This window comes from Carya illinoinensis, chromosome 6 (assembly GCF_018687715.1).
Source record: "Carya illinoinensis cultivar Pawnee chromosome 6, C.illinoinensisPawnee_v1, whole genome shotgun sequence".
Taxonomy (NCBI): domain Eukaryota; kingdom Viridiplantae; phylum Streptophyta; class Magnoliopsida; order Fagales; family Juglandaceae; genus Carya; species Carya illinoinensis.
The window spans coordinates 29111343-29170392 of record NC_056757.1 but is presented as its reverse complement, the minus strand read 5'-3'; the positions used below and the strand labels follow the sequence as shown (position 1 = coordinate 29170392).

The window sequence follows — 59050 nt, the reverse complement described above, 5'->3', positions numbered from 1 at the left end:
AATACACATTAAGTTTTTAGCATTAGTATTATTTTGACAAATTTTTTAACAATCTTTTATTTTACAATTATATTTTTTTAGATCCGTATAATCCCAAATTATCACAAGGATGACAAGAAGTCATCTAATTTATAAGTTTCGTTTGTTTTCGCAGCATATGATAAAAATTAATTTTTCAATAATAGATATCATTCTTTTTTTAAAATAATTACGCGATATTTATATATTTTCACAGTCGTATATGGAATTATTCTGATTTTAAACCCATAGCATTAGGTTTTCAAACATGTTTTTCCACCGGCCAATAGGAACATGCCACTTAGGAATTCCATGGGAGAGTGAAATGAAAACTAATGCACCGAATCTCATTTTATGACTCAATCAAAATTATCGAATCATCTCTCTCTCTCTCTTTCTCTCTCTCTCTCTCCCATTTGTGTTTCTTTCTGCGTCGAGCCCGAGCTCTAGCCCTAGCCCTAGCCCTAGTGATTTCATTAAAACCTTTACCGCTTTGCTTCTAGGATATGATTGTTAAAACTAGCACAATAAGTCAAAAAGCCATGGATTGCTCAAACATAATGAAGAAGGATCATCACAAAAATTTATCACGCATAAAGAACAAGCTTGGGAACTCCCACGAGACATTACAGGATATGGAGATGAGCTTTGTGTTTTCTAAATCACAAAGCTTGCATTTGTAGCAGATCTAAAACTAATATTTTTAGTTTCACAACCTTAATGGAAACAAGAGGCCAGGGATTTTGAAGGGCTGCAAAAGAGAATTTCAAGGAAAAATTTTCACAATGCAAAGGGATTTAAAGCTATGCTTTTTTTAGAAGATTGAGCAAATTCTTCACATACACCTCGTTCTTTATGATTTCCTCATTTGCTCTCATTTGCAATGATTCCAATTCAAGATTGGTGTAAAAAAGCTTTAGCTTCAACTCATCCACGCCTTGACAAGTGTTCAAAACCAAGCCATTACTTTCAGATTGAGTGCTCAGAAAATAGCATAGCAAAAATATGAGAATTTCAAAGAACAATTGCAAAATGTAGGTACATAAATATACAGATAAGAGAGAAAAATAGGTATAGAGACGGAAACACATAAAAACACAAACAGAAATCACCAAATATGGAGTACGTATTAAATGTTTTAACCAAGACGTTGAAATCGTAAAGAAAATTTCCAAAAGGAAAAAATATAAGCATATACGAAAGTTTTAAGAAATTGAAAAGAATTTTAATGATTTTAGGGGCGTAAAATCAACATAAACCAATCATTTCAAAGGGACCATTCACCTTAACCTCCTTTCTAAAAAATCAAAGAATCTTATTGCATAAATACAGGCTCCAAATAAATCAAATTGATGGAAAGTTTGAAAAGGGAGGAACAGAGAGAGAGAAAAAGAGTTGGGGTCTCAAGAGGGAGAGTTAGCCAGGGGCTAGGGCTTGGCGTAGAAAGGAACACAGATAGGGGAAGGAGAGAGAGGGGCTAGGGCTTGGCGTAGAAAGGAACACAGATAGGGGAAGGAGAGAGAGAGAGAGAGAGAGAGAGAGAGAGAGAGAGAGAGAGAGAGAGAGAGAGAGAGAGGTGATTCGATTAAGTCATAAGATGAGATTCGATACATTAGCCTTCATTTCACTCTCCCATGGAATGCCTACACGACATGCTCCTATTGGCTGGTAGAAAAACATGTTTGGAACCCATGTGGTCTAAAGCTTTTTCCATAGGAAAAACAACTCACTTCCAGTACTGTTGAAGACATGGTATGAAAGTTGGATTTATGTTTAAAGATATGTGTAGGATGTTCTATGTCCTCTGCTTTGATCACGTTTAAACGTTATCAATTGACTAGATAATTAATTCATCTCTTTAATCTTTTACATCCCCCACCCCCTCTTTTAATCAATTCCTTTGATTGGGATTTGAACATAAATAATACCTGGCTAATACCAATAATGTTCAAGTGCCTTCATAAACCCAATTATTTTTAAACAAAGAGTTAAAATGCATATGAGATCTAGTAATTGAAATCTAGCAGAAATCGCGGGGACCCAAAAAAAAAAAAAAAATACAAAAACTTGAATGTTTTCTCATAGTGCTAAAGCAATTATGTTAACACATGGATATTTTTGCTTGTTAATAGTCTTTTTTAAAATTCAAAGTACTTAATTTCTGTATTATCTGAAAAGCATATACTAGGAAAACATCAAAGATATACTTTTGAGTTGATTTGAGGTTAAGTTACAGTTTGGATGATGAGATAAGATGAGATGGTTATAGATGAAAGTTAAATAAAATATTATTACAATATTATTTTTTTTCATATATTATTGTTTTGAAATTAAAAAAAATTAAATTATTTATTATATTTTATGTGATAAATTGAGAAAATTGTAATGATGAGATAAAATAAAACCGTTTCAGTATCCAAACTAAGCCTAAAAAGTACTTTAATATGCAATACTCAAGTAACTTAATTTTATTATTAAATAGCTTTTAAAACTATTAAACATTTTTTAAAACTCCTAACACAAGATTAAACGGACCCATAGAATTGCTTAATCTTCTATACATGCAATTAGGAGAGGTTAATATTTTAAAGTACCATATTGTGGATGAAACTATTAAATCATTAGATGCATGTCTATTATTTATATAAGTCAATTTATACACATTTTATTTTGATTTGAAAGTATATTCTATTTTTAAACTATAAATTTAATTCGTATTTATAATTAAGTAACCGAAGATATATAATTAAATTTAATATTACATATAGTTATGAAATGAATAAACATTGTCCAGTCTTTTTAATCTTACTTACACATGTATGTTTATTACGATTGTCAAAGAATTTTATATGAGCGGTAATGATATTATACGAGTCCGTCCTTTATATATAAATCTATAATGTTATAATATAAACACTCTTTTAAAATTGGCAGCTCTGGTATTGGCCTATATATATAGTATATATCAAAATTAAGTGTGAGCATAGTGTTTTAAAAGAGTATTAGTGATAAGTTTACGATTTATTAACAATTTATTAATAACTTTAAATATAATAATATTTTTAATTAAAATTAAATCCATCAAATCAAAAATAAAAGTAAAATTAATATTATTATTTTATTATAAAGTTATATATAAATAAGTAGTCTATCATTTCTCATTTTAAAAAAGGAAATATGAACAAAAGCTTGATCTAATCCCCTAGGTTTTCATCAAGATGTCATAAATATATTTTTTGTTAAATATATTAAACTTATTAAATAGAAATTTTATATAATTAAATTAAGAATTTCCATGGTTTCATGGCCGATTCCGGTCATCCAAATTCAATAGGCCAAATCCACTAATTATTGTAAAATGGGGCAACTCTGCATCATCAAACCTATATCCCCATACATATAATATATAATATGCATCATATATATTTGATAGGTGGAAGTCATTCCAATCGAGACCGCTTATATAATGGAAAAATTTAATTACAAGCAATTATGTATATCAATACGTGTACTTATTACATGTAATTAATTAAAAAATAAATTTTATTGAAAATAATATCAATTTAAATTTTGAATATGAAGGTATTAGCATTAGTACACAGATTGATATACAAATTTACTTGTATGTAGCAGAACTTTTATATAATATAATTTTTGGGTACTGAATATTCTTATTAGATTAATATATATTTGATAGGTGGAAGTCATTCCAATCGAGACGGCTTATATAATGGAAAAATCTAATTACAAGCAATTATGTATATCAATACGTGTACCTATTAAATATAATTAGTCAAAAAATAAATTTTATTGAAAATAATATCAATTTAAATTTTAAATATGAAGGCATTAGCATTAGTACACAGATTGATATACAAATTTACTTGTATGTAGCAGAACTTTTATATAATATAATTTTTGGGTACTGAATATTCTTATTAGATTAATATATACATATATATATATATATATATATTCGATGGTGGGTGCTAATTGGATCAGGAATTTAATCATTTAATAAGATGTAAGATGTAAAGATTGCTACATGCATATAGGAGTAACAATACGTGACCCGACCCGTTAATTTAACATGAATATGACACAATATTAACGTGTTTAGATTTAGTCTTAACGGGTTCGTATAAAATGAGCTGACCCGATAAGACACGATTGTTTAATGAGTTGATAATGAGTCAACCTGTTTTAACATATTATAACTCGTTATGAGCCATTAAAAAAGTTAAAATTATAATTATACACTTGTACCTAAAAGTAATATTTTTAGAACTTTAATTTTGATATTTTTATTATTTAAATTATAATTTTGAATTTATAGTTAATTTTATAATTTTTATAGATATTATGTTTTTAATATTTATATTAAATTTCATCAGGTTAACTCAATTAATTTTAAATTTATTTAATCAATTTACATAAATAAATTAACAGGACATAACTTGTTAGTTGAATAAATCATATTAATGTTTAATATTTTAACAATATAAATTTAACAAATCAAATTTAAATTTACACATATAATATAATATATATATCTTCATACAATACAACCATTATCTATTAACGTTGCATTGATTAACGTTTTGAAATTGGTGATGTCAGTTTTTCAAAACTGAAAAAACTGACAACAATTTAAGCTGCATTAATGCGCTCGCTCGCAAGCTGTTCCCATGGAAGACTGGACCGACCATGCAATGGGGACAAGTTTCAGGAACCTCCGTATCCTCATAGGAACATTAATGAACCTACGTAATTTCCTTGGAGCAGTTGCATGTGCAACCAGGGCTAGCTACTTAGGGTAGGGCAGGTTTGGGGTTAAAAGAATCATCGTTTTAAATTTAAAATTTTCATTTCCGCATTACATATTTTTTAAATTTTTATATAAAATATAATAAATAATTATATTTTTCAAATTCTAATATAATTTTTTCAAATTTTAAAATAATAATATTACAAAAAATAATATTTTAAACTTTCATTTCAAACTCAAAATTTTTTTTCATCTTTATTGAATCGTTTTTATGGATGTTTCCTACTGCGTATATGCCAATATGGGATCAACATATTTTTTCACAAAAAAGGAAAAAAGAAAAAAAGTACGTTGCCTTGTTTTTTCCTCGAGACAGTACATGCATGCAGCAGATTGGAATAATACAGATGTAAATCGAAAATATCAGAAACAAAAGTACTACAAGAATAAGATCAGTACAATTTATAAATTATTATACATTAATTACACTTCCAATGTATTTATTTCAGACTATATATATATATAAGCTTATAATTGCGTACCGTTAATATTAATTAATTAGAGTCTGATAAAGCCAAGATAAGGTTTCACTACAGATCCCATCCACAATATCCCTTTATGCTCTTCAACTTCACTAACGGATTCAAGTGCCTTTCCACCCTTTCCATCCAAAAGATGAACAAGCTTTCCCTCTTCATCCATTTCTGCAGCCACTGGATCTTTTGCCCACAATGATGATGAGGTCTTAACTGAAACTGTGTAACCCATGAATCCTTCTATATCTCTCCCACTATTCAATCCCACCCAGAATTTTCCCCTGCTGTTCCTCTTGATGTTGTCTGGGCATCTCTCCAGCTGAGAAAATACTTGTGAGGTATGATTCTTGAGCCAAAACCTTAGGATTCTGTATGTGCCAGTCTCTGCCAGTAGAAGAAAGGAATTGTCTTTGCTTAGAGCCACACCATTTGGAAATGCTAATCCTTTAAGCAAGACTGTCACTTTCTTGGTTCGTGGGTCGTACTTCATCAGTCTCCCTGTTCTGTCTCCGTTTAGCATTATCTGCAACCATACCCTACGAGACATGGGGAGAACAGATCAAACGGATCCCCGGTTTGGATGGGCAACACAAATGAGATGTATTTCATATGTATCGTACAATAGTTTTCTATCCAAACATATTATATTTCATTTTTAAATTTTAAAAACATAACCTTAAATAAACAGTAAAAATCTAACATTAACAACGTATGAATAGTGCGTGAACGGTACATAAATAGTATAATATGACATAAATAGTACATAAATAGTAGACAATTCTGCTATCCTTATTAAACAGTGGGACTCACACATTTCTCAAATTTTAAAAATTAAAAATTATCTCATTTCATCTCACTATCCAAAAATTAAAAACATCCAACAACAGCGCTGTAATACATATGATTTTCAACTGAAATATCTCAAAGAACAATAGAAATTCAATTAACCTTTGAATAGAATTATACCCTATATAAAAAAAATTATAATATAGCATGATCTTTAATTTACTACTACTCTCTCCATCAAATGGGAATAATCTTGCTTGTCCGGTAATTGCTTGACTTATTATTTTTATTTTTATTTATTTTGCAAGGCGAATTTCTTTTTAAAATAATTTGTACAAGTTTTAATAGATAAGTTCTACGTACACTCTTTGTTAAAAAGTGAACCACATCATAAAAAATAAAAAATAAAAAATAAAATTCTCTCTTATTAGGACTCACATTTTTACAAAAAGTTCGATACTTCATGATACTAATTATATATAGGAAAATACTTAGTGGCTCTTGCTGGGCCCACTGTTGGCTAATTTTTTTTTCTTAATTAAGAAAAAATTATTTAATATTATTATAAATTTTTTATACTTTTTTTTAAATATTAAAAAATAATTTAAAAAAATTTTAAGCCTAACAGTGACTTTTAACGGTGGTTGTAACATCGCCCTTATATGTAACGTCGCTCTTTTTAAAAACATGGTTTGGAAAATTTCGAACCCCTGACCATGGAGTATGGACCCAATACTCCCTGAGTGGTGCCATTCATGAGAAGCACATTGGCCAGGATAAATAGTTAATTATTACGCATGCAGGCCAGTTGCCCAAAAGGGCCCAAAAGAAAAGGAAAGAGACACCAGTGACCACGTCCACGTCCTAATTAAAGGCAAAAGAAAAGAGTCGGGTTACTGTACTGTCAGGTCTTACCTTGGGTGTGTTACTGTGTCGGTCAGTTTTTTTTTGTTTTATGTCTTTTTATTTATTTCTTTTCATATTTTTTTAATATATTTAAATATATTTAAAAAATAAAAAAATACATTAAAGTTACTATTTTAATTACTAAATAAATAAAAAATTTTGTTGAGCAATATACTTGAGCAGTACCACTCAAGCGACACACAAGTTTTATCTAGAGGAAAATGATACAATCGCTACTAAATATGTCCATAAAATATATCTATTTATATTTTTTTATTTTTTATAATAGTTAAGAAATTGACTATTAGTTATAAATTTTTATATGTATTTTTTAATAATTAAAGATGTTTAAAAAATGATTAAATAAAAAAAAATTATTTATACTAATATGCATGCAAATTTGATAGTCACCCTAATATTAATCTTTAAATAAATAGAACAAAAACAAGGTAACTAATTAATTAATTTACGTACCTTCTTTGGAATAAAACGCTGCTGTCTGTAAAATAAACCAAACCAGCTTTGTTGTCGATGTCGAGGGCATTTGTGAATGTAAAGGGGACTCCATCGGCAGAAGTGGCAAGTGGTTCGGCGGCGCCGCCTTGGGGTCCTACCATGAGGAGGCCAAAGTAGGCATCCGCAATATAAAGGTCACAAGTTGCAGTGCTGAATTTGAGGCCTAGGGGTCTCCCACATATTGGTTCATTGTTGGGGTTGGCTGAGCCATCACATACCTGCCGATTCCTGCATGCAAATCATATACAAATTATTTATAACTAATTAGGGTTCAATTGAAATTTGCTTGGGTATCAAAGTATTTTCATATATTTTTTAAATTTTTTTATAATTTCATTTTTAAATATTATTTAAATATAAAACATGCGTTTTTCAATTATCTAATCATTATATGAACTCTAATACTCATTTTGTAATATGACTTTTAAACTATATATGATAAAAAAATGTATAAATTATTTAGGCTCCATGTTGAGGTGAGTTGAATTGAGATGAAAGTTTAAAGTTGAATAAAATATTATTAGAATATTATTTTTTAATATTATTATTTTAAGATTTGAGAAAATTGAATTATTTATTATATTTTGTGTTAAAATTTGATAAAATTGTAATAATTAAATGAGATGAGTTGAGATAAATTGAGATGAATTTGAGAATTAAACTGGTGAAACTTATATTTCAGATGAGGAGAATAATAGGTTTGAATTTTGATATATAGTTTAGAAGTCACATGGAAAAATAGGTGGTCGATTATCAAACAAAATCTCGTTAAGATATTGAAAATTAAGATTGTTGTGCCCTAGCTACAAGTACTTACCTTCTGTCATATTTGCCGTTAGCCTTGAATGAATGGTACTGCTGTTGTTTGATAAAAAACACTTACACAGTCGAAGGATGAACGTCGTCGTGTCATTTTTTATAGTTTGTAAAAAAAAAAAAAAATGTATTTTTCCTGTTAATTAATGTATAATTTTGATGATTGAAGTCATTAATTTTCTAATTAACGACGTTTCTTGCCAACGGAAATGCATGTCGTTTTGGGAGTACTACTAGTACTAGCACATAAGTATGCTTGGCCTAGAACCTCTCCCTCTCTATAAATATATATATATATATGGAAACATGCGTGTATATATATATATATATATATATGAAGGCTTGATGTCCTTTATAATTTCCTTCAATTTAATGTTAGAAAACATATATATATAATGCATGATCGAACTCGAAAATATATATGATCAGTAGTACTGTTAATCAATCAAGTGATCTTAAGCTAGCTTAAGCTTGCCTCTTTGCAGAGCTGATGGCAAACTCAGTCCACCCGAACTGGGCTCCTTGCCACTTGAAGACTCTACCATCCGAGACCCCGACATAAGGTCCTCTTCCCTGGCAATCAAATGCAATGCTTTCAGGGCCAACAACCCCACTAGGGAGATGAACTTGGTTGTAGTTTTCGTGGGGGTGATGATGATGATGACGACGACCCATTTTCGTCGAAGAAATACTAGGGAATTCATGAGACAGGATAATATTCATGAATCTGCAGGGAGCTATGGAGTTTAGGAGGAGGAGGAGGAACAATAGGGAAGAAGAGGCCGGGAAAAGTACCACAGACTTCATGATGACAGATCTAAAACAAAACCAAGATCGAGGTTCAAAATAGACGAGTTCTACTTTATGGCTGGGGTGAGCAATCGGAGGGGGGAATATTATTAATAGTGGTGACCAATTTAGCTATCTGGCAAGCTTAGGTCGTGGGAAACAGTAGTACCACTACTTGTTTACTACGTCCCAACTACTTTGTCATTATTCTGAAGGTAATAATATCTGTGTGTTGTATTTATGGCGATTACAGTAGCTCAAGAGCAAGTTGATTTGTATAGTCTGTACCTTATAAATTTCAGGAGGAACACAGAATATATGAATGATAGTAGCTAGTCGGCAATCTCTCTCTCTCTCTCTCTCAGAGAAAAGCCAGGAGGACTTTACCAACATAATTACTTTCAGATAAGAGCAACCGGCCAGCTACCTAGAGCTAGCTGCATGCAGCATGAGTATTTTTATTCAATAAGCGATTTCTACATGTCAGTGAAATATATTATAATATAATAAAAATTATAATAAAATTTACATTTAAATCAAATTAATTTAGACTGAAATACAAAAATTTCTTTTTTTTTAAAAGATTTAAGTCTTTTGTAATGTATAAAAATTTCAGATTAATTAATACTGTAAAATTTATTTGAACTTACAACAATCTACCTGATCGTAATATAATTCAAATTATTTCTATATAAGTGATTGAGCTCAAAATTTGAACCAAAATAACACTTTTCTATTATTTAAAAAATCTCTCAAAAATATATACAAACTTCTTTTTATCTTTTTGTAAAAAACTTTTCTATATTATACACAAAATAAATAAGTCGGTCAACTTTTAAAAACGACCACACATTTTAACCAGTTTATGGCACTTGCAATGTTTTATGCATCTTTATCTTTTAAATTATATTTTTTAAAGATTGATTTTAAAGATGAAGAAAAATTCCTATATTAAATTATATATTTTTTGACTAAATAATAATAAAATATTATTTTTTTCTCCTAAAATCTAGATAGTCTAATAAATTTAAGTCAAATTTAATATCCAAGTCTAATGAATTCAATCTACCATATATATATTGTGACGCCCCCAAATTCTGTTTGGGATTGGACGGACATTTGAAGCGTCGAGACATGCAACACAAGGTTACCTGCCCCCGTTCATGACATATAAGATGCAATGTTCCTAACATGCATCTAACATTATGCAATATTCGCAGCGGATAATTTTTTTTCTTTAGCAATACTATGCACCAAATTGAAAATATCCCAAATACTTAAAACATACTTCATACATAAAGACCCATTGAGTAGATCACAACACTAGTCCAAAATGGTTATGATCCAAAAAATACTAAAGATGCAACTCCATTGTACAAGTAGTAATTTACGTTAACTACTATATTAATATTGACGTCGCACCGTCGCTTAGTCAACTGTGTCTAGTTGATCAGCTCCTGATTTTCCTTCAGGTCCTGTAACAAGATCTACCATTCGGGGGGAATGGTAGTTGGGACTACCAAAGTGAGATTTGATTACAAATCTCAGTAAGTTAACAAAAAAAAACTTTCACACAAACTAATGATGCATGCATGACAGTAAAAGCATCAATGCATAATCAAATTCATAAGTAATTAAAACATAACTTGGCATACAACATAGCATAATTGACATAACTTAAATTGAAACATGAACTGAACTTGACTTGACATGAACTTGATCTGAAACTTGACTTAACATGAAAAATACATACTCCACAGTTGTTGTGGCCCCATGTATTCTACGTGTAAATACATACTCCACAGTTGTTGTGGCCCCATGTATTCTACACAAACTTGACTTAACATGAAAAATACATACTCCACAGTTGTTGTGGCCCATGTATTCTACGGAAACTTATTCTTTAACTGCTTAAATACATACTCCACAGTTGTTGTGACCCCATGTATTCTACGTGTAAATACATATTCCACAGTTGTTGTGGCCCCATGTATTCTACACAAACTTGACTTAACATGAAAAATACATACTCCACAGTTGTTGTGGCCCCATGTATTCTACGTGTCACAATTGCTGTGTCTCACATAGTGTATGCGTCACAATTGCTGTGACCCCATACATAAGTAATCAATATGAAACGTGACTGGAATATGAAAAGACTGGAGCCCTGACGTAACATAACGTGATTTGAACATAACTTGAAATACATGACCAACTTGAGATAGAAACATTTCGTAACATGGCATAACATATAATAGACAACATATTTAACATGACATACTTGTAATGTACAGTAATACATGACAGAATATATTATGTAACAGATAAAAATTGATGACAGAATAAATTCTGTATAATAGATAATTACGTGATAACTTGGCATGACATAACATATATGATAACATACATACATACACTGTAGTTCCTTTACTTAGCACACATACACAGTAGACTGCTAGTAAGTTAAAAGCTAACTTACTTCGATCTCCGCGTTTCTTATAAAACTTCAAGTGCGATCACGAGGAACTGTAATTAGTGATTCTAAAAGTTAGAACTAAATCACTAATAATTTAAAATATGAAAAATACTAACTTAAAGAGTAAAATTTTCATTTTACTCTCTACATGTGGGAAAATGACCGTTTTACCCATAACTTAAGGATTTTGCATACTAACTCCAAAAGTTTTCAAAATTTACATTCCTCATGTAAATTTTGTCCTAAACTTAAATATCAACTCAGAAAAATTTAAAACAAAACACAACTATGAAGAACACATTATGGCCGAAACATCCATAGGCCATTTCCCTTGATTTTTGTTGCAATTCCTTCCAATTTCAAAACTCATGCTTAACCAAAATTTTGCAACAAACATCTTCCAATCCTAAGTTCAAAATCATACTTAAAACATCCATTTAGAAAAAGCTAATAATTAACACCAAACTTTTTTGTAAAAAGATTCAAGCACTTGAATCACAAGTTTTGACCTTAAATCAAAACATCTCCAAGAATTTCAAAAATCAGATCTTACTTCTAACATATTCATAATATCATCCTAACATCAACCATGCTTTAAATCATCAAACTAAAGTCACCAAAATCACAAAATAACATTTGGAGTTTTTGGTTTTACACTTAGTCCAAAAACAGAAACTTTTTCCTCAACTAGTTTTGATAAATCTCTTGATCTATGACTTATAAATATATGATCTTCAAACCAAACTAGTTTTGATCAACTAGTTTTGATAAATCTTTTGATAACCAAACTAGGTTATTGTAATAAAGAAACTTTTTCCTCAACTAGTTTTGATAAATCTTTTAATAAATCTCTTAATCTAAGACTTTAAATAACCCTCCGAGTCTAATGGCACAAACCATAATACATTTTGACACTTCTAACTATCTCCAATAATCAAAAACACACTTCTGATACCATAGTAAATAATAACACTAACTATGTAGTTAGACAAAAACCTATATGATTAATGGATTCGTGAAAACTTATGGGGTTTTCACGAGGTTCTTAAAGTTAATAGAAATTTCACAATTGAATTTCTAGCGAGCTGTTACATATATTCAGCAATATAGAAAAATTTATACATACTCTATGTGTAGTCTAATTTTATAAAAAAATAATAAAAATAATATTTGAAGAAGGAAAATGATATCTTCAAAAATAAATAATGATTATTCATAATTATTCAAAATTATAGATATAGATAAGCTAATATAGATAATTTTAAGAAAAATTTATTCAAATTTAAGAATGAAGATAAAAATAGGGAATCCATTACTAATACTCTTGTGATCTTTTTTTCAAATACAAGAGCTAATGGTCCAGCGATTGGTACATTTAAGCCGTTTTAAAAATTTAAAGTACACTTAAATTCTAAATTTTAAAATTTGAAGTACACTTAAATTATAAAACGGCGAAATAACAATTCAATACAAGCAGTCCAAAAATTAATATAATGTACATTTTAAACAAATCAAACGGCAACAAATATAAAAGTATCTGATGTTAATACAAAACTTCTTGCCGCTTTGAAAAGTACTTCTTCTGTGCAAACGTACATAAGTTGCCAAAAAAAAAATTACCAATTATGGCTTTAAAGCCCAAAAATTCAAAGAAAATAAACCTGAAGAAAACGTAAGGGAAAAATTTTCTGAAAAAAAAATTATTATTTTTCAAAAACTTGAACCTCACTAATTTATGGATTTAAAAATAAATCTCATTTCTCATAAAAAAACACCTCTTCAAAAAATCACTTTATTCAAAAAAAAAATATATATTATGGGGAGAGCACTTCGTTCGGGAGAAGCTCTAGAGGAAATATTATAATTTCGGAGAAAATGATAAATCGAGAAAAAGAAGAGAAAGTTGGTAGAAGAAAAATAATAAACTAATCTTTAGATTCGGTACAGTAACTCTTTAAGTTTGACGATGACCCAATAATTATTGTAATATTTATGTCAAATTTTTAAAATTTGATTAGACCATTACAGATAATTATTGTATAAATATTGATTATTTTAAACTTGTATATGGCAATTGCCAATACTCTTATTGATTAGTTTGTTTTAAAATGTATGCAAATGAGGGTTCGGAACCTCTTAAAAAGAGATCAGGATGTGCACAGAGAATTTTATAAAAAACTTAGTTAATTTTAATTGAATTTTATTATGTAAAAGTAAAGTTAAATATTAATTTGTATATAAATATTAATTTTTTATATTTAAAATTTAATTTAATATTATTTTTAATAAAATTTATTTTTCATCAATCACTTTAAATTAATATATATATTAATATACAGTTTTGCTTTTAACTAAACTTTTCCATTTTGATTTCTAATTCAGTGTAGCCTCGACCGAGCGTGCTCGTGGGGAGGAAATTAGCAGCTTGGGTGCAGACCCATCAAATTATCGTCAGACTACGTACTGTACGGTAGTCTGCAGATGATTAATTCTGACAACTGATCAACAGAAGGGGGGGTTCAATTTCTTTCTATCTATCCGGTTAACCATTCAGACGGAGTACGTAACTGTGCATGACGGGTCGCTATCAGCTTCTGTTGTCAATGCCATAAATGCGTGCATGCGTGTTTTGTTTTGGTGGTCCTGCGTTAATGATCTGTAATATTATGTGAGAAAGTAAACTGAATATTAGGACACCAAAATGAATTAAGGAAGAGCCAGCAGATCACATGCATTAATAATTGACTACCATTTTAGGGAAAGGAACACACTATACCGAAATCATCTACCGAAATTTTTTTTTTATATTTTATTTTTATTTAGTGATTAAGTAAATATTTTTAAATGAATATATAATTTTTTTTATTTTTAAAAAATATCTAAATAATTTTAAAAAATAGTGAAAGAAAAAAAAATTAAAAAAAAAATTTTGTAATGATCAATAAAAATCTTCTGTAAAAATTATCTGTGGACGTAGCAACGTCCCGAGGGAATTGCTCCAAAAACATACGCGCGCGCGCGCGAGAATAATTGACGTTCATGACTTTTGGGTGTATACCTGTCCATATCGCTCTCTGTATGCCAGTTATGGCAACTGCCCAGAATTCAGATTCCTATATTACTGTTTTTTATTTAAATACAATATAATTTATCTCTCAATTTTAAATATATTTTCATAAATAAACAATAATAAACAGAAAATTTTTGATATAAACAATATATGAATAGTATTTAAATAGTAAATAAACAATATAATCTAATATAAACAGTGTATAAAGTATAAACAATATGTAAATAATAAATAATTCGACTATTTTTATTAAATAGTGAAATCTATATATTTTTTAAATTTTAAAAATTAAAATTTATTTCATTTTATTTTATTATTTAAATATATATATTTTTTATAAATAAATTTATTTTATTTTAATTTAAAATTTTTTATTATTATTCAAAATATCTCACGTGATACCATCTATACGATATATACAAACGAGGTAAAAGATTGCATCACGTAGAGATCTGCATCGATCCATATTTCTTAGAGTTTTGTTACATACAAATATAGTCGCGCACTAATCTATGTATTAATACTGATTTATTTATATTTAAAATTTAAATTAATACTATTTTTAATAAAATTTATTTTTTGACCAATCACATCACATTAATACACAGATTAATACACAATTATACTTACAACTATATTTTTCCTATCTCTTAACTCCGAATTAAACAAAAGTCACCGTGAGCAGGTGGTGTATGAATTTTAGAGCTCAGCCACTGCCGATCGATGGAGCTGACCTGAAATGACAGTTTGATGTTCCCTACAGTGCATGCAGGCCAGTGGGTAGCTGATGGACCAATATCCAGCTAATTGCAGTCACTCTATGCGACGCCCACGTTGACTTTAATAAAACCATTCCCTTTCATAAATTATATATTTTTTAAATTTTAGACGAGAAGATTAAATACGTCGTTTTGGATAAATTTTAATTCTCGCATATGCCCCCTTCCCCTTCTCCTTCAACCCCGCTCTCTACCTGTTCATCTCGATCAACGTGAATTTTAAGATTATACTTAGATGATAAGTTAAGTTAAAATTAAAATTAAAAATTAAAAAAAATATTATTATTTTTTAAAAATTTAAAAAGATTTAATTATTTATTATATTTTATATTAAAATTTGATAAAATTATAATAATTAGATAAAATAAATTGAGATGAATTAAAAAACCAAATTGACCCTAAGTTCCAACTATCTCACTTCTCCTTTATTTATGTAATATTTCGATAAAAAGTGTGAATGATAATCATGGAAATTTTCACTTTTGCCAAGGATGCCAATGCTAAATCCTAAACCTGTTGAGGATCATCATCAACAGTGCCATTAAAGTTGAAACTCCCTCTCATTCTTAGCTTTCAGCCTTTCCACCTTAGTCCCTCTCTACACTAACCCTACAAGTGTATTCTCACGTGTTTGCCAAAGTTTGATTTTGATGGTCTTTCAAAATTTCATTTTTGAAATTTACAATTGCGTTTATGAAAAAAGAAACAATTATTTTCTTGTAAGTATTTGTCTTTATTTTTCAATTCATACACATATTTATAATGTGTTTAGATTTTTACTAGAAATTTACCGTTTATTCTTTCTAAAACTACAAAAAGAGAAATTATAGCAACTTCTTGTCAATTTTTGCAATCTTGTAAGCCTAATTTTTATACATTAAATTAGACGCCAAATTCTACAAGATGACACAGTGATAACTTATCTTCAGCTATCCACAAATGAAAATCTTGAATTTGTCTGCATGTTGACACTGAAATTGGAATTGGAAGAAAGTGTATAGGTTTACACATTGGTCGAGGTATTTGTAAACTGAAATTTGGAAAAAAGTTGTGAAGTGGGTTTGAGAGAATTGAAATTGGGTTTGCAAACCGGGAGAGATCTACAAATTACGTAATAAGCAAATTAGAATTGGAAGAAAGTGTTTGCTAACCAAATTGGGAGAAAGTTTGAATTTGGGAGAACTGGAATTTGGATTTTTCGCCGAAACCGCATCTAATCATGCTTCTTCTTCAAGCTTCTTGTTTTGATTTTGTTTTTAAATTTTTCATTAACACTAACGTGACACTTGCGTCAGACGATCGCGTGCATCTCCCACTCACGACTATTAGTAGTGGAGTTGTATCTTAATTAAAAACCCAATTCTATGGCTTTGTTTCTGGAAAGAGAAACTCCTCGTCCACTTTAGCAAAGTTACCCAACATTTTGAGTGTTTTTACTGAAAAAAATGATGAAGTAGTATTTTTTACCTCTCATTTTCACCGGTTTGATTTTGGTAAGGTCTATAGCATTTCAACAAACAACTATTGACACGCGCCCCACCACTCAACTCTCTAGCAACAAATCTACTAGAACGAAGTGAAACCGTCGCAAAAATCTTGGCTACACATGTTGTGCGGTTAAATCTACGGCATTCTATTGTCTACATGCATCGTACTAATAGATTTTGTACCTCAAAATCTTTTAAATATATCCCACCCCATCTCACAATTGTCACCGACGCGTGGTCTCCACGTGCCAGCATAGGTGCGCGTGAAGAAACTTGCCCACCGCTAGGGTTGTTGCAATGGAATATTGTTTATTGAAAACCTCATCCCATCCTCGTATATTTCATTTTACTTATCTGAACGATAGATTTGCTTGTTTAGCAAATAAAAAAGGGAAAAAAAAAAAAATAAGAGAAGCTGCAACTTGGCTAGCTGTGCATGCTTTGGTGCAACTTCATGTTGCTAGCTAGCTAGCTGTTCCCAAATATATATATATATATACTAGTGGTAACGAAACGTCCAAAATATGTTTGCCTAGTGGACGCAAGATATATATGCTAATTATATCTATACATGTGCGTTGCACGTATGCTTAGATAATAGAAATAAAGAAAATAAACATGAACTTTACATACAAGTCAACGTCCTATATAAATTTATAATTACAACAATGAGAAGTTTATAGGAATTTGAAAGTAAAGAAATAAACATAAAGTTTACATATAAGTCAACATCCTATTTAAAGATATAATTATAACAATGAGAAGTTTAACAAAAAGAGATTTATAGCATTTATGATGGAGATTAATTTATAGATTTGGTAGAGAGCAAATTGAGCTTATTCTGGCGTAGTTGTCCATTTTCATTCATTTCTGCACGCAAGTATATAATCTATTCATTTTCTGAAACTGCAATTGCAACGTTTACTAAATATGGTAGATGCTCCAGTAATAATGAAAAGATATAAAACATAATGCAATAAGTTTTTTTGAATAAATTTATAAACATATATTTTACCTCTCCTGTGTGTTCAAAGAGATCAACAGCTGTAGAATTTAGTATTTCTTTTGCCATTAGTCTAAAGACAACAATTTCTATGCATCCAGCATCGTCCTCTATTTTTAGATAGACTCGAAACTATAATTAATTAGAATATTTTTATTGTATAATTTTGATAATTACTATGTTATATTTATCATGTAAAAAATAATTATTTAAAATGATGAGATAAAATATTTACCCTGGTTGTCCGATGCTAATATCTTTGCAATTATAGCACAAAAATTTTTCATTATAATCATATCCAGTTACTTTATTACAATTTACACAAGACATGTAGCGGAAAGATTGATCTAAGTCTAGCAATAAAAATCTTCCTTTAATTGTGAATGTTAGTTTTTGCATTAAAAATAAACAAATAAATGTATAATATGAATGTAGCAATAAAGTAAATTTAAATAGAAAGAGATAATTTACTTTTAAAAAAGAAAATTATACCGCCATTGGTTATATGGAATCTATAATTTCAGTGATCTTAGAAATTTTTGTTATTGTTTGTATGGTATTGGTTGAAGTTGATCCTCTTAATGTATCTAAACCATTGGCAATGATTTCTTCTAGTAATACATCATTTTGTGTTGCCTTTAAAAGTTACATTAGACGTAAGTAATAAAAAAAGTGAAAATATATGCTAAGGCTATATGATATTATGTTATAATGAATGAAATAATAAATAATTAAGATTTTATAAAATTAATTATTGAAACAAATTCTTTTAAACAAATGATGTACCATATATGTAATGAGCTGCAGGTGCTAGAAGAGGATAGAAGAGTATCGATGATGAAAACACTTGTTAGTTTTGACGATAGAGAAAGACCTACATTATAAATATGTGTTAGCTAATATATAAATATATAATAAATAATTAAGAAGAATATCATTTTCAATGAGAAGTACCATTATAAGAACTAATTTTAATTCGTGTTCTAACAATTATTGGTTTTGTTACAATAATGTTCGAAATTTGTTGGCACTTATAATCAATTAATTGAGCCTACATTGTTAAATGCAAAAGCTTCAAGCTATACAAATTAAATGTATTGGTAATATCAAGTGATCTGTCAAGCTCGTGGCATTGGTTTGTCGAGTCTCTCTCGATTAAATGTATTTTTGTTCTTTACGATTGTGAGAGAAAATTTAAGGTTGGAAGGTGCGTGGGCGTTGGCAGGTGGGAATATAGATACATGGAGGAAAAATTAGAAGAGATGTCACATTCACCAAGGATAAATGTAGTTGAGAAAACAGCTCACAGCCACATCCTCGTCATGACACATATGTGCATATAATGTCTTTGACTTATCGCAAACCTTATCGTCAAAAGCAGTCCCATAATCTCCTGATTCCTCTGATCTCTCTGTCGGGAATTTAATTGATTCAGCCATTTTTTCCCTTGCTTTTCCATTTTTTTTCAGGAAATTTTACACAAAGTTGAAACATTGCAAATATGATAGAGGGACATCCGGCTTGACATAAAGTTGCCCCCAGCCACTAGAACTATGAGAGAGAGAGAGAGAGAGAGAGAGAGAGAGAGAGAGAGGCTGTCTTCTTCCTTCTTTCCTTTTTCTCAAAATGCAACAAAAGAACTTGATTAATGAACACCTGCATGCGGTAGTATAGTTTCCTTGTAGTAATAAGACTATTATAACAAGCTGGGCCATATAAATCAAAGCAATGGCAAAAGCTGGGCCATATTCCCTCATGGGTACTCGACCCACCATGTCGAGACCATGCATACACAAGTGGCTCAAGATCAGCTATTATTGATTGGGGTGGTTCGGCCAATCTTTAGGAGGCCAGGTCGATTGATGGCTCGTTGCCACCTTAGCAAGTGGGTCCCGTGAAGACGAAAGTGGTGCATGGACGTGGGTGCATGCATGGCTCTGTTTATCATTGAAGCGGTCGTCGGTCTGCCTGGCTAACCAGCGGCACAACCAGCAATTGTGTTGAGAGGGTCAATCTTTTTATTGTAAAATATATTTATATAAAAAGTAATGTTGGATATAATTTTAAAATATACAAGTTTTAAACATCCCATTTGAAAAAAAAATAAAGTTTATCATTAAAAAATAATTTTTTCGTGTATGTCATAGATTTATTTATTTTTTTCAAAAAAATGGGATGAGACTTACATATCCTAGATTTGTAAATATTATTTATCTTTTGTAAATTAAGAAGAGATTAAAAAATTATAAAAATATAACTACAAACTATTTTTTTTATAGATCATCGACCTTAAATGATCTTTCTTTTATTTTCACTTTAGATTTCATATTAAGAAACTCAATATTGTATAACAAAAAACTTTAAGATCCATGTTAATAAGTTTATTATTTCTCCTAAATTTAATTTTAATTTTAATTTTAGAGAAGCCATATCATTGAAATAGATAATATATAGAAATTAAATAAAAATTTGTGACCATAAAAAAAATTGGAGAGAGATATTTCTAGGTATATTAAAATTATAAAAATTATATAAAAATTATAAAATTTTTTGAATGGGCCATTTTCTATATTTGTATGATTATATATAAAATGTAGGGGAGTAATTTATGTTTTCACAAAGTCTTGGGGGTCATGAGGACAATGGGAATCCGCCACTGTGGCTAACTAACCACTTTTATTTTTTTTCTTTTTTTAATTAGGTAATAATATTTTGAAAATATTTAACAGAATTCTTATTATTTGAGATGAGATCAGTTGAGTTGAGATGATTTATGTAAATAAACGAGCCCTAATACTTTTACATCCGCTTCTCTATCTCTTGATTGATAGCAAACGACCATAAAAATGTATTATAGTAGAATTTATTGAAGAAAAATTTCATTTATAATTTAGTAAGGAGGATATATTATCCAAATTTTTTACGTTTTAGATTAAATAATTAATAATTAAAACTTAAATTTATATTAAAAATTAAATTTTATATGTCAATAATGACATAATGTGATTGATATTTTCTGATTATATTGATTTTTAAATAGAATTACTTTAAAAATAAAATTAAAAAACAGGTCCATACGTCAAGTGTTTGGGGCAATAAATATACTAGAAAACATAGTAGTTGTCCAGCCAGGAGGCCTTATTCCAGGCCCAATAAAGGAAGGAGGGCATTTTAGTCAAACGAGAAGGTGAGAATTTTACGGGATCGGATCGGATCGGATCGGGTCGAGTCATAGCAACTTCTGCGCCTCTTTTCCCGTCGAAGGTTTCGTTCTTCCCAAGCCAGTCCCGCGACGCAGATAGAACTTGTCCCTCGTTTTGGCTTCGATCAAATTCTAGGGTTTTCTACGTGCTTCATCGATTTTTTTTTTCCCCTACACGTAAGCGTTTTCCTCTCATCCATCTTTTAATTCCTATTGCGTTTTCTTATTCGTACCTATTTGGTGTGTCTTTCTAGGGTTTTCGTTTTGAAGAGAGAGCGCATTACGCGGATTTTCTGGTTTTCAGATACAGAAGTCACAAGATTGAATCGTATCTGTAAGTACTAATATTCGTTTGGGGTTTTCGAATTAGATCTTGTTTGAATTCATTGTCATTTATTATATTCCTGTTTGCCTCCTTTGAATTAAGTTAAATATGAGAAACCCTTTTTGTAACCTGTATTTTAGGTTTGATTATGTGTGTATGTCGAAATCCGCTTCTTTTTTTTTTTTTTTTCATCCGAAATCTGATTGAATCGGTTTTTTTTAAATGCACTTGTGGCCCTGGAGTCTTTTTCCCTTCTAAAACTAATTTTTTCTTATCTGAAGCATCTGCGGCCTAGATCATGAATAGCATGGACATTTTTTTGGTAATGGCATGAAGACTTGATATGTAGTTTGATATGATACGAGCTATATGTTCTTACATGAGTAATACCCAGATGATGTGAATCTTTTTAGTTGTTCCCTTTTAAATTTTTTAAGAGAATTTCACTATCATATTTTTTGCATTATAGCGATTTTATCTCAGTTTTTGCTTTTAGTTTGACTGATTTTTGGAGGATTTGGTGTTAAAGTTGGCAATGTTACCATTTTTATTCGCTGTATAATTTTGTTCATTGGGAAGAGTTCCAGTGTTGGCTCTTTAATTACTCTGTTGGGAACGTCTTAGTTGCTATTTCTTTTTGAGGATAAAGGGCAAAGAAACTTGGTTATGATTTCGAAAAGTACTTGTTCTAAAAGCTGAAGAAAATGTACTGGATTAAGTTTTAAGTGCTAGATAATTGTTCTTTAAAGCAGAGTTTGTACTATCTGAATCCCGATAGAAGCAATTGGTTTTAATGTTGGAATGAATCTCTTTTTAACTTCTCGGAAATATCCTATCTATAACCTCAGATCTCAGTAAATTCATTTTTTAAAATATTTTTCTTGGAGGCCTCAGTTAATTACCTTGTTCTTTTTTCTGAATGTTGTGTCGATTCCTCTGCTTATTTATGATTGTTGCTTTATGGAATTTATCAGTATAGATGAGTTTTCTTATTGAATATATTTCAATTTATTTTTTAAGGGAGTGATTTTTTTTTTTTTAAATTTTATCTACAAAAAAATTTATTGTTTCTTAATTTATCTGAATTAATAATTGTAGTGTAATAGTTTATAAGAAAACCTTCAAGCCGGTCCGGCTGTTCTTATTTAATAAACAGCCCTCCAATAACAGCCCTCCACGTAAGTCTTCTATTTTACATATTGTGCATTTGCCTACATTTGATAAACAACTCATCACAGCTCTCCCATGCCCTCCATCAGTCTTTGTCTTCCACTCCATCCCAACCCAAACTGAGATCTTGACCCCATTCTTATCCCCAGCAAGAATTAGGCTGAGTTCCTTGCCTTCTCAAACTCTCCCCAAGTACTGTATGACTGTACCTATATGCAGCTGATTTTAAAGTGAGAAATGCTACGTAGACTTGAGCATTTGAACCAATAGGTGCATTTTTGTTTTTTGTTTTTTTTTTCCTTAAATGTTTAAAAATGTATTGAATTAAAACGAAAAAAAAAAATAAAAAAATACAACATCTATATAGAAAGAACATCAAAGAAATATCTCTGAGGCCTTTTGTTCTTGAAATGGCCGTTTATTCGGTAATGAATGATGGGGTTGGTTGAAGGAGAAAACTGACCGTTCTCCTCAAGAAGCCCATAAATGTAAAGCTTGAGAAGCTTGAACCTCTTGACCCTTCTTGCTTTCTTAAGAAATATTAGTTTTGAGATTATGGGTTATATCATTTTGGCAATGAAAATTGAGAACTTCAGAAGATTTCAGACCTTGAGTTATGAGAATTGGAGACACTCTCATTCTGGAAACAAAAAGGTTGGCTTGAAATTTGGTAGGGCTTCAGAGGTTGAGGCATGGGTAGGGAAGGTTTTTAAGGATACAGAAAGGGGATTGATTTAGGAAGACATGATCTCTGGTGGGGAATGGAGAGCCAAGGTGTAAAATGATGGTTTGGACACAACTTGTACATGAGGGGTTGTTTGGAAAGTGGCGGCGATGATTAAACGTCTCTCTGCCATTGTTCACGGAGCTGTGAAGTGGGGTAGGGGCACGGGTTCGCAGGAATTTCTGAAGCTTTTCCCTTTCTCTTTTTATTTGTTATGGGTTTTAATCAGGTGTGTGTTTGTGTAGTGCGCATTTCCCCACTTTCCTATGTGTCTAATTGTTATTGGCAGGCTGTTTTTCTCCTATGTTCAGATGGGCTGTTCTGAAGAGGCTTTGATAGTTTATTACTGGTAGTTCTTATTCCTATAATTTGGTCTAATTGTTGTGACCAGGTAGACTGAATGTTATAATGGAGTCTAAAGGTGGCAAGAAGTCTAGTAGTAAATCCTTATTCTACGAAGCTCCCCTCGGCTACAGCATTGAAGATGTTCGACCCAATGGTGGAATAAGGAAGTTCAGATCTGCTGCTTACTCCAACGTAAGTCTCAGTAAATCCATATGCTTCTTGTTGGCAGTTATATCTTCTTACCACTTATCCGGATCTATAACTCACACGATCATTTAAGATTAATCATTACTAATATCTTGCCTATATATTTTCTTGTGCAGTGTGCTCGCAAACCATCCTGATATTCATACATTGGAAATAATTTCTCCACGTAAAGTGGTTCATTAATTGTTTTGCTGTTCTGTATACTTCTCCTTTATTCTTCAACTGAGTTCTGTCTTGAGCACTCTCTCTGTGATTGCAATCTCTCTGCAACTTGTCTATTACGGCTGGGGTTGTCTTTCAACTGGAATCATCTGTCTTTCAATATGGCCTTAGCGGTATCCGCAATCGGTTTTGAAGGTTATGAAAAGAGGCTAGAAATATCATTCTTTGAGCCGGGCATATTTGTAGATCCTGATGGAAAGGGTCTTCGATCTCTGTCAAAAGTTCAATTGGATGATATTCTTGGACCAGCTGAGTGTACTATAGTTGCTTCACTGTCAAATGATCATGTGGACTCATACGTTCTTTCGGAATCTAGCCTCTTTATTTATCCATACAAGATCATTATCAAAACGTGTGGAACAACCAAGTTACTACTCTCAATCCCACCCATTCTAAAATTTGCTGAGATGCTTTCCCTTGCTGTAAGATCTGTGAGGTACACTCGTGGGAGTTTTATCTTTCCTGGAGCTCAGTCATATCCACATCATAACTTCTCAGAAGAAGTTGCTGTACTGGATACCTATTTTGGGAAGTTTGGTTCAGGCAGCAAGGCTTATGTTATGGGTGGGTCTAAAAAACCACAGAAATGGCATGTGTATTCTGCGTCTGCTGAATTTGCAAGCTCACGCGACTCTGTTTACACACTAGAAATGTGCATGACTGGTTTGGACAGGGAAATGGCATCTGTATTCTATAAAGCCCAATCAGACACTGCAGCTGCGATGACCAACAATTCTGGTATAAGAAAAATTCTTCCAGAATCTGATATATGCGATTTTGAATTCGACCCCTGTGGTTATTCCATGAACGCTATTGAAGGAGATGCAATTTCTACCATTCATGTTACGCCTGAAGATGGTTTCAGTTATGCAAGTTTTGAAACAGTTGGGTATGATTTGAAACGTATGAATCTGAGGCTGCTGGTTGAGAGGGTATTGGCTTGTTTCCATCCTAGTGAATTATCTATTGCGGTGCATGCCGATGTTTGGGGTAAGTCATTTGAGCATAATTTTTCACTGGATGTCAGGGGATACTGTCGCAGAGAGAGGAGCCATGAAGAGCTTGGAATTGGCGGTTCCGTTGTCTACCAGAGGTTCGTGAAGAATGGAGACTGTGGTTCTCCCAAGTCAACTCTGAAATGCTGGCAAGAGGAAGAACAGGAAGAAGAATATTATTAGCAAATGTTTAGTATCCGTTGTGGTCTGCATCTTTGAATTAAATAAAAGCATTTCTTGTCAGCCTTACTCTGATAAGGCATAGTCCTTTAGTTTTCTTCAATGGTATGAAGCGATGCCTAGTCATAGTCATCTCTTGCACTGCAGAAGCTTTTGTCTGGCATTATTAGTCAGTCTTAACCTTCTTGTCTTTATGTTAATCTTGTCTGGCGACTGTTGGGTCTCTTTTTGTTTTGTTTTAATGAAATGTTGGGTCTTATAATGAGATTACAGAGTCGTTATTGCAGTCTGTCAAGCAGTGGATTCATCTGATTGAAATTGTTTACTTGCCTTTTGCTTTTCCCTGCGCGTTGCAAAGTTTATAGAATGGAAAATTCTATATACTATTATCATCTCACTTTCATCATACTAAATAAGATGTGAAACATTTATCATCACTGAATGATTATTTATTGGATTTATTATCTAATGATGATGAATATGTCACATTTTATTTAGTGTGATGAAAGTGAGATGAAAGAGTAAGGTATAGCACTACTCATCAATACTTTCTCGTTGTTTGTTGAAATTGATTCTGCAATTGCGGAAGTACTCTTCAATGATTGCTGAATTTCATTCCAAATGGGCGTGACGTCCAATCCCTCGATACACCTTTTTCTATTATTATTTGTCTTTCTGGAGAGACTACCCAATTTTGTGTTGATAAACCGTCTTTTTTTTCTTCTCGGTTTTTTAGTTCCCAGGAGGAATTTTCTTCTCAGCTAATAAACTATAGGTACGGTCAAGACATGGAAGAACGCATCCTCCACACACTTGAGAATTTACAGATCAGTGGAAATGAGAGAGAGCAAGCAGACCGATCTCGCAGACGGACTCGTAACTGTGTGAGACAGGCAGGTTACTGTCACCCTTAACAAGCTTCCAAGTGTTCTGTTCATGTGTCCATTGCTCTGAAATTGTGGGGGTTTTTGCTATGAATCATTGAATATATGTACGTTGTTGCTGTTTTTGAACCTAAAACAGAATCATATTGAGAGAGACTCTAGACGGAGAGAGAGAGAGAGTCAAATGAGGAGCGATAGTGAAGCAAGAAAATCCACTAAAATTCATACTTATTCTGTCAATATCTTCTCCATTGTATCCCTATACATTTCTAGTCCCATCTCGCTACATATGAACCGTCGTGGATGCGTGCCAAAGGGGAGAAACCCTATCTTTTTCATCGAGTCTAGTTGCCTTCCTTGAAAGGCGTCCTTCATGACAGATTTTGCCTGTTGAGCCTACTTCCGTTTGTTTTGTTGTTAAACAAAGCCCACCAAGCAAGAATACGCCAGGAGAAAGGGAGAAAAGAAGAAATTTGAAGACAGATTTTCCACAAACTCCTATCTGATGCGTCTGAACTCACATTTTTCACTTTTCCTGAAGTGGATTACATAATTTTGCAGTAATTTTTTTTCCTCTCTCACTAGGAAGAGCTATGAATATAATCTGTAGTAGTCACATTGAATGTGCTTGTCCCTGTAGTGCGGGGACCAGGAAGCAGTGCGTTTTTTTCCCCTCGTTTTTACACGCAGGAAAGCAATTGATCAGCTGGGTTTCTCCTCACTTTTGAAATGTTTTACTTTCCATGTTTTTGCGTGGTTAGAGTGACTTGACTGCAGGCTTTGAACAGACCTGCTGTGCTGAAAAACAATTGAGCCTAAGACCAGATGGGGGAGGCAGTAAAACTCTTGAGCATGAGTTTGTCAAAAGATACAGTGTTTTTGACACCTTAAGATTTAGACAAAAGGAAATAGTTTTATGCACAATACAGAATTTTCTTGGTGCAGTTCCTTAAATGAATATATATTCTATGGAAACAAACCTCTTGAAATTTGTAGTCTGTTAAGTCCGATGAACTTCTAGGTACAGAAGTTGCACTTAAATATCTTAATATAGCCCACAATGTGCGGAAAGAACTTGTCATAGGTGTGTTGACATGGTTTTGCAGACATTGTCATCAAGGAACAAAAGCGTTTCAAGCCCTACCATTCACTATAAAAATGTTCTTCAAACTGCATGAATAGTGGATTTGTGGGCTTTCACTGTTTTCTATGGCCGCCGAATGGAATAAGAATGAAATTCCCATGCAGGAAAAGAAACATTTGATCATTGGGTAGGAACGGTGCACGTCTACCACATTATGGGATCCGCATATATTTTGAAGAGGATCCAATTCTTCTCCATTTCCAAACAGTTTACTTAATTTATTTGTTATGGGCTTAAAGCATTAATGGAATGTCAGCTGTCTTAATGCCTAAGTACCAGAAAAATTACATGATCATGGCGATTTTTTGACTCAAACGGGAACCATTAAATTTGAACTTAAACAGCATATTGAGTGTCGAATTTCTTATTATTTTACTTTGCAACGAGAGCCGACTATCTTTGTCTTCTTGTTGATGCTCACTTCCACTTGCTTTTTTGTAATGGTTTTAAAAGATGCTGAATCATATTATTCAGACAGGATGCTGATTAGTCTAGAGAGAGAGAGAGAGAGAGAGAGAGAGAGAAGGTGATAGTTGTTTTTACCTTTCCCTATTAGTGCAATGGGCATGGTGTTAGGAATGGGAGAGATTGCGAAGGTCGTGTTTGCACTACAAAAAGAAAGAGAAGTAGGGCTGCGTGAGAGGTATCCTAAGCTATTGGAGAAGGGAATTTATTCTGGCTTCACCTTTTTGTACATGCAGAGACAACATATTACAACCAGTACTCGATTCCGACCCACCCCCAACCCCAGGGACCTTGTTCCTTGTAATTAATGTATTTGTTAGTTGCTTTGGGGGGAAAAAAAATCCTCTAAATTATTATCTAATTTTGTAGATGAGAGAGACAAATATATAGCGGACATTCTGAAATTATATGTTATAAAGTTTTGTTACGTACAAGTAAATTTGCGTATTAATGTTGATGCTTTCATATTCAAAATTTAAATTGGTACTGTTTTAAAAAAAATCTATTTTCTGATCAATTACATTGGATGGGTGCACGTATTGATATACATAATCCCTTACAACTAAATTTTTCCTATGTTGTAAGGCCTGTTTTATGTGTTTATCTTTCTTTTACTAAAGACCTCCAAATTCTTATCGGAACTTAAAAAATCTTGATCCAGTTAGCTTTTGTGTTAAAAGTACCACACAAGGAGATATCTTCAAAGCTACTACGAATCAGGTTAAACTAGGTTGATATCACGTTCTCTGTGTGAAGTATTAAGTAGAAAACTGCAGTGGGAGGCAGGGAAGAAATAGAGAGGTGAACAAGATCAGTGAATGTGAATTGTTTCTTCTTATTTTGCCCAGTAGGGGGAGTGGGGTAGGGTTCATTAACTATTTTGAAAGGCTTTTTCAATCTTCAAAGGTACAGCGCCAAAGACAAAATCATGTAGGTATTACCAAATTGTTGAAGATAGAGAATCTCCTTCCAGGCTTTTCCCCCATTCAAACATACCAAGTGGGTAAAACAGAACAATTATTTCCTACTCATTTGCTAACCCATCTCCCCAAGTGCAGAGGCTTAGTTTCATTATTATGCTCAGCTTCTCTTAACCCCACTTGCTTTGGCTCTGCCTTTTTGACCCCCTCCAGTCTCCACCACCTTGCTGGCAGATCTCCTTTGCTGATTGGTAATATTACGCGCCATTAATCAATGAAATTAAGAAGAGTTAAAGGGCCCAAAAGTAGTGGTGATTAGTGCATGACAATAACAAAAGGGAGTACCGAAAATGGACAGGAAATGACACCACATGTTCTATCTCATGGTTCTGAAAAAGTAAAGAAAATCCACTAAGTGGTTGTGAAGGGAAGGGAAGGGAAGGGACAAATTAGTACAAATCTATCCAACTTCTCCTACTTTAAGAGCATTAGCCATTTTGTGATTAGTACCATTTCGCATGTCTGTTTCTGTTCTATTTGATACTCTTAAATTTAGTTAAAAACTTGATAAAATTATTCTGATAAATTTACTTCTCAATTGTAATTTTTTCTGAGAGTTTGTATGTGTATTTAACGTGCGTTAAGTATTTTCGTGGATCATATTTTTTCTAGTGGTTTTTCTCTCTAAATCCCGTCATCCCTAATCACACATAGTGATGTGTTATATTTCAAGTAGTTTTTTTTTTTAATCAACTACGTAAATGACATCCACTTGATTTCTGACACATTATTATGTATTATTGGGGATGATAAGAATTAAGATGAAGAAGAGAATTACTTAATTCCAACACTTTTTTATTTTTATTTTTAAAAAACAGGGCTGGCTGCACTTCCGATTATTGATAAAACTCTCACTCAGGCGGAAGAATAACCATGAATATATCAATAAATGAAAATAACATCACCCAATAACCAAACAATTACTAATGAAGAATATAAGGGATGACCCGTCTATCCATGCGTACAAGCCCATAAAGTATCCCTAGACCAAAACCTTCTTCAAGAAAATCCATAACCCTTCTATTAAATCCTTCTTTAGCTAAGAAATCAGCTACCGTGTTAGCCTCTTTTAAAATATGCCCAACTTGAATATTAAGTAAAGAAGAGAGGCTCAAAACTTCATTCTAATAATTCCATAGATACCAATAATTGCAAGTCCCCAAAAGAAACTAACCAACCGCAACACTTGAATCAGACTCTACTAGTATGTTTCTCAATCCGAACTAGTGACACAACCTCAATCCATCTAAAAAAGCTCAACATTCCGTCACCGTATTTGTATCATGTCCGTAAGAATGGCCAAACCCTACAACCACACATCCCTTCTCATCCCGAATAACGCCACCCGACGCACCCGAGGGCCCGCCAACTACATTGAGAATAGAATCTTGTAGTAACAAAGATCAAAATGATTGGTCTTTAGGTGTCTTGACTGTCTGAAAAACTAGTTCAGATGGACTCCCTAACCACGGCGTGGGTACTAAAAGGTCAGTGTCCAAACACAGGCTAATTAAATTGCTTATAAAGATAATCCCTTTATTCAAAGCTAATCCAGCCTTAATTAACTTTGTTTGATCACAAATGACAACCATCCGATCGACTTTACCTTCACTGATGACATTAATGCAAAGGACGCAGGCAATCAGTCCAAAGAAACGTTTGTTTGAGACACCGAGTCAATGGCGCGCTGTGGGGCCGGGATTGCACGTGTACCCATGAACGATTACAATAGCTATAATCAGGTTGAGAAGGTGGAGCCCAAATTATATGATATTTTGTATCGGTGGGCCAGTCGACCAAGAATAAAGGTGGGGGCCGCCTCAGCATTTTCCAGTTTTGGTGCTAAAGAGGCATGCTGATTGTTGACACTGCTTTCTAGGCTTCTAGCAAAGAGTATTTACCGCCTCTTCTTTATCTCATGTGAACAAATGTGACATGCAGTTGCTTACCTTGTATTTAAGGACCCCACAAAAATACGTTGTACAAACATATACATGGTATTTACACACACACACACACAGATTTTGCTTATCAAAGTTTAATGCTTTTTGATTTGTTTTTGTTTGTATTTCCAGAGCAGTTTGCTGCTTTTGATTGTTTATGGGACTTGCTGTCTGTTGAATGTGGAGACTGTGCTGGTGTTCACAACTTCACAGCATCAATAAAGCAAACCCAACTCAGATAATTGCAGGAAAATATTTTTGAAAGAAAAAAAATGTAGAAAATATGCAAATATGTGAGAAATAACCGGCTACAACTAAAACTCCCATGAGTAGCCATTCCATCGTCGATCTCAACCTTAATACCTCGAGATTCTCTCATTTTTTTTTCCACGAAAATAACTTGTACCATAACATAATGGCCAACCTCAATATTAAAAGCTTAGTATGCGCTTGATTTATTTTAGACACTTCCTCTGCACTCTTAATAGGGAAGTCACCAAGTCTTTTTCAGGCGTATGATCTCACACTTTGCACTTTGCAGGGATGTTTTTGGATCATCCATGGGAGTTATACTCGATAAGACTCTCACAACTCGTACTCATGATTTTTGATCTTGATATCACTTGTTGAATCATATGTTGTTGTCAATGCACTCAAAATTAATTAGTGTTAAAAATTTATGGCATAATTTATTTTTAAGATGATAAAAGGTAACGATATTGTGGACATACCCGACAAATGCTTGGCGGTTGATACATTATTCCCTTTACGTTTTAAATTCAAGCACTGGGGAATGGAACGTCTCAAGCACCTTTTATTATTTAAAATAAAAAATAGTGGGGTGATTGCAGGTATTTTCTTTTTTAAATCAACTTTTGCATTTATCAAGATTTGGCAAATGTGCCTCATTGCTTTTATATATATCTTTTCTTTGCTGAACCAGTGGCAAGCATTCTAGTTCTCTTTAGTCTGTTTGCTACTGAACTTCTCTACTTTTGGTCTGCGAGCAGGTGTGGTTGTGTGGACAGCTGGTGTGGAAAGCGTATGGAATTGCCCTGGTTCGCTTCTTTTGTAAATATTACATTCAACAAAAACAAAACCAGTTGAAGATTTCTTGTGTTCAACTGTTCAAACCATTCCTAGCGGCTAGCAGCTCCTTCCTTCATAAAAAGGAAAAGCTGATTTTGGCATCTGGGCTCCTAGTTTTTTTTTTTTTAAACTTTTCAGTTCAATGGAGAGGAGAGCGGATGCTGTTTTTTGTTTTGTGGCCTTCTTGTGCTTATGGACTTCAGCAACTGGTTTGCTTTCTCCCAAAGGTGTCAACTATGAAGGTAAATGGGGCTCTTTCTCATGTTTGAATTACAGCTCTATAAGATTGAATGGTCCTTCATAATTCTTATACATCCAACGTTGAAATTTCTTAAAAAAATCTTGTAGTTCTAGCTTTGATGGGCATCAAAGATTCTCTGGAGGATCCTCATAATCTTCTGGAAAATTGGGATGAGACTGCTGTGGATCCATGTAGCTGGACCATGGTCACTTGCTCACCTGATGGTTTGGTCATTAGCCTGTAAGTACATACATATCAAAACCACGCAAGAAATTTGGAACTTGGAATAGGCGGGATAGGAACTAGGAAAATGAAAATCCTTCCTGCTATGAAACTTGAAGCATATTGTTTTTTGAATTAGTTGAATTGGTTTTGCTGCAGAGGAACTCCAAGCCAGAACTTGTCCGGTTCCTTGTCACCTAACATTGGCAACTTGAAAAATCTCCAGTCTGTGTAAGTAAACCCCATTAATTATTTAAGTGTTCTAAATTAAGCATTATCTTATTCCAGGAGTTTTCTTGCAGGCTTCTGCAAAACAACAATATATCAGGACCAATCCCCTCTGAGATTGAGAAACTCCAAAAGCTCCGCACACTTGATCTTTCTAATAACAACTTCACCGGTCAACTTCCCAATAATCTATTGCACCTGAAAAATCTTCAATACCTGTTAAGTCAAATCATAAAACAGTTGTCATTAGACATAGCTTTAACTGCTCTTACTTCTATAAATCTGATAGTGGGATTTCAATTCCGATCAGGCGGCTAAACAATAACAGTCTCTCTGGAGTTATTCCTCCAGCTTTAGCTAATATGACCCAGCTTTCTTTCGTGTAATTCTCTTCAAACCTTGTGTCCTTTCTCAACAATTATATTCCTGTCATGGAACTTGTATGATTATTTTATATCTGAATATAGTTTGCTTGGCTTGTTTAATGTTCTAGGGATCTGTCTTATAACAATTTGAGTGGTCCTGTACCCAAGTTGCATGTCAAGTCATTCAAGTAAGTCACTACTCACTCCAAAAATGTTCATTTTCCCTCTTCAAAACATTCCACTTTACCTATGTTTAACTATTTGTTTGTCTTTTGACTGGCACAGTATTGTTGGAAACTCCTTGATATGTGCCACCGGAACTGAGAAGGATTGTTTTGGAACGACATCATTGCCACCTTCTTTCGCCTTGAATTATTCGTCGAGTAATTAGTTTCACCCTTTTTGCAGATTTCTTCAATTTGTTAAAAATTTTACTTACTAATATAAAGATGCGTATCTCTGTTCATTATCGTTTATGTAGTCATTTTCTTTGTAACAGTTCTCACTTTAAATTACAAAGGTGCCATCCCTTGCTTTAATATAATACCCATTTCTCATTAATTCTTGAAATGTAAATGCAGACTCTCAAAATACCGGAACAACTAAGAGACAAAAAACTGCCTTAGCCTTTGGTTCAAGCTTAGGGTGCATCTGCCTATTAGTTCTTGGGTTTGGTTTCCTGCTTTGGTGGAGGCAACGGCACAACCAGCAAATAGTTTTCGATGTTTTTGGTTAGTAATAATATCTATAAATGGCATATAAATCAGTAGCAGAGAGCATCATATTAGTTTGTGCTTAAATATTGAACTTTCAAATTTCAGAACAACATCATGAAGAACTTTGCCTTGGAAACTTGAGGAAATATCAGTTCAGAGAACTACAGATTGCTACAAGCAACTTTAGCAGCAAAAACCTGATTGGAAAGGGTGGTTTCGGTAATGTCTATAAAGGGTGTCTTCAAGATGGTACAGTAGTAGCAGTGAAAAGGCTCAAAGATGGAAATGCCATTGGGGGTGAGGTCCAATTTCAAACGGAAATTGAGATGATCAGTCTAGCAGTGCACCGGCATCTTCTCCGGCTCTCTGGATTTTGTATGACTTCCACGGAGAGGCTTTTGGTTTACCCGTATATGTCGAATGGGAGTGTTGCTTCCCGTCTCAAAGGTGGGGCGCCTACAACATTAGGCTTATACCATTCAATTTAGCTTGCGAGCAGAGCAAGATGTTGGGGTGTAATCAAGTTGCAAGTTTTGCACTAATATATCAGCTTTTGTTTAAGATTGATACCTCCCCCTTCTATCTCCAACATACATAACATTTTTTTTTTTCTCTTTCTCCATTGTAGCAAAACCAGCACTGGATTGGGGGACAAGGAAAAGAATTGCCTTGGGAGCTGCAAGGGGTTTGTTATACTTGCATGAGCAGTGTGATCCAAAGATAATTCACAGGGATGTGAAAGCTGCAAACATATTACTTGACGACTTCTGCGAGGCTGTGGTAGGAGATTTTGGACTAGCAAAGTTGTTGGATCACCAGGATTCACATGTGACAACAGCCGTTAGAGGCACTGTGGGGCATATAGCTCCAGAGTATCTCTCCACAGGCCAGTCCTCTGAGAAAACAGATGTTTTTGGGTTTGGGATCCTTCTGCTTGAGTTAATATCTGGGCAAAGAGCTCTTGAGTTTGGGAAAACTGCAAACCAGAAAGGAGCCATCCTTGAATGGGTAAGACAAACACAAATTTCATTTTATGGTTTAAACTTTTTAAAGTTTTAACTTGAAAACTCCATCCACCTTAGTAGAAATCCGATTCATGAAACTTAAATTGTAGGTGAAGAAAATTCATCAGGAACGGAAGCTTGAAATGCTAGTTGACAAGGACCTGAAAAGCAACTATGATCCAATAGAGCTTGAAGAAACGGTTCGAGTTGCTTTGTTATGTACTCAATACCTTCCAAGTCACCGACCAAAGATGTCTGAAGTGGTACGAATGCTAGAAGGAGATGGTCTTGCAGAAAAATGGGAAGCTTCTCAGAGAGCTGAATCAACCAGATGCAGAGCCAATGAATTCTCCTCTTCGGAGCGATACTCTGATCTCACTGTTGACTCTTCTGTGCTTGCCCAAGCAATGGAGCTCTCTGGACCCAGGTGACATGCATGGTTGTAAAATGCAGACAAAAGTATGAAAGCAAGAGCCAATGGCACATTTCTTTTCCAAGAATTTGGAAGGGGAAAAAAATAAAATCCCTGTGGAAATGAGTCGGTTATATATTAGAATCATTGAAGCAAGAGTCGTGTTTATTTCTTACTGTACAGAAGCTGATTTAAGAAACCATGTCAAGAATTTGTTGGCAAGAATAATGATCTTGTATTGAATTTTGTTTGTCTTAATAGCTAGCATGTTGAATCCGGAAAGAGATTCATTACCATCTGTCACCACGGAATTGAGGCATATTTTGTGTTTGGAGGGATATTCACATCCCCTCTAGGTCGGACCTGACCGAGATACGTGTTATAAATCAGTTCTCCATCTCTTGGAAGAGCCATCTTTTTTAACATGAGAATCTCTTTTCTTTGAGTGAAAAACTCTTAGACTTTGGGCATCTCTTAAGTGTCTCTAGATTTTTCTATGTAGCACACTTACGCATTGGGTGAAGGAAAAATCAAAGGTTTGAATACTGAATTCACTTGTGAAAAAACTTCACATATTATCTTTTTTTTTTTTTTGAACTTAAACTTCACATATTATCTTTAAGATATTTCTTCTGCTGTGTATATTTACATAAAATCTAACATTGGTACTAGAGCATGTTAGTTTTTTTCAATAATATATATATCTCTGTGCCTTGTTCATGTAATACGCATATTTTTTTTCTTGCGTTTTATGAATATGATCATTTTTGTATATTGGGTTGAATCTCTGTTTATAAAACATGTTTGTGACGGTTAAAAATGCCATAATCTATTATCCATAAGTTTTTTAGTTATCTCCGTTTACATGAACATTTCGCCATTGCTAGATGTATTTGATAGAATGTTTTTTTAATGCATTCATTTGTTCATTTGAGTATATATTGTATTGTGATTTTTGAGAGTACAATATTGCATGAATTGTACACAAACAAGGTATGTTAACATGCTTAAATTGGTTCACTCACATGAGTGATTGCCTTTGGTGCTGCAAAAAGATAGCAAAAATAAGACATTGTGTCATTTGATACTTGTGTACAGAGAGATAAGTAAGACGCAAAAAGATATGTTGTCTTAGTTAGAACTAAAATGATGTTCAGTATATTTAAAAGAACCGTTCTTATATTTAGAACTAAGCCAGATGCGAGAGGTAGCAAGCAAAGATGGCCCAAGTAAACAGAGTTCTAATAAAGAAAGCTTTTAGTAGTAAACAGAGTTCTAATAAAGAAAGCTTTTAGTTCCTCCCTCGATCTCTCTTTGGCTTTGAACATCCATTCATTGCGCTCCTGCCACAAACATAAACATCACATGATGCATATAGAGATCACCTTCCATGCAGCGCGGAATAAAAGAAACTTATGTTTTCAAAATATAATTCACAATTTTACAATCTTAGTCAGGACCCCAAGTATATGAAACTTCTGTCAGCAGAATCGTCCACAACCTACGCACATCGTCATTGGGGCAAGTTTCAAGTCTTGACAAAGCTATGGCTTCTCATCTGCACCTAAATAAATGACTTCTGCAGTTGATGCCCGTCGAAATCGTGTCACCTCTTTTAAGATCCGATATCCATCGTAAAGTCCCCATCACACTGCCTAATATGCATTGTCTCAAGCACGGGTGACTTGACTAACAGGAGCTTGACAAACTCCATTTCAGGCTTTAAGCCATCATTGATTCGCATATCTACCTCTCGAAGTTTGTTCAAAGAGATATCTGAGAAGTCCTGGGACTCCAAAAACTCATCAACAGTTTTTACATCATCAGCAGTACTCTCTGTATAAAAATCCGCGAGTCTAAGTTTTTGCAAATTGGGGGAGCTTCTGATCAAGCAAAGAGCACAAGGGATCTCACTCAGAAACTCAAAACGTAAAGCAGGCAATTCAAGAGTTCTTAGGTATTTCAGATTAGCTGGAAGCCTATCCGGTACATTGCCTGCAGCCAAAATCTTAGAAGGAAACAAACCCCAGAAAATGACATAAGAAATATGGTCTGGCTAAATTAATGTAAAAAAGAAAGAAAGAAAGGCCATGGAGTTGTCTTACCTGCCAAAAATGGTATTCTACAGCGAGAGACTCTATAACAGGCAGAGAACGAAAAACCCCAATTTTACCTGGGGTTTCTGTATATTTTAATTCCCCCCGAACCGTAACTGATGCAAGAAGTGGAGTTTTTCTGAAACATATAGTATTCCAACTGCCGTGAATATATAGGAGCTTAAGCTTGGGAGCATCAATGTCGAGGTTGCCATTATTGGTGCAGCCTTTTAATGTCAATCGTTCAAGTAAGGGGCATTTGGAGATAAAACTTATGTTCCTGGTGAAGGCAACATTCTGAAACTCAATGCTGATGAGATAATCAAATCCTTCAAATGTAGGCAGAGGATCGAACAGGCAATAACGTAGATGCAAATGCCTAAGTTGTAAACAAGCAAAAAAAATCTCAGGCAATCTCAGGCATCCATCCGCTCGAGATGCAAAGGGTGAAACCCTGAATATCATTCCTAGCTAGGAAAGATATAGATGCTTAATCTCCGGACAGCTTTTCACTCCAGGAACAGACAAAGTGAATTTAAGTATCGGCCCCTGATGGAGTAGTAGAACTTGATAAATAGTCAACATAAGTTCTCTAGGAGGCTTGTTGAGGAAAGTATCATCAAATGCAAGATGTGGAAGGGTTACCCAGTTGTGCCTCCATTTTTTTGACAAGACACTTGTCTTCACTGCATCTCGCAGAGGCAAATGGATCAATATGTTCTCTATAACGTTGTTTGGCAGGTCACTGAGAATATCACAGGTAGAAGACATATTGCGTTTCATTTCTGAACTACTATAAGAATCACAACGACCATGAATATTACCTGAGAATCAATATCAGCAAAAGAAATTACACTGGAGCATTGAATTCACCTCTTAATGGTAATTATACGATTTAATGAAACACTCTATGAAGCACCCAGAAAGACAACAGCTCAGTACTCGTTTGTCTCAAAATATAAAAACTATAAACAAAACTCAACAACCTTCAGAAATAAGAGAGAACGTTCACAGGTAGATAGATTCCCACAAGCATTCAACATCGCATCTTTCAGCTTATTTCTTTTTAGTTACTCGTATATAAGTTGAATTCTTTTTGTCGTAACACTGATTTAAAATTCCGAAAGCGCTCCCCTTTTAACATTATAACCATCCAGAAAACCCCGAAATACGAAACTAAACTATGTTAAACTTAACACATTCAAAAATACCTTTTTTTTTTTATTTTTTTTATTTTTTTTATGGATTATTCGGTAATGCAGAAAATGAGGACAGCAAAAGAAAATTTCTGTTCAATTCACCGATAAGAAAATGGTCCGTCACACATTGAGCTCAGTATTCTGCAGACCCTCTTGTTCTAAAAATATGAAAGACGGAATTTATTCACAAGCGAGCCCAAGGAAAAGAAGTGAACTTTGCCGAAAGCGTCCAGACCTCTTAACTATCAATCTCGTAAAGACCCGAGATCAAAACACATCCTAAACACCCCCATATCATTAAGAATATACACAAAAAAATTACCCGAAAGTGTCGAGCACCAAAATCACATTAAAAAAGAAAACAGAACAAAGCCAAATCATTCAAGGAGACAAAGAAGGACCGGAGAGAGAGAGAGAGAGAGAGAGAGAGAGAGAGAGAGAGAGACCGGCGAGGAGTGGGGGCACGGGCAATGGCGTGTCTGGGACTGAATGCTGAGGGGCGGCCGACAAAATTGGGTTCGAGAGGGTGGAAACTTATAAAAAAGGGATCTGAGTTAAGGGCAGGTTTGTCAACTGTAATGAGAATCTGATCATAATTTTTTAAAATTTTTATATAAAATATAATAAATAATTTAATATTTTAAAATAATAATAATATTAAAAAATAATATTTTATACTTTTATTTAAAATAAAAAACTCTTATCTCATTGTCCAAACTTATTTTTAGTCGGACCGATTTGGACCCATCATGGCTTGTTGTCATTGTTTTATTTTTTTTATATTTATTTTAAAATAAAAATAAATTATAATCAATGATATTAAAATATATTAATTAATAATTTTTTATATAACACTTTTAGACAAACTAAAATTTTCAATTTAACTTTCAAATTAATCATTACAACATTTTCAAATTATCATATAAAAAATAAAAAATAATTCAATTTCTTTTAAATTCCAAAACAAAAAATTTTAACAATATTTTAATTTTATAATATTTTTTATTCAACTTTTTCTCTCTTATTTCTTAAAACCCAATAAATACTTAACTCAAACTATTTTATTACTATATACAACTTATCTTACTATTATTCATAAAATTTTCATCTCATTTCATTACCCAAGCATTCCCTATTTTTCTTTTCTACATCAATGATATTGTTAGTTACATAAAAGATTAAGGGCGGGTTTAGAGAGAGATGAGATGTGAATTTTGTGAATAGTAACATGATTGTTTATGAATAATAGTGATATAATTTGAGTTGAGTATTTTTTAAATTTTGAAAAAAAAAATTGAATAAAAATTATTATAAAGTTAAAATATTATAAGAATATTGTTTTATAATATTATTTTTGTTTGCAGATTTGAAAAAGTTGAAATTATTTGTTATTTTTTATTTAAAAGTTTGAAAAAGTTGTAATAATTAGTTTGAAAATTTTGTATTTAAATTATGTTTGAGAATAAGATGGGATGATCTGAAGCCCCAAACCTGGCCTAAAGTTGACGTTTGTTATTTTGATCAAAGGATAAAGCTCCATTTATATTTTCATGTCCACAAGCGTAACCACAAGAGATATATATTTATATAAGATCAAGCATGTATGCAAATGCAGCATAAACCTAGAAAGACACATCTCATGATTCATTAACTTCACGGAAATTGCAGAGCCTGTAAATAGAACACTAAACTTTGCAGAGGATTCTTAATTCAAACAGAAATTCTGGATTCAAACTAATCTGTTGATTGTAACTTTGAAATCTGATAACAAGCAAAGAAACCATTGTCAACATGACTATGGACTATGGATGCGGTTAAAATTGGCTGATGTAGTTCTTAAAACCCCTTAAAACAGATCCTTGGAAGCTTCTATAGGTCTTCAGTATCACTAACCACTTCCATTTTTCTTGAGAGAGAGAGAGAGAGAGAGAGAGAGAGGTCAATAACCCCTAATTTTATTACTGAAAGCCTCACTTATGGCGGAGGAACACCGTGGTTTAACCACTATCAATCATCGTTAACTCAACTGCTGTCTTTCCCATACAGAAGGGTATTGCAAGAAGGGAAAACAAGAAAAATGGAATAATAAAATAAAAAGTGAAACAATACAGTAAATTGTAAAACCCTACTCGGTTAGAATCAGTTTCGAGTTAAAAATCCCTTGAACAAGACGATTCCTATACTACCAATTGCTAGGGATAACATAATAGGAACTGCAACCGGTTCAAAATCAACCACAATTCCTTTCGGGTTTGTTCTTACTTGGCGAGACCTCTCTCCCAAAATCTCGCGGAGAATATTGTTAAGATTGTCCAACTGATGCATGAGTTGACGTTGTCCCCGGGCAATACCTGATATCTGATTCCAAAGTAGGCACCAAGAATAAAATGATAGCCAACAAACAATCATTTCTGAAAAATGACTTCTGGTGACTAGACACCAGAGTATAGGACACCATAAACCTCTTATTTCAAAACAGAAGGCATTCAATTATCATAACCTAATAGGAACAATCATCATCTAATGAACTAATTTTAGCTTCTTCTGATAAAGAAATTATTAGAACATGAAAGGACAATCACCTCCCATCACAAGTGGTTCTTTCAGTGTTTTGGGAATGCTGACTCTTCAATTACTCAGCAAATACGGCGAATCAATTCTCAGTTTTGGTGGGTTTTGATATATATAATATATATCATGTATACTCCTAGGCATTCTCCAACATATCACAGTATCCTCCAAGTAATCTCCTATTTCTCACAACGATCAGCTACTAACTAGTCATATGACAGCTATACATTAATAAATTAGAACAACAGAGATTTAGATCAATGCTAGAAGGTATAGCGCTATTGGCATTGTCTTAGAGACGTGGCTCCAAAACTCATGCACATGCAAATCCACTAATATCTAATCATTATCGCCATAAAAAGGCAATGGAAAAGTAAATAATTGAACAAGAGTTGAATAAGAAGATAATATTATCTCAACGGATAAAAGTTTTGCACCTTCCAAAATTTCCACCCTCACTTTCTCCCTGAACTTTTAAATAGCGGTACACTTGTGTCAATGTCGTCCCTTGCTGGTTCATCCCCTCCTTATAAAAGTTAGTTCCCTAAACTACAAATTTTCAGCCAACCTCGTGTAAATTATCCACTTCTTTGTTTTTATTTCTTTCATTCATTTTTTCCATTTTTTTCATAGCATGGTGGGATGCAAATAGAGGAACATCTACCAATCTAGCTGAAAATTTAAGTTTAAAGAAAGAAATCATTGAAGTTATATGTATTATGCCTTAGAAGAAATGATTTGTACAGTCATAGAGGGTGTAAGGCCCGGATTAGTTACACAAAACCAAAAATCTTATCTCATCTCAACTCCTCATTACAAATTTTTCAAATCTCCATACAAAATGTAATAAACAATTTAACTTTTTCAAATCCCAATACAAAATTAATATTAAAAAATTATATTATAATAATATTTTATTCATTAATATTTAAAACATCTCATCTCATCTCATTTGTGTAACCAAACGGGGCCTAAGTCACACGTACTCCCATTGAACTTTGAAAAAAGTGAGCAAATCTAAAACCGACATGAAAAGCCCTATTTTTTAATGATGGGCCCTATTTTTTCAAAGAGAGTGTGTAGGGCTCACACCATAGGACTGTATCTAGCATTACTCTCTGCTCCTAATAGTGTTCAACATCTCAGATTCATCTTTTCCTTTTCTTTCTTTCCTTTTTTTTGGTTACAGCAGGGTGGGAGTGCAAATAAAGGAACATCAACAAATCTAACTGAATTATAAATTTATACATAAAAATCATTGGCAACTTTCTAAGTTGTATACATATATTAAACTCCAAACAGTAAAAATATTGCAAGTTGTTCAGCATCTCCTATTCAACAATTATTAACTTATAGTGCTATAGAAGCAGAGAATAAAAACATTTAGAAGGAGATAAGAAGACAAGATTAATACCTCTTCCATCAAAGGAGACTCTTTAGACAACTGGGATGAGGATGATGAATTGGGCATTATGGACCCAGTCAACGAACCATTGCCTAAACTAGAGATGAAGTAAGAAGTGGGAGCAGAGCCATTGCAGGCATCAGCTTGAATAGACATTTTTTGTTGACTGGGAGAATTTTTCTTGATGGTCAACTTGGAATTCAGCTCTTCAATACAATTTGTAAATTCATCCATTCTATCATTCAGAGAGAAAATTTGTTCTGAAAGCTGAGTAACGGTGCCCTGCCAAAACAAATAAATAAAGCAAAAAGAAAAAGCAGATTGACAACAAAAAAATTTTCAATTGCTAATATCCTTTCAAAAGCACTATCAGAATCATGATGACTAACTTAGAAGATACATGAATTATTCTACCTGGTTTGCAAGAGTTGCGGGGGATTCTGAGTTTCTGTCATCAAACCGTCTACTTTTGGCAGTGTATCCAGTAAGCTTGGCCAGAATCTTGTCACTTTGGGTTGAATATGAATGAGACATACCACTGTTCAAAATCACATCATCAATCAAAGGTATCCAGTTTTCTTTTTTTGACAAGTCAAACGTATTGAAAGTTTAACAGAAAATTCAACAAAAAGAACGAAACAAAAAAAAGAGAGGCCATATTTGGAAAATAATAATGGATCATTTAAAATCCAGAGGGGGAGAAGCATTGTGCATATTGTCTTAAGAACTTCTTAATTTTTTTAAATACTTTCAGGAAACTAACTTTCAAAAGTTTTCTCAGTACCATCGACGACATAAATTTACAACTCAAATAGTTCTCCACTGAGCATGCTAATTTATCAAATAGAAAATGTAGCAACAGACTGGCAGAAATAATCACAACAAACACATAATATAAATTAACGGACCATGATGGAGAATCTGTATGACCAGAAAAGTTTTGGAAACTACTTTGCGTTCTTATCAGGCTGTTGTTGTTGTTGTTGTTGTTTTTTTTTTTTTTTTTTGGGGGTTTCAAGGCTATGCTCCTAGAAAATTACCGTTGTTGATGAGCAGCTGGCACCACTTAGGTTCAAGGTTTGATTGAGGCTTGTGTAAGGTTATGTGTGATACCCCAACATTACAGTATGTTTAATTCTGGCGCTTTCTCGCTGGAATTAATCCTGTTCTTTCTTCCCTATACTGTGCACCAAATTCTTTCATAGAGTTGCCAACTCTCATCGAAGGAATAATGCCATTGAGGTGCTTCACTCAGAAGGTAGTGTCCTTACGGATTGTCAGGATATTATGGATCACATTGTTCATTTTTATGAAAAGCTCCTTACGGAGCAATAATCATGGTGTCCTACAGTTGATGGGCTGGATTTTGACTCGAGTGACCAGCCTAGTGCAGTTTGGTTGGAGAGGATGTTTGAAGAAGAGGAGGTGCTCAACGTGATTAGAGGAATGGACAAAGATAAAGCTCTGGACCAGATGGCTTTTCCATGGCATGTTGGGACATTTTTAGGGAGGACGTCATGAAGGTTTTCCTTGGGTCCGTGGAGGTGAAGGATTTTTGTCCCATCAGTCTTGTCAGTGGTGTGTACAAGATCATCTCGAAGGTGCTTGCTAACAGTTTGAGTGAGGTTATGGGAAAGATCATCACGAAGTCCCAAAATGCCTTTGTCAAGGAAAGGCAAATTCTTGATTCCGTTCTCATTGCTAATGAATGCTTGGGAAGTAGAATGAGAAGTGGCGTTCTAGGCATTTTTAGTAAACTAGATACGGAGAAAGCCTTTGATCACGTCAACTGAGATTTTTTGGTATATATTCTTAGTAGGTATGGTTTTGGGGGGAGGTGGTGTAAGTGGATGAAGCATTGCATCTCTATTGTTAGATTTTCAGTCTTGGTTAATGACTCCAGCTGGCCTTTTTAACAGCTCCCAGGGATTGTGACAAGGGGATCCTCTATCCCTTTTCCTTTTTGTTTTAGTTATGGGTGTGTTGAGTAGAATGCTGAAGGTGGCGGTAGATAGGGGTCTCATCTCGAGTTTCTCGGTGGGTAGTTCTTCGTATGACAGCATTAACGTTTCCCATTTACTCATTGCAGATGGCATTTTGATCCTTTGTGAGCCAAATTCTGATCAGATTTATTCATTACAGGCCCTCTTGTTATGTTTTGAAGCGATATCTAGCTTAAAGGTGAACTTGTCAAAGTTTGAAACTGTCCCCGTAGGTTTGGTCAATAAGTTAGGGGATTTGGCTGATATTTTGGGTTGCAAATTAGAAGAGGGTGGGAGATTTTTACTCGTCACACTAGACTTGTCTTGGGAGATGGCTCTAGAATAAAATTTTGGAGCGACCTTTGGTGTGGGAATAATGCCCTAAACAAATCCTTCCCCTCAGTTTTCCGTGTTGCAAGTGAGAAAGAAGCTTCAAGGGCTAATCTAAAGGTGATATCTGGGGATCAAGTCCAATGGAACATTAACTTTAATAGGGCGGCCCAAGACTGGGAAGTTGGTAGCTTTGAGGAATTTTTTAGTCTCTTGTATTCTGTGTTGCAACCAAGCACTCCAGGTATTGACTTGCTGTGGTGGGGATCCACAAGTAAAGGCACATTCTCAGTTCGCTCTTTCTATAAGTCTCTCACATAGTCGCAGAACATTCAGTTTCCATGGCAAAAGATTTGGCGAAACAAGGCACCTCCTAAAGTGGCATTTTTTGCTTGGACAACATCTCTGGGTAAGATTTTGACGATGGATAATTTGCAGAAGCGCTGGGTGATCATAATAGATTGGTGTTGTATATGTAAGAAAACTGGTGAGACCGTGGATCATCTCTTACTACATTGTGAGCTTGCTAGAGCGCTATGGGATGAAGTTTTTTGCATATTAGACTTAGCTTGGGTTATACCTGCCTCAGTGATAGCGCTGCTGGACAGCTGGACAGTGCTGTGAGGTATCTCACAAATCAAAACTGTGTGGAAGATGGTTTCTATCTGTATTCTGTGGTGTTTGTGGCAGGAGCAAAATGATCCGACGCTCGAAGACAAGGAGCGCTCAATAGAGGAACTTAGATCTCTTTTTATTAGAACTCTATTTCTATGGGCCTTAGCTGCAGATTTTAATGGCCGTGATGTTCATGACTTTCTTGTATCCTCTGTTTCTTCCTAGATAGGTGCTATCTCTTGTATACCATCTTGTGTACTTGAGCTATACCTATTATTAATACAATCGTTTACTTATATTAAAAAAAAAAAAAAAATTGGGTTGCAATGTCTCCACTTTGCCTATGAAGTATCTTGGTCTTCCTTTGGTGGCTCCTTATAAATCTAAGGCAATTTGGGATGGAATTATAGAGAAGATTGAATGTAGATTGGCTGGTTGGAAAAAGATCTATTTGTCCAAAGGGGTAAGAATCACTTTAATCAAGAGTACTTTATCTAATATCCCAACCTAATTCCTTTCTTTATTTCCTTCGCCTCTAGGAGTGGCTAGTAGAATGGAAAGGATCTTCCGTGCTTTCTTGTGAGGTGGTTTGGAGGATGAGAAGAAATTCCATTTGCTTAAGTGGGAGAAGATTTGCACTCCTTTATCTTTGGGTGGTTTGGGGATTAGAAAGATGAAAACTTTCAACAAGGCACTCTTGGAGAAATGGTTGTGGCGGTACTATCAAGAAGGGGATGCTCTGTGGAGGATAGTTATTGATGCCAAATATGGAAGTATTTGGGGAGGGATGTGCTCAAACGAAGTAAGAGGGGAATGCGGTGTGGAAGTGTGAAAATTCATTCGTCATGGTTGGGGGGAGTTCTTCAGAAATTTCAGATTTCAAGTGGGTAGGCGTAACCGGATCAGATTTTGGTATGATTTATGTTGTGGGGATGAGGCCTTGAAGAATGTTTTCCCTTCCCTCTATGGAATTTCCTTGAAGAAAGATGCTTCCGTGGCTGATCATATGGATAATATTTCTGGTCTCACTCAGTGGTCAGTAAGTTTTATGAGAGATGTCCAGGATTGGGAGGTGATGGACATCACCGATTTTTACAGCTTGCTTTATGCTCTTAATATAAAATCTGGAGGGGTTAATAGATTACTTTGGAACCATCCTGGTAATAAGAAATCCTCGGTTAGATCTTTGTACAAGGTCTTGGCGTCTCATTCTTCTACTGATTTTTTCCTTGGAAAAATATTTGGAGATGCAAAGTGCCTCTCAAGGTGGCTTTCTTCAGTTGGTTGGCTTCTCATGGGAAAATACTTACTATTGATAAGTTGAGAAAGCATGGCATCATTGCAATGGATTGGTGTTTCATGTGCAAAAGGTGTGGTGAATCGATGGATCACCTTTTTCTCCACTGTGATGTGTTGAAGGCTTTGTGGGATGAGGATTTTGCTAAGCTGGGCATTGCTTGGGTGATGCCCAAGAGGGTGGCGAATCTTTTGGCCTGATGGAGAGGGATTCAAGGCACTCGCCAAATTTGGTCGTTTGGAAGATGGTACCTCCTTGTCTTATGTGGTGTAATTGGAATAAGAGGAATGGGCGCTGTTTCAAAAATAGAGAATGCTCAGTGGGAGGGATTAGACTTTTTTTTTTCATTTTTCATATGTTGTTACTTTAGGCTTCAATTATTGTAATGGATGGGTCTAGTCTAAATGACTTCTGTGCTATTTTTCAGCTTTAGTTTATAATTAGGCATTTTTCTCTTATATACTTCCTGTGTACTTGGGCTATGCCTAATTACATATAAAACAAAAAGGGCTATGCTCCTAACTTAAAGTCGGCCAAAGGTTTAAAGAAGATAAAGGCACTGGCTTCCTCCTTGTCAATTTTGAAATCCATGCAATTCTTGGCTTCTAACATGCAAAAATTTGAAGTGAACTTCAAGCTACAAACTCAAATAACTGAAAGCAATCATAACATGAATAGATTAATACAATTCGGAAATTGGTAGATCTACAACATATTGACCCTACCACCTTCGGTTGTCTCGACACTTGTTAGAACGCCATAACAGCAGTTATATATTGAATACCAATAGAGAAAATCAGAAAGGTGCACCTCTTAAGATGCTTATTTCTCATGGTCACTCTATCTGCAGAGGCTCTAGAAAGAGCCTCTTTGGGGCTTGAAACCAGATCCTCATCTAAGCTGAGCTTCATCTTTAAGTCTTCTGGCAGAGCCTGTAGCATGATTAGATTATTACTACCAATGGAACTACCACTGCATGGAGAGGCATAACAAGGTTTAGGAGTGGTCATACCATGACCTCATTTACAAGCTTTTCCAGTTGAATTTGTTCAATATAGGTCCGAGGAATATATGAACCTTCCAGTCCCAGCTGGTCAGAAACACATTTTACAACTAACCGATCCTTTCCTTGTACCTTTTCATAAAAAAGCTAGAAATTTAGATTTGCGTGGCTCAAATACTGGGCTACAATGAGGGTTCAAAAAAACATTAAAGATGAACAACTCTCTTAGTTGTACTCTTTACCCAATAAGAACCACTAACGTGAGCCAGGCCAGGCTGGGTCTAGCCCATACTGTTTCCCACACTACCAGGCAATCGGGCCAGACAAGGGGTCTTGGGATGCACTATGAATGTTCTTGGTGCAGGACAGGACCAAACTGGCCCAGGCCAGCCCATAGAAAACCATATAAAGGATAAATGAAGGATATGCCCATGTAAAGGTTTTCTAGAAACCTAGTTTATAACATATTCAGAATCATATGAGAGTAAAAATTAGGTGTAGATATATACCGCAGTACCTGAACATAATGGCGATTTAGTTGCTCCAACCAATCAATTTTTACAGAGACCCTGTCATCAGAGAATACATGGCTGCTTCTTTTAAGGATGGCTGCCATCGTGTATCCCAAGGCCATTAGGCCACCAAGAAGACGCACACTAACCCCAAAAGTTATTCTTGGTGATATGACAAATGGATTATCTGTCACCCATTCCTACCAAACATGAACAAAACACATTAAGTTAGTAACAAAATACGAGTACAGTTTCCACTTCCATGTGTGAACCTAATTTTTAGCAAGCATGGAGAGCCATAGAAAGGTGAGACATCAAGAATACTGGAGATTTACAGATTATTCTGTGGACATACAAAATTTCACAACATCAACAAGGTTGTTAAACAGAGATGCAGCACAGGATTGCAGGGGTTTTCCAAATCAGATTTGAGCATGTTAAGATCCTAAAACCCCACAAAAAAGAAGAAAGAAAGAAAAAGCCAATGCTAATGGTCTATGTTGAAAAATCATTAAAATCAAATTTAGAAGTATAAAATTCAATTAGTAACACCCTATACTACACATCTCTACATACCTAAAAATTACATCTAAATTTTTTGAGTTGGTCGTTGTAATTGCAGAAATGTTGCCCTCCAATTTTATCATTATTTCGATTTTTCCTCTTCCTTCCAAATATATTAAAATGGTATTAACAAAGGTAGTCACTTGATTCAAATTGCACACTGGCTTTCTTAGCTGGACATACATTGTTAAAAAAAATCTCTCCCTTCCCCCTCCTATTCCCTATCATCAAGAACAATCTTTTAAAATACCCAAAAAATCAAGAATCAAGGGGGATAAAACAAGAGCTTAGGGAGAGGAAACAGGTGTGGAATGACTGCATAGGCAAATTGGAGAAAGATATGTAACAATTTGTATATCACCAAATCCATTATAATAACAGAAATTGGTGGTATATAAAATGAGAATGTACACGACTGTTAATGAGAAGTTATCTGGGGGAACAAAAACTTGTCATTTCCTCCCTTAGATTCAGCTGCACCGCTCTATACATGGCTTTGTGCGAACCTACATGCCTCTGTTTTGGATTGGACGCACCCGTGTGAAATAGAACTTTTGATTATTTGGATTCATTTCCAATTAAAGTATGTAAAGCAAGCCAATTATAAAATATCGAGAGAATTGAACCTCAAAATCTAGCAAGCAACTTATTTGACACGCATTAAAGAAACAAAAACCCTATCTGTAAATAAACCATGACATATCCTCCTTTTAAGAAAAAGATACAGAATGAGGTTATGGATTCAAACCCTACCAGGTGCGCATGCATATTACCAATATAAAAAAATCTGCCAATAATCCCCGCTCATTTTTTTATAATAAGGAACCTAGAAAACTGTTAAAAAAAAAATTGTCTTTTTCCCAGTTAAAACCTGAACCACTGTAAAGTGCTCACATCACACGGATCAGGCCAATCATCGGCTTTTCACCAATGGAATGCGGCTCCTATAAATTGTTTGCACCCAAGCTTCGAGCCTTAGACCTAGGGAGAGCATTCCCTCAAGACTGAGGCCCTAACCACTTGAGCCAACCCCTAGGGGTACAGTCCCCTCTCATTTGTCCTCTTGATATGACAAAAAGAAAATAAATTTGAAATCAATTTTCTTGGTTTATGTAACTGTATATTATGCATGATGTTTGCACTTTCTAGACTTGCTTGATAAATTTCATTTCACTAAAGACAACATGACTACATAGATTTGGCTATTCAATAGATCAATTGAAGATATCCTTAGCATGATATGCATGCTGTTGGTGAAAGCACCAAACACACTAAGTGTAAACGCCAACTAGATCCTAGAACCCTAGACGCAAAGTGCAAAGTGCAAAGTGCAAAGCACAATCGCGCATCCGATTTAAGTGATTCACACATTTTTTGAAAATAATGTATAATCACAAAATAGAATAAAAAAGGTTTAAAAAAGAAAGATAATATTATATAAGGCCTATTAACTCAATTTGTGAGGATCTTACGCAACACAAAAACTCAAGTGATCCTAATTACATACAATTAAAATATCACATTTTATATAATTATCTTGTGATTCACAAAATATACATAGTCATGATATTTGATAGCCATAATCAAAATAAAGTATATGATTGAATCAAAATATACAAAATCTATGCAATCCTAAAGAAGAAAGTCATCCTCATCGTTAAGCATAGGACCGACATCATTGTCATCAAAAAGATTTTTAGTCATCATCATCTTTCTCATTTACTTCGTCTTCTACACGGTCTAGACAAAAAGTGATAGTTAGAACTGAACTATAATTTTTTTCCAGAAGCTACAAAAGCAAGCTTCTTGTAAGCTCACTAAATAAAAAGTGTTTAGTGGGCCGGCCCTTTTGCAAATATGCTTCACTTTTGGTAAGTGATGCACTTTAGCTTTGGCACTTCGCACATAAGTGCATTTTTATTGATGCTGAATGTGCACTCCATAACCACAGAAAGCCTTAATCTCAAGTACTTGGGACCTGCAAGATCCATCTTTTTCATCATTCAGCTATATCCGATATCATGGCCCACTATGCCCTTGCCAGTCATAATACCCAATTCCTCTAAAGACTAGACTGTCTATTACCAAACAACTCGAGTCAGAAGTCAGCTACATAATTTTTTTTTTTCTAAGAGGATTCTCTAGGGCAATATCTTAGTTCATCATCATGTCTAAACACATAAAATGATGATTTCCAATTTATTACCTTGTAAATATGCAGTACATTAAATATATCGCAGGCATTATATTCTGGATGAGTAACAATGCACAATTATTAAGACCACAAAACCCAAAGTTTAAGTGGCAAACCTCAAACATGAGACTGTATCTTCCATCTTTATTCCGCATCCTTAAATATGATTGGCAAGATTCGGGATCTTCACCAGGTGGTAAAAGATATATGTCATAAGTCTGCTCCATTGTTTCTGTATGATATTCAGTGAAAATAGCCTTGACTTGTTCCACCGTCACTTTCCTTGCAGACTACAATAAAAGCAGCACTCATTTAATGAAGTGGACAAAATTCCTAGTACTTCATCTATCACGTGATATTTTCGACTATTCTATTTGGAGATGTTGGGACAAACACACAGACTTTTTCAAACTACCACCAAATTTGCAATCACCCCCCCTGCTACAAAAAATGCAATGTAACTCCTTTTCCCTTAGAAAGACAAAATTACTCAAAAAACAAAAAACAATACAAAATACCCTTACGAAATTCAAATGAAATAAATGTTTGAAGAAGAATTTACTTTTTACCAAAAAAAAAGTAAAAGAATTATATGTTTTCACTTTTTATACATAGTTAATTATTTAGAACATTTTTTCAAGTTTTAATTTCTTTTATCTATCAAGGGTTTTATGTCAAATGTTTATGGAGGTGTTATATTGCAACTTTTTGGTAATTTGCTGGGGTATTGCCAAAATACTCTCATTCTTGGGTATAGCTGTTCCTGAAACATGGCATTGGTAATTAGAGCACAGTGATTTGAAAAGCCGAGAACTTTTGAAACATTGCATTAAACAATCCCCCTTTAAAAACCCGCTTTTCTAGGGTGTTCAAAACAATATGCGATGGAGGGAGTAAACTAAGAGACTTCTGGTAAGCACGGTCTAAAGATAAGTAAAATGTGTAACTTTATGAATAACCTTTAGAATATAAGTAGGAGTCTGAAATCCATTAAATGGATTGAACTTGTTGGTGATTCTTATATGGGCAGTTTGGAGATCTGGCTCGATAAAGGCCTTGTACATTGGATAAACCTGTGGAGAAGAATCTAGTTGAGAACTTCAAAGAACACAATTTCTTCTCAGAAAAACAAACAAACAAACCGTTTCAGATATTTGCTGAATTATTTCTTCGGGTTGTTGGCCAGCACGGTGTATGTCCCGCAAAACCCGTTTGACAAGGTCAAAGTGAACTCCACCTGTTACAGACACACGAAGGTCCAGTAGAGGTCTTAATTTTTCACTTAAAGCATAGATGCCCTCAATGATCACAATGTGGGAGCTTGGCACTTCAAGTGTCCTGCCACCAGTACATGCAATTTAAACACAGACCAGGTGGATATGTAAGAGTCGTGGATGATTTAGCCATGCATTAATTCAAAAATAAAAACAACTTCAGGATAATTCAATAAATTGACCATGTGCATTAATAGAACTAGAAAAGGGACCAATACATGGCTTTAGATTTCAAGATATCAAATACAAGACTCAAACAGTTGCATTTCTCTTCCTCCATGACCTTGGATATGGAGGGGGTTTTGAATACAAATATAGATCTCTTCGATCATGAAAGATATTGCACAAGCAGTTCAGTCACTTCACTTGAATGTGAAATAGCAGTTTCCATAACCATAACATCATCTAAATATCTGAAACAGCAGAATTCAACTACTGTTTGCTTAGATTAATTGGGACATCATTTTACATATCAATCCCAACAACAACAAAATGTTAACATTTGCTTAGATTAATTGGGACTTTTACATCTCAAATCTAAGATCTCTGTATGTTGTTCCTTGAACTAACATGACATATAGCATAATTTCAAACATTGTACTCAAAGAATGATGACACCCAACCATGCTAAAGCTATGAAAAAATACTGGATGGAGAGAAAATACCTGTATCCTGTGCGGCAGCTAGACTTGAAATCATAAATTGGAACCTGGACCTGCTTATCTGCCTTTAAATCATGGACATTCTGGAGCAAGGTGTCATAGTCAGTCAAGCGTGGATCTGTTTCAGAGAGATAACAGAACCAATATAATCAAGCCTGATGTATTTCCCCACTTGAAAGCTGTCATACTGATTCAGGGATTGCACCAAGGGCTAAGACACCCAAAGTTTATAAAACACACATAAGAACCGAGCCATGACTCCATCATTAAATCAGACTACACATATGACTGAAGACATTCCAAGATTACAATGACGTTTTTGCCCAACAAATTGCAGTAGCATGGAAGGTGTACCTATCTGTCTAGTGTTGTTTGGAGGAAAATGAATGATAAAAATATTTTGAGGATTGTGAGCAAATGATGCTAGAGCTTAAAATTTATTTCTCCAATACTGTGTTTCTTTAGGCAGCCGCTATAGATTTTAGTGGACTGTGTTTCTTTCCTTATTTCTTTTCTATATTTCTAATTGGGTGTTTCTCACTTTTCTTGTGTACATCCTGCGTATGCTTGTGCCTTTTGTACTTTCAATAAAATCCTCATTTATTTGAACAAAAAAAAAAAAAAATGGTAATAGACTGATGCAGAGGAAAGTATGCATTGCACAATTAACCAAATGAAATTTTACCTTTTTTTCTTAAATAAAATTTCAACACTTAGGAACTGAATGGCAGATATAAGAAAGACAAACAGGCTAGATTCACAGATCCTTCCATATGCTCCTCCATGAATTAAAAATGCAATGGCCCTGTGAACTGAATGGGTATGCAGCTGTTGTTGATACTTTAAATGTGCTTTATTGATTTATCAAATTTTTTTATCATTTACAATAAAAAAAAAAAAATCCAACAAGAACGTTTAAAGATGATCCTATTGCCAAAGTAGCAGAAGCTAGATGGAAATTGTATCAAGCTAAAAAGTTCATATTAATAATTTTCATTTAGGAGATTTTTTTTATGGGTCATTTTCATGTAGGAGATTATTATCCATCTGTCATGGTTATTCTGTCAAATTGGTATTACACTCCAGATAACATTGCACATGCTATGGGGTGATGATAAACGTCAACAAGCTTTAAGAATATCACATGAAAGAAAATAACACAGTAAATATCCTTGCAAACATGGCAAGTAGGAGTATGGCAGAGTAGCTATCAAAAGTTTAAGATTCCCTCAGAGATTGCAGACAATGACTTGCCAATCCACTTAAAACTCTCAGACAATCTTCTTTACAAGGTGAAACACCAAACAAAAAAGTAAATGGAACAGCAAATAGAATGTGGATTTTGTGACTTGTTAAATATTTTTCCAAGTCTCAAGGCTTACGCTCAAAGCCACCTCAAGACAAACTAATCGATTTACTGTACAGAGGTTGAGTAACCCACATAATGAAGCAATCAAGAGAAAAACAATGTAGAAGCACAAGGGCATCAGATAGCCTCCCGCACAATCCACATTCTAAATTAACACTTTGAAAAGGTCACTCCTCAACTCAAATGTGTACGCAAATAACATGCTAAATTTCTAGGCGATGAATCTTATAGCAGGAATTATAAGCGTTGGAGCAGCACAAGGGATCAAAACCTTTTTTTTTTGAGAGAAGTAATAGAAGCACAAGGGATCAAAACCTCATGGAACGCAAGTATAAAATTATGTATATGATTGGCTGAACAAAGGCAATTAGATGATGCAAACAAGAGACCGTTATGGTGAACCAGACACGCACACACAAACACAGAAGAGGCTGCAACAGAGTTAAATAAAATTTCAGTCCCCACATATGGCTCATGAGGCTTAGGAACTCTCAAAGGGACAAGTGTAACCACATTAATTAACTCACCAACAGTGAAACATTATCCTACCAATGAAAGCACTTCATGGATTATTTCTCCATCCCATTAGAAAATATATAAAGTTGTTTAAACAGCAAGAATTTCAAAGGAATATATAGATGATACAGCCCCAGCATGGGAAATGATATGGCACCAGTGCAGGAAATGAGTTAGAAATCATTTTAACTAATTGACAAGCACTATAATTCTAAGAAGCATAAAAGGAATATACTCACAACACCTATGCAAATGCTTCTGTGCGCCTCGTTCTTAGACAAGGGTTCATTTGGCAACACAACTATTCTCAAGTATTCTCATATATTTCCTTTCTAAATTATCACTCAAACACAAAAAACTTTCAATCTCAAATCTTCAACCATCTAATCATTACAACTTTTCCAAACTCCCAAACAAAACACAAAAAGCAATACTACTTTTTTAAATTTCAAAACAAAAATTATGTTCAAACTATTTTTTAACTCTACAATATTTTTACTAAACTTTTTCTCTCTCATTTCCCAAAACCCAATAAAACATCTTAAGTGAAACCATTTTACTACTATTCACATATATATTGAGATATTCTACATATCCAAATGGGCCCTAAGTCTCTAAACTTATTAGATACCTCAAGAGTTTTGATGTGGATACACGTCTGGCAAAGTCCAGGTACATAGAGAATGTCCATCCCCTCACCATGTGAAGGTAAAGAATTTCTAACAAACTTCCAAATGGGATCATATGTCAATTTTTGCAGATTTTATCCAATAAGAAGGACCTGGGCAAGAACATTTCCGATATTACACTTAATTCTAGAGAATAGCTAACCTGTACATATGCGAAATCCTCATAAAAGATAAAAAATGATCAAGATTATTTACCGTCAAAATTTCCATCAACAATTCGACTAGAATCATTGTAGTTGTCCATTGAAATAACAGCAACACTGGGCATAAAATTGAGTATCTTTTCTGTTAAAACAGTCTTTCCAGCCCCAGAAGGACCAGCCAAGCCTACCAATATTATTCCATCATTCTTTTGTGCTAACAATTGGCATGCACGGATTACTATAAAGAAGCCCTTCTCAAATGACAGAGGATCTTGAATGGGATCAATCTCATATCGATCACAGTCCTTTCTCTTAACCAAACAGACTTGTTCTTTTAACTGGACTGGCCGACACTGATGTGAATCACCACTAGAAGTATCTTGAACCATTGCAAATATGTCGCGTCCCTCTGATTATGAGAAACAGATAATGAAAGAAGTCAAACATACTTGAAAGCATATAATGTGACAGCTAAAGAATCAAAGTCGCTGAGAAAGAATAAAAGGTAAAAACCCATACTTAAATAACAGTCAACATAGCTCACAGTTTAGGTGCATAAGAGAGGCAAAATCTCCAAGAATTCGCCACTATGAAATCTGGAGCTTTGACTAGATGAATATTTACAACATCAATGAACGAAAGAAAATTTGTGGAACTTTCCTTCAGAAATTGAGAGCATAAAAGTAATCAATAAATGCATCTAAGGAGAAAGGTAAAACAGAGTACAATTTTAATATATTCACCAAAGTCCTAGACAAACTGCTCAAAAGTGTAGAGGAAAACAGAAGTTGATTTCAATGTTATGAACAATGACATTTGCTTCGTCTCTATACCCTACTCTTAAAACAGCAGAATTATTTAATTTTCAAGAGAGATTAAAACACTTCTGCAGTATTTTATTGAAAGCGTCCATCACAAACTAAATTTAAATCCATCTATCTCGAGTAATAATCTAGTTACTTTGTAGCTTCGGTCAAGTAAAGACAAAAAGACCTTGCAATTAGTCGAACCAACAAAAACCCGCCGCCAGATTAAAAATAAATAAAAAATAAGTATTGATTTCCCCATGAAAATATTTTAGGTGAGTGTCTTATAGGAGTTCGAAAGTGGATGATGCTTCTAGGAAAACCCTGTTGCCCATACTCGGCTCGATGACTGAAGCCCTTCATCGGCAATAGAAATGATGCTCATTTTTCACATGAACTGTGAATGCACTGCGCCGAGCTGATGCAATAGCACCGATTCAAGTCTTTTCTTAAGGTAGCGACACCTCTATGTCCATCTAACCAGGGATGCGATACACACACCATGCCTACTCAATGAGCAATTATCCCAACAACTGGAGTTGATATCTCATGCTGTTATACATCGCTTATATAAAGGTCAGGGTTAGAGCACTAGAGACCATATTTGAGAATATCTACAATATTTAAGAATCATTAACGTATTCAACTCCAATGTTCATATATCATAATTTAATCCTTAACCTATGATTAAACAATACATATGATACTTGTCATAAAACTTTTCCCAGGACGTGCTTTAGAGAATCACATGAAATTAAACACAACACAAACTACCAAACTATGATTTTAAAGATCAAAACCAACATATGTTGCACTCATCTTAAAATAACAATACAAAAATTGGATTCTACAACATCCTCTATTTATTAAAAAAAAAAAAACATAAATTAACGATGATCGGGTCAGTAGTGTTACAGTAACAACAACCCAGAAAGCAAAACCAGCAAAAACATATATACACAAAAGAAAAACCATAAAACAAGGTTTAGTCTCCTCTACTATCTAACTCCACGTCCCCCCCAAGTAAACCGCTTAAACAAAGCACAGAGTAAAATCGGAAAAATAACGATTACGATTGCCTAATAATTGCACAACAAATAAAAGCCCATAAGCCAAAATGGATCGAAACAAAACCAATGTGCAATATTGGTGACGACGGAAGCAGTGACCGAGTCACAGGGAGAGTTGTTTCTTATACCGCAACGAGTCACGATGAATTCACAGAGGGAAAAAAAAAAAATCCAAGAAGGAAGGCCAGTCTACAAGGTCGTTTTCTCCTTCCTATATATTACCGTTCCTTGTCGTTATATTTCTCGGTCTAGAAAGGAATGTGATTTTCCGGGATACTTCAGGAAGCGGGAATTCTATAGAATCTGCTTTAACACTCCCAACAGAGAGACAGAGGAAGCCGGGGCACCATGAGAGAGAGAGAGAGAGTATTTAATGGCGCAGTTTTTTTCCAATTTATTTTAATGCGATTTTTATTAAGGAAAATCCACGTTGAACAAGCCTGTTAGGTTTACAAGTTTTTTCAAATTAAAAGTTATCATTTTACTTTATCTTATCATTATAAATTTTTTAATTTTTATAAAAAATATAATAAATAATTTTTTTTTAATTTTAATTTAATTTTTTTAAATTTTAAAATAATAATAATATTAAAAAATAATATTTTATTTAATTTTTAATTTTAATTTTAAATTAAAAATTCTTATCTTAACCTCCCAACCTAACTCAAGAAATAAAATATATTTTCCAACAAGAAGGTTTTTTTGTTTTTAAAAATAACAAAAAGTTGGATACGTGGACGGATATCTAAACAAAATTAAATAAATAAAAGTTGCTATTATTAAATTAATTTATCTATGACCCCATAAAGTATTAATTTTTATTTTTTAACTTGATATTTAAATTCAAAAAATTCTTATCTTATAATGAATTTGTGAGTTTTTTTTTTTTTTTATTGACACTAGGTGTCTAGGGACAGCATCCCAATTAATCTAGATGATACATAAGCTTTCGACAAAAGATTTATTTCAAATGCACCTTGAGTAATTTAAAGAAAAAATTCTCCAATTCGATAATCTCAAAAAATTATTTGTTATAATGAATTTATGAGTTTTTTTATTGTCCGGGACAACATCCCAACTAATCCAGATGATGCATAGGCTTTGAACAAAAAATTTATTACAAGTGCATCTCGAATAATTTAAAAAAAAAATTCTCCAATCCGATAGTCCCTAAAAATTATTTGGACCCAAGAAAATTTGTGAGTTAATTGTAACTATATCACTTCTCATATTTAAATATCACATAACAAACTTTATCTAAAAATTATAAAATATTATTAAATTGTATTTTTTAGAAGAAATATTATTTAATTGTAAGGCATGAAACAGTGAGCATTGGTAGAGATATTTTTTTTTTTTTTGAAAAAAGTAGAGATTCAATCCTCTTATAACTATTTTATAACTCCACAATAAAATACTATTTTTTTTTTCAAATTCAAATATAACAAAGTCGGAGTAATAATTAACATATTTCTTTTAGAAAGTAATATTTTATTAAATAGTTGTTATTTTTTAAATGGATGTTATTTTTGCAAAATAGTAAGAGCTCGTTTGAATTTAAAAATGAGATGAGATGGTTTTAAATAAAAATTGAACGTTGAATAAAATATTATTATAATATTATTTTTAAATATTATTATTATTTTAAAATTTAAAAAAGTTGAATTGTTTATTATATTTTATATAAAAATTTAAAAAAATTATAATAATAAAATGAGATGAGATGAAATACTCTCTGAA

At 33.7% G+C, this 59050-nt stretch overlaps 4 protein-coding genes and 1 pseudogene across 6 annotated transcripts; 2 read left to right on the top strand and 3 right to left on the bottom strand.

The window, feature by feature from the left end:
* Positions 1-5225: 5225 nt before the first annotated feature.
* On the bottom strand, positions 5226-9279 carry LOC122312478 (protein STRICTOSIDINE SYNTHASE-LIKE 10-like). Its single transcript, XM_043127098.1, has 3 exons — positions 8822-9279; positions 7489-7758; positions 5226-5858 (listed from the first exon to the last, which is right to left on the bottom strand). Exons 1-3 carry the CDS (start codon positions 9151-9153, stop codon positions 5345-5347), a joined length of 1116 nt encoding a protein of 371 aa, XP_042983032.1. The 5' UTR covers positions 9154-9279; the 3' UTR covers positions 5226-5344.
* An 11861-nt stretch (positions 9280-21140) lies between these two features.
* LOC122313662 (S-adenosylmethionine decarboxylase proenzyme-like) lies at positions 21141-25606 on the top strand. The gene is made up of 5 exons (XM_043128838.1): positions 21141-21329; positions 21407-21486; positions 23763-23908; positions 24040-24056; positions 24246-25606. The coding sequence occupies exons 3-5, from the start codon at positions 23780-23782 to the stop codon at positions 25321-25323; spliced, it is 1224 nt and encodes a 407-aa protein (XP_042984772.1). The 5' UTR covers positions 21141-21329; positions 21407-21486; positions 23763-23779; the 3' UTR covers positions 25324-25606.
* A 5645-nt stretch (positions 25607-31251) lies between these two features.
* Positions 31252-35311, top strand: LOC122313525 (protein NSP-INTERACTING KINASE 2). The gene is made up of 12 exons (XM_043128613.1): positions 31252-31794; positions 31964-32067; positions 32174-32306; positions 32448-32519; positions 32591-32734; positions 32827-32898; positions 33010-33069; positions 33167-33264; positions 33463-33612; positions 33703-34044; positions 34226-34605; positions 34712-35311. The coding sequence occupies exons 1-12, from the start codon at positions 31781-31783 to the stop codon at positions 35030-35032; spliced, it is 1890 nt and encodes a 629-aa protein (XP_042984547.1). The 5' UTR covers positions 31252-31780; the 3' UTR covers positions 35033-35311.
* Positions 35312-36120: 809 nt separating this feature from the next.
* On the bottom strand, positions 36121-38883 carry LOC122313526 (annotated as a pseudogene).
* A 1362-nt stretch (positions 38884-40245) lies between these two features.
* On the bottom strand, positions 40246-57676 carry LOC122314382 (inorganic pyrophosphatase TTM2-like). Of its 3 annotated transcripts, none has more exons than XM_043129918.1 (12): positions 57533-57676; positions 55487-55843; positions 52721-52835; positions 51924-52119; positions 51741-51854; positions 50898-51071; positions 48029-48223; positions 47521-47643; positions 47319-47440; positions 42699-42822; positions 42294-42566; positions 40246-40666 (listed from the first exon to the last, which is right to left on the bottom strand). In XM_043129918.1, exons 2-12 carry the CDS (start codon positions 55821-55823, stop codon positions 40448-40450), a joined length of 1992 nt encoding a protein of 663 aa, XP_042985852.1. In that variant the 5' UTR covers positions 55824-55843; positions 57533-57676; the 3' UTR covers positions 40246-40447. The 3 variants fall into 3 exon arrangements, with proteins under 3 accessions (XP_042985852.1, XP_042985853.1, XP_042985854.1); XM_043129919.1 differs by lacking the exon at positions 57533-57676 and adding an exon at positions 55954-57505; XM_043129920.1 differs by lacking the exon at positions 57533-57676 and adding an exon at positions 55979-57505.
* Between the last annotated feature and the right edge of the window lie 1374 nt (positions 57677-59050).

Excerpts from the sequence above, each read along its gene's own strand:
- LOC122313525 (XM_043128613.1), top strand. Across the intron at positions 32,068-32,173 it reads CAAAGGTGTCAACTATGAAG|TTCTAGCTTTGATGGGCATC; the intron begins GTAAATGGGGCT and ends AAAATCTTGTAG. Across the intron at positions 34,045-34,225 it reads TGTTGCTTCCCGTCTCAAAG|CAAAACCAGCACTGGATTGG; the intron begins GTGGGGCGCCTA and ends TCTCCATTGTAG.
- LOC122313662 (XM_043128838.1), top strand. The coding sequence starts at position 23,780 with ATGGAGTCTAAAGGTGGCAAGAAGTCTAGTAGTAAATCCTTATTCTAC.
- LOC122312478 (XM_043127098.1), bottom strand. The coding sequence starts at position 9,153 with ATGAAGTCTGTGGTACTTTTCCCGGCCTCTTCTTCCCTATTGTTCCTC. Across the intron at positions 7,759-8,821 it reads GCCATCAGCTCTGCAAAGAG|GAATCGGCAGGTATGTGATG; the intron begins GCAAGCTTAAGC and ends ATTTGCATGCAG. Across the intron at positions 5,859-7,488 it reads AGCGTTTTATTCCAAAGAAG|GGTATGGTTGCAGATAATGC; the intron begins GTACGTAAATTA and ends CATGTCTCGTAG.
- LOC122314382 (XM_043129918.1), bottom strand. The coding sequence starts at position 55,823 with ATGGTTCAAGATACTTCTAGTGGTGATTCACATCAGTGTCGGCCAGTC. Across the intron at positions 52,836-55,486 it reads TGTTGATGGAAATTTTGACG|ATCCACGCTTGACTGACTAT; the intron begins GTAAATAATCTT and ends TCTCTGAAACAG. Across the intron at positions 40,667-42,293 it reads AGTCTCCTTTGATGGAAGAG|ATATCAGGTATTGCCCGGGG; the intron begins GTATTAATCTTG and ends CTTTGGAATCAG.